Genomic DNA, 64,434 nt, shown 5'->3' with positions numbered 1-64,434 from the left:
GGGACAGGGAGATGAGAGCGAGGGAGGGGACAGGGAGAGAGAGGGAGGGGGACAGGGAGAGAGAGGGAGGGGGGACAGGGAGAGAGAGGGAGGGGGACAGGGAGAGAGAGGGAGAGGGAGGGGACAGGGAGAGAGAGGGAGGGGACAGGGAGAGAGCGAGGGACAGGGAGAGAGGGAGGGGGACAGGGAGAGAGAGCGAGGGAGGGGGACAGGGAGAGAGAGGGAGGGGGACAGGGAGAGAGAGCGAGGGAGGGGGACAGGGAGAGAAAGGGAGGGGGACAGGGAGAGAGAGCGAGGGGGACAGGGAGAGAGAGGGAGGGGGACAGGGAGAGAGAGGGATATCAAAGTGGAGAAAAGGAAAAAGAGAACCTTTCATAATTCAATAGAAAATAGCAGAAAGAGGAGTAGACAGCAGAATAAATGAGCCCCTTTTAGAATAGGACAGTCAGTCCACACACACACACACACGTTCCTTCTGTCTCTCTCTCTCACACACACACACACATATACACAAAAGCATGTCCATTTCCCATCTCTAAAGGACGGGGCTTGTTTGATGTGTTGTGTGTTAATATAGAAAACAGTGGGGGGTGACAGAAAGCTCAAAGAGAATTTTCTTCACACACAGCTCCATTAGTCATGGTGTGTGTGAGAGAGACACAGAGAGAGAGAGAGAGAGAGAGAGAGAGAGAGAGAGAGAGAGAGAGAGAGAGAGAGAGAGACAGACAGACAGACAGACAGACAGAGAGAGAGAGAGAGAGAGAGAGAGAGAGAGAGAGATGAGAGAGAGAGAGAGAGAGAGAGAGAGAGAGAGAGAGAGAGAGAGAGAGAGAGAGAGTGTGTGTTTTTAATCTGGTTTTACGATCTTTGGGTGTTTGTGTGTGTACTGTTTGTGGGTGATTGAAAGACACATTTTGTTTGTGTGTTTGTGTATGCATGCGTGTGCGTACAAATGCACGTGCATGCACAAAATAATCTGTGTGTGTGCACGCAAGTGCGGCATTATGTTCACATAGACACACAGACAATCAGGAAACACCGTGAGTCCACAGCAGCACCATCTCCCAGCAGCCTGTCTGCCTTGTTAGCTGAAGCAACAGTGATGAGCTCTCTCCCTGACCCATGACAGTCCACACAAAGCCCAGGACGCCATCCATTTCAACAGCCCTCCGCCTCACAGCATGCCTCAGTAAGCATGTTCTTTTCAGATGAGGCAGAGATGGAAGTTTAAGAGTGGCAAATAATAGGCTGAACTCCGATTAGGTCTGATTTGGTCCTGAATTATAGTCCATTTCTTCCCCTAGTCAGGGATCGATGGTGCAGAGGCAGTGGCTTAGGGCTCAGATAGGTAAACAGTGAACTAATACAATATTACACAATGTGCATTTTGAGAAGTGTCACCTCTCCTCTTAACAACCTATCGATTCTGTCGTGCCAATTTAGTGTTGCCTCTCTTCCCCCTGGCTCCCCTTCTCCAGCAGATCTGCGACGCTGCCCTCACACACACACACACACACACACAGTGGGTTAAAAGGTGGGGGAGGGGGTTTAACAGTCGACTACATGACTAATAGGCTGTCCACATAGATAAATGACTTTTTAAGTAACAGAAAATTGCTCTGTATTCAATTCACTGAACGAGTAGCTTCCTCTCTTCTCTCTCCATCTGTCTTTCTTTCTTTCTTGTCTCTGGTGCGCTCTTCCCTTTTTCTCTCTTTATACTGTCCCTTCTGCTCTCACTCCCTTTCTCTCACCCTCCTTTTCTCCCCTCCCTCCCTCCCTCCCTCCCTCTCTCCCTCTCTCTCTGTCTCTCTCTCTCTCTCTCTCTCTCCTCTCCTCTCCCCTCCACTCCCCTCCCCTCCCCTCCCCTCGCTCCTTCCTTCCTTCCCTCCCTCCCTCCCATGTGTAGGCCTTCAGAGCTGGGGTGGATGACGTCACGAGAGGGGAGGGCCCGGGGAGACAGCCCTCTGTCAGAGGGTTTTGAAACAAGCTGAAACAGTTCCTCCACATGACTTTAGTCTCAGAATACACATCCTTATTGACACTTAGGGTTAGCTTCCCTCACGCTGGCTGTTTCCTCTGAGAATAGGGCTTGTTGGTCTGGGTGCATCATGTAGCATCGTTGTAGCGCTGTGAAAGCCAGGCAAACATTTGCATTCGGGGGTGCATGAACACAACGCCGCCAGAAGAGACTGGATCTGCAGAGTTTGATCAGAGCTCCATGCAAGACTCCAGTAAAGTCATCCTTGTGTGTGTGTGCGTGTGCGTGCGTGTGCGTGTGTCTGTGTGTGAGTCATGAGCACGTGTGTGTGTGTTTTCTCACATGGAAGTGTGCATGTAGGCGTGTAAGTGAATGCTTAAGCATTTTTTTTCCCGCCACAAACCTGCACACAATAAGACATGCCTGGCACCAAAACAGCAGTGCTAAACCTCTGACACTCCATAACACACGCAAACAAGCGTGCACAAAGCCCTCTTACGAAGCAGTCCCAAACCGCTCGCAACCAATCGCAAACACTCAAAGCACCTTCACTCACACACACACACAAATAAACACACAGAAACACACACGTACTGTACTATGCTGCCCTGCACTAGACCTCTATGTGCCTGAAACAACCAAGCAGGTACAGATGGATGAACGAAAGGAAGGGATGAGGAGTCGAGCTGCAGATGCAGTCCTTGGCCTCCTGTCTGTCTGAGCAATGGAGGAACTACTCGGACGACACTTCTTCTATTTTCATTGTTTATTTTTCTTTCTCTCTTCTCTGGCTCACTTTACCTCAGACAACCTTGCCGGTGTGTGTTTTCTGTAAACACTGGAATACACTGGAACACACACACCAGAGCGCACACAAACATACACACACTCTTGCTGTGGTGGAAATTTGTCTTTAATTAAGGCTCATAATTCACACTGTTTTTTCTTGAATTGTATTAGTTTCATGCTAAGCACAAACAACCATTAGCACAGATGCTCCTGACCCTATGTGCAACAAGCTTTTCTCTCGATTCTCTTTTGAATGTTCTGCCCATGTCTTGCCTAATGAAGCTTGCGCAAGTTCAGTCAGGCAAGACCGATCCCTGCACTCGGGCTTAATCGTAGTGTACACTACTCACTCCCCCCGCTAAGAACGCCCTCCTTCCCCCGTTCCCTGGTCGGGCGGTCACTGGGATTCAGGTCGATTAGCGCTCCCGCTATCAATTAATGGCGTCACATGATCCGTGCCTTTAAATATGATTCTATCCCTTTGTAGTTTGTCCATGCTACCCTCTACCACCCCGTCGCCACCCGGTTCCTGTCTCAGTCTTCGGCTTGATTGGTCATCGGCTGCCGCCACTGCCACCAGTGTCTGGACTCCGTGGGGGATTCTTCTCCGGGCGTTGGGCAGGCGCCTGTTGATCTATATAATTCCCTGTGGGGTTCAAGCTCCAAACACCATAGTACATTTATTAGTCTGTAATAAACATCTTTCACTCATCCCAGGTCTCTCCTGATTGAAATGAGTTAGTGCTATGTCCCTATGCAAGGTCATGACAGGGACTCCCCTTTCAGCCAGGAACCATGGCCAAGATAGAAACCCTCTCACAGAGCCATGCTTGCCTCCGGGGGAGTGCCTGCTTAGTCAGGGACTGATCAACGATAAGGCACACAGTACACTCGGTTTCAACAATGAAGGCATTGGGTTTGTCCAGTACACAATATCTTGAAACCGCTTTCCTTCAAAACCAGGTTGAGAGACTGACTCTTGTCGTACGTGATGGCTGGTTATGTGTTTGCGTTTGGACGAGAGCAGAGACAGGGAGTTGGTCCGTGATTGGGATTAGTTAAGATCAAAGAGAGAGAGAGAGAGTTGGTTACGTGATTGTGATTGGATGAGAGCAGAGAGAGGCAGGTGGTTATGTGTTTGTGTAGTGATGGCTGTGCACTAGGTGGGTGCATGAGAGACACACTGAGAACATTACTTATTGGAGGTCTGCTATAATGTGCTGCATTAGGCTGGTCTGGGAACAACTCTGTTCATGAAGGAAAAAACAAATGACGTTAGTCCTCTTCTGATTTAATAAGAGGGTTCCTTGTTGTCGTCTCTCTGGGAGGCTGGGAGGTGTGTGGTGACTGCTAAGTAGATGGTTGATCATAGAGAGACAGAGAGAGAGAGAGAGAGAGAGAGAGAGAGAGAGAGAGAGAGAGAGAGAGAGAGAGAGAGAGAGAGAGAGAGAGAGAGAGAGAGGGAATGAAAGAGAGAAATACAAGAGAGGGGGGAGATATGCGGAGGATTCAGCCAGAAATAAAATGTAGAGAAAGCGAGAGAGAAATTGCGGGGGTCCACTGTTTCTCAAATTGCACCTAGCACTCCTCTCCTCCCCTCTCTCATCTCCTCTCCTCCCCCTCCCCTTTCCTCTCCTCCACTATTCCCTCTCATTTCCTGCCCTCTCCTCCTTTCTCCCCTCCCCTCTCCTCTCTTCTCCTGTCTTCTCATCCCCTCTCCTCCCCTCTCCTCCCTTCTCTCCTCTCCTCTCCTCCCCTCTCCTCCCTTCTCTCCTCTCCTCTCCTCCCCTCTCCTCCCTTCTCTCCTCTCCTCTCCTCTCCTGTCTTCTCCTCCCCTCACCTCCCTTTCCCCTCTCTTCTCTCCTCACCCTCCCCTCTCTTCTCTCCTCCCCTCCCCTCCCCTCCCCCTCCCCTCCCCTCTCCTCCCTTCTCTCCTCTCCTCCCCTCTCCTCCCCTCCCCTCTCCTCTCCTCTCCTCTCCTCCCCTCACCTCCCTTTCCCCTCTCTTCTCTCCTCCCCCTCCCCTCTCTTCTCTCCTCCCCTCCCCCTCACCTCCCCTCTCTCCTCCCCCTCCCCTCTCCTCCCTTCTCTTCTCTCCTCCTCCTCCCCCTCCCCTCCCCTCTTCTCTCCACCCAGCAGGTGTGATGAGCTGCAGATTGCGGTGCCCCCTAATAACATCCCAGAATCTCCCAAGACGCCGCTCTGGTCTTCTGAGAGCTGTCATCATCTCTCCCCCCTCCATCCCCCATTGCTCCACCCCTCCACCAGGGCTGATATTGACAATAAAATGGAAGCCCTGGGGAGGGGGTGGCTGGAGAGAAGACGGGGGAGGAGGGGCCTTGGGGAGGGGGGCAGGGGAGGAGGTGGGCCGGGGTGGGGGAAGTGGAGGTCCAGGGTAAGGGACTGAGGAGCTGGAGCCAGGATGGGGAGGCTGGGGAGGAGGTGGGCTGGGGTAGGGAGGGGGGTGGGATGGGATGGGTTGAGGGTTGGGATGCACACCTGCACGCTAAGCCTCAACCTCCTGGCTAGCATTTCCCCTGCGTAACCTGTGCATGCTTACACTCAGATACAGAGAGGGGATGGAGAGGAGAGACAAACCTGCTCCGGACCCGACTCAGTCACCGTAAACGTGTCCACTATACACGGTTACATAAATATGAAAATTGGCACTCCGCTTCAACAACAAAAAACTACAGAAGATTTATGCCACAAGTCATGTGACCAGAGAAAGAGGGATGTGCTTGTAGCCAGGGGCTACGACTTCATTCCTCTTTTTCCTGTTTGTGTTTTCTGATGGGATCTGAGGAAAGATTGTGAGAGATGGTGATGAAGGCAGATAAAGGAGGAGATGGATGTGAAGGAAGATGGGAATGCAAGTTGGTAAAGGAGAAAATTGAAAACAGGAACATGGAGATGACGAGGCTAGAGGATGGGAGATGGAAGGAGCTGTACAGAGAAGAGGGGGAGGGAGAAGGAAGAGAAGGGAAAGGAAGGGGTTTGAAGAACTAGCATCTGAAGAAAAGAGAGTGGGGAGGAAGAAATAAGTGTTTGTCATCAGTTGCCATGCACACCAACCACAAACTCCTTTTCCCTCTCCTCGTCTCCATGGTTTCTAAAATATGTTCTTACTCCCCCCCCCTGCCATCTTTCTCCCTCTCTTTCTCCCTCTCTCTCCCTCGGTCTGCCTGTTTCCCCTCTCTCTCCCCCTCCCAATCTCTCTCTTGCTGCCATGCCTGTATAAAAGACAGCAGCTCATGGAAGGATTAGGGACCCATCTCCTTGCTATTGTCAAGTCAAGCCCCTCTGGGACAGTGAAGAGGTCTAGGTATTCCATAACCTCTGTGTCTCTCTCAACCACTGTTCCTTCAGAGTGAATGAATCAATCTGTCAATGATTGAATCTGTCCTCTTGGCTTATTGTTCGATACAGACGACCTATAAGAGGTCTCACACCAATTAGACTTGGCTGGCTTGTTCAGGTTTTGAGTTGGGTCATGGGGTCAGCTCCCATGTCAATAATACCTTCCACTTCCCTTCAGTGGTGGCCGCCAGGGGAGAGGGGGTGGGTGTGGGGGGGTGGGGAGTTGAAATACAATTTATGGACAAGAATTAGTCCCATACTGTGATCATGTGCAGAGCAAGCATCTCTTTCTCTCACCTCCATTCTGTTTTTACCAACCGAATGTAACGGCTGTGTTGGGTTCCTCCCGATCTTATAAACCACACCGGGCTAAGATCTCAGATCCTCTGACCTCCAAGCGCGACCACTAACAAGCTACGTCGAGGATTAAGTTTACCAATTCACCTACACTAGCAAGTTATTGTGTATTACTGTATGACTCTCCTTCTCATATCAAACACTAAAGCAATGTATTCATTATTTCAAGCTATTTGCATATTCATTTTAATCATTTTCTTCCGTGTTTTGATCCATTATGTCAGTCAAGGTCCTCTGTCCATATTTAAGCCTTCAATACGGAAAGCAGACTGCTACTGTTCTGCAACTGACAAGCCGACAATGTATCTGACGTTCTGATGAAAAGGTGATTTATCTAGAATGCTATGGATTCCCGGTTTTTTCTGTTCCTCCCTCTGTGTATTCATACCTGTCAAACACATACATTTTCCCTGACAACAGTGCTTCTTCAACACTGCACCCCCTCCGGAGCAAACGAGCTAGACGTAACGAGACTGACACGGACCGATTCCTGCCTCGAGATTCATCGCAATACTATACCTCCATCTGTTGGTGTGTGTAAGAAATGCGGTACATAAAAATATACTATGTGACTGAATGCCATAATCATTTCAAGTTTATGTTTATTTCAATCGATCAAATGCAGTATACACATCGTTTGGACTTCAAAAAACAGATCCACGCAAGTTGACGCAACCTTTGACCTGAATTCCCGCAGCCATAGCACCCTCGGTTTAATTTCCCTTAGACTTCGTCTGATTTTCTACCATCCAGATCCGACCTCGAAGCACAATTAATCAAACGGGCCTATGATACCCATCTTCAATTAATCCAGAGTGTGAATTCATTAACCTTAATTGCAGACTTCATATGGAGAAAGGGCACGAGGAGGTAGCGCCTCCGCAGAAGGGAGGAGATTCAATCCAATTCATCTTGTATTGATTTGTAAGAGACTTCTGGCAAGAGGCATTAAGAGAGTATAAGTACTTTCCACCCGTGATGGCTATACACCCCCCCCCCCCTCTCTCTCTTTCTCTCTCTATTGCTTTCCCCTATCATATACCTTGCCTGTCTGACTCACACGCCTTGTCTATCTCTTTCTGTCTCACTTTCTCGTTCTCTTTCTCTCTTTCCTTCCTGCGTTCTCCCCCACTCTCTGACAATCGCGTTAATTAAAGCAGCGGAACAACCCCTTACTCGCTGAAGGAGAGTGAAATTCTCCCCAAGGCCGAGCACTTGATATAATCTTAATCAGACATAAACTAATTAAACTTCACTTCACTGCTTCAACAGTTTGCCAAAGAGTGAAAAGAAATACTTTTTGAATCACCATATGCTAAAAGTGAAATACAGTATCACCTAAAGAACAGTGAGCAAATGCATTGCGTGTTTCACACACAAAGCGTGATATTGTCTTAATGTGTCTGTGTGTATCCAGTGTCATGATCTGTAATTCTGTTCTTACTGAAGTTTCAACCCCAACATAGACCAAACTTCACCTCATTCTGCATGGCTAGCCCTCCTGCACATGCACTGATATGATCTACTAGGCGACGTCAGGCGACATGTCAGTGCAGGCCTACGAGCATTCTTATCAGTTATAGACAAGAATGTCAGTATGCAAAATAAGTTACGCAAAAAATGACCGAAAGGAGGATTTGTAAGCATTAAAACATCATGAAGCCACGACGCTGGGAGATTTCAGTTCCTGGAAAGAGTGAAACGTCTTTGTGTTGACGCTGTAACGCTTTTACGACCCTGAGGGTAAAGTTCACTTTATCTCCACATGTTCTTCCCGAAACAGAAGGCAAACTTAAATTCAGTCCTGTTGCATAGCCTATCCGTGTCAGGATCATGACGAACGATCATTGAGGGATCCAAACCAACGAGGTCTGTTATATTTACTTCAAGATAAGAGCCGATTTGTGTATCTGGAAATGTTTCATTTTCATCTAATTTAATTTGCATCGTTGTAGTTCAGTTCACCTGGTTCAGTGCACCGGACACCGCACCCGCACAGACTCATAGCAGTACATTTGATATGAACTATCTAGAATAGTAATGATTATCCTTAATGACCAATTCTTGTGACCAACCTTCCTGCAATCTCACCTACATCCCCATTGTGCCTAAAGCTGGGTTAATGTTTAACTTTATTCTCAACAGGTTTCCGTTTGCAAACACTTTTTCTTCTATTGTTTATTACGTTGGGCCCAGAAGACGTTGTATCGTTGCTTTCAGCCGTGGAACACAATTGCAATGCTGCTCAACGAAGGTAAGAGAGATTAAGTAAGAGAGAGCCTGTGAAAGAGACAGAATGTGTGGAAGAGTTTGTGAGTGAGAGAGCTGTTGACAATTCATAAAGGTAAGGGGAATGTAATGGTATATTACCCTTTGAAAAGAGCCCCTCTTCATTGTCTAACCTCTTCTGCTCAGGGGTGTGTGTATGTGAGTGTGGGTCTGCTTGTATGTGTGCGAGAAAAACTTCATTTTCTCACGGCCAGGAATCAAACCGGCAACCTTCTGATTACTAGCCCGATTCCCTAACCGCTCAGCCACCTGACTCCCTGTATTGATTGATATGTTTACCCTCTGTGCTACCAACGTAATATGATGAACACCATTTAAAACCAAAGTAACAGCAATTCTGCAGCTGTGAATATGTGCTAGTTTATTATTAATGTGGCACAACCCAATGGTTAGTGTTTCAGCTAAATACCAGTATGGTTGTTAGTATGTCGTGTTAAGAATGTTTTTCTCTTTTTTCTCTTCAAGATTTGCCATCAGATAACATCTATGCGTATGCTCTGTCCAAGACACTTATTAAAGTTGCTTCTCCAGCAACAGTTGGTCTCTACTCATCATGCCCAAAACGCATCAATATGATTCTCCGACATGTAGAAGGTATTCAGTGTGTGTGTGTCGTTGCTGCAGGCTATGCTGTCAGACTTCCTGTCTGTCCAATACTGGAAACTCGTAGAGTTCAAAAGAGTCACTGGGATTTAACTAAAACTTTGATTATTATTCAATCGTGTTCATAACCATATTCATATAATCAACCGACGAACTGGACTGCCAGTTCTCCATACTGCATGATGTGTTATTATTCCTCTGTGATCATTTTCTGTCCCTGTTCCTGATTTATCATTCAGAATTAATTTCCTCCATTCTCTGATTATTGGCGTCGCCTCATCAGTGTTGCATCTCATCTCGTGTCTCCAATTAGTGCATATGGAACAGGAGGCGGCGAGGAGAGAGAAGAAGAACAACAAAGGAGCATCCGAGCCTCGTTCCTCCAAGCCCTCCCTCGGAGGCCTCCTGCTCCTCATCTGGCGTCTGCTCTTCTTCCGTCCCGTCTTGACCGAGGAGAACCAGCGGCGCCAGAACGTGCGCTTCCTCTACGTTCGCTTCAGCGCCTGGCACTTCCTGGGCAGCGACCTGCTGTGGGCGGGGCTGACCATGCGCCTGTGCCAGTCCCTGCAGGAGCGCTTCGGCAAGCTGCAGCTGGGGCTGTACCGTGTGGTGCAGTACGACGAACAGGAGGAGTTTAGGAAGAAGGCCGAGGTGGAGGACAGCCTGCACCAGTGGAGATCCAAGAAGATCTGCTGCTGCCCACTCTGGTTCCTGATCCTCATCCTCATCCTGGCTGTGGGGGCAGTCCTGGCTCTCCTGCTGACGCTTGGCTTCCCACAGGTGGAGGAGGTGGGGGGTGCAGGGGAGGTGGGGGAAGGGGGAGATGGTCAGGGCGGAGGTGCGGGGGTGTTGGAGGGCCTGGCGATCGCCGCGCTGGGCGTGCCGGCGGTGGGCGTCATCCGCTTCCTCTTTTTGATGGGCAAGAATCTCGTCTTCAACCAAGACCTGAAGATCCGGCGCGGCATGGACGACGAGAAACTGAGCAGCAAGCTGGGCTTCATGAACGAGGTGAGGAAGGAGATGTCCCTGCTGTCCATGTTCGTCCGCTTCATGGAGGTCTTCGAAAGGCGGAGGATACGCGTGGTCCTGGAGATCACCGACCTCGACCGCTGCGAGCCCAGGAAGATCGTCGGGGTGCTGGACGCCATCAACATCCTGCTCTCGGAGGAGGACAGCCCCTTCATTTCCCTGCTGGCTGTCAACCCTGAAGTGCTGGTTCAGCAGGTGAACTTTGCAGACAGCTGCTTCTGTAAAGAGGACCGGGGATACGCCTTCCTCAACCGGATTGTGACCCTGGCTTTCACCGTCCCCCCGCTCTGCGGTTCCTCCAAGCGCAGGGTCTTTTACAACATCGTCAGCGGCCAGTCAGAGATCACAGAAGAAGTCGAGATGAAGGCGAGCGAGTCGAGGGCGTTGGGTGGTGCGAAAACGTCCCTTGTCTCAGACGCTTCCTCGGTTGAGCGAGCGCAAACAAACATTCCTCTGATAGATAAGAACGACATGGAGGATCGCCATCTCGCCTCGGAGCTAGGTGATGAGGAGATGGAGAAGCTCGTCCAGTCATGTTTTGACAGCATCCTGGTTCACGGCAGAAGTCGCCTCCACAGATACCTCTCCGGCGACACCATGTCGATGAGACGGGTCATCAACTCCACCCGCGTTACCGTGGTGATCATGGAGGCCCTGAGGCAGGAGCTGCCATCGCCGGAACGCATCGCCGCCTGGGTGGTGCTAGCCAATCACTGGCCCTGCCGCCTCAGCTGGGTCCTGCAGTGTCTGGAAGACCGCCAGCAGAGGGCGCTGATCGACAACGGCGACTCCGACACCGCCGCGGACGACTCGCAGACGCTGTGGGAGCTGTATACCGTATCCAGGGCAGAGCTCTACGTCATGAGGGAGCAGATCGAGGAACTGCTGGAACAGGATGGAGATCCGGAGATGTTTGAGATGTTCCTCAAGGTGGACTTCCGGTTCACGGTGAGAGACGCCGAGAGGTTTCAGCTGTCGATGGTCAACCTCGATATCTCGATCAGGAAGGAGCTGGCGAGAATCAGAGGGGCGGCCAGTCTGAAGGATCATGGGTGGAGCAAGAACCTTGCACCTCTACCAATCGGAACAATTATCAACATGACCATGGAGGACATCTGCAAAGAGGTTCAGAACTGTGCTATATATATTTACTATTGTTGAAATTCACATGATTAGAAACATCATAATTCCTTCCAGTCATCCATTACTTTTCATTATTAATAAGTATCCATATTTGGCAGTGAATATGTACTACTAACCCTACATAAGTATCACAAATGTATGTTTGTGTTTTCTGTGTTCGTTTGTGACCAACTTACATGATTTCTTATGTTCTTTGTTTCCCTCAAATCTCCTAGCTGGATAATCTGAACTTCCCCGAAAAGTACGCAGATATCGTACGAAGCAACAACCTCAGCGGTCAGACGCTGGTGTTTGGCGACACAAACGACCTCAAGCTCCTCCTCCAGATGACCTACGGCGAGTGGACGACCTTTCGTCTTCACTTCCTGTCCGCGGGCCAGAAGGTCAACACCCAGAGCAAAGCCCAGCGGCTACCTCCCCAACACATAATGCACAGTCTGTCTAGACAACAGCTCCTCCCCTCTCACCACACCTCCACACTGAGCCTTACTGTCCCCTGAGCACGTGTCTCTTGAGCGTGTCTCTTGAGAGTTCAGGGGAAATGTATCTTCTGTGCCAGTAATCTATAAATTGAAAGGTGTTTTTGTTACATCGATTGTGCGTTAGTGAGAAACAATACACCAAACAAATATAAGTTCACCTAGTCCTGATGAACTTGAAACGTAGTTTTGCTTTCTTGTAAATACATTTTATTGAACACTGGCGTTTTATTGAACACATGAAATCCAGGACACTGTATAAAGCTAGCGTGAAGGTGATGTACATGAAAATTTAATTCTGTGATATCATGCAACACAACAGTCATGATTTTGGTCAATCATCCTTAATTAAGATACTTTTATTATGAGCCTTTGCAAAAATAATACTATTATCAAAAACATGCAATGCTATTCGCTAGTGAAACTTGCTGTTCTCATACAAACAGATGACACACATAGTAAGCTAACTTTATATGATTGCATATCACAGCGTTGTCTGAAGTAAAATACTCTCCTTTAAACTCCCATAGATCACACTAGGCAATTATTTGATTAAAACAAGGATCCAAAATAATATGCTAAAGGAAAGTATTGCTGTACCATACTAGTTGGCGAGGCTGCAGTTCAGCTGAATAAAGTTAAAGATTCACAGCCCTTTCTCTATCTTTCTCAAGGCATATATTGTTACTCTTAGATACAAGGACTTACTGGTATAATTGAAAGACGTATATTTTTTACTTGCATATTACATACAAACATTTATATATTTATCCAAGGCACAGAGAAAAAGTATAGAAGAAAATTACTGAGGACATTCAGGTATATTCAAGACAAAAGTAAAAGGTTAGCATTTCATGAAACATAGCCTATTTAGACAAACTTTTACGTCACTCAAGTCTGTATTGTTTACTTTCTCCTTTTTTACGATGATCACGTATGAAATAACGTGTAAAGTGACCAGGTCAAATGACTTAAGACACGTCTGACTTTTAAAAGACAGAAATCATTGCAACCGACATGGATCTGGCCAGTGTAAACTTGATAACATAGTGAATTATGTTGAGCCCAGAAAAGAGAAAAAAAAATAAAAAATACTAAAAAAGCAGTGGTGTTTCCTCAATCCAAAATCTACACATGGTAAATCGACAGAATACATTACATTAATACCATGTTAGACTGAAAAAGAATAAGTATTTGGCTTATTTTGGGCACTTGTTAAGATTGGAGCTTGGCTTCCTAGATAAACCTTCCTTGGAGCCCTGAGGTACAGTCAGGCACTACTTGCGTCCAAGAGTCTCCGCAAGCTTTTTCAATCTCTTCTTCAGCTCCAGAGGAAACTTCTCGTAACACTTCTTACAAACAGGCTTCATGTCAAACTCCACAAACTTGTTCCTGTGAACAGAGGGTCACAACATGTTCATATTCCTCTGTTGAGCACGCAGGTCAACATGCTAGTATGAGAATGGAATTCAACTGCCAACTGACAGCCTGTGAATGGTGAATGTGGAGGAAACTGGAGGGAGTAGTGATGCCGGCTGGCAGCAGAACAAAAGCAACACGCTTCTGACTTCAATGAGAACAGCTGAAAGTCTGGTCTGTCTGCCAGTCATCATCATCCATCATCATCATAACTTGGGGTCCAGGTAAACAAAGTAAACAAAACAACATCGTAACATGAAAAACATGACAGAGGAACCTGAGGTAAAAGAGGGAGGGAGGGAAAAGAAACAAGTGACAGGAAAAGACCAGATGGCACTAACCAATGGATGAAGAGAAGCAGTGAGAGAGTGACGTGAGGATGAGGAGGAAGAAGAGGAGGAATTCTACAGACAGATGGTGGGTTTCTTTCGGCGGTCTTTGGCATCCCGCTCGCGTCTGGCCAGGCGGCGTTTCAGTTCCTCTGGCATGCGCTCGTAGCACATCCTGCACACAGGCTTCAGATCGATCTCCACAAACTTAGCCCTGCTCCCCACGGCCAGGATAGGAGGAGGAGGAGAGACCAAGAGACGAACAGGAGAGAGGAGCAGAGAGGGGAGCAGAGAGAGGAGGAAAGCCAAGCCAGGGAGAAGCCAGAAGCGGAAGAGGAAAGAAGGCATGAAGGTCGTTGGTGGAGGACAGACAGAGACAGACAGACAGAGACAGAGACAGACAGACAGACAGAGACAGAGAGACAGACAGAGAGACACAGACAGACAGAGACAGACGAGGCAGGTTCCAGAACAGGCAGAGTAGACAGGATAGCCTCAGTACAGAACGCTCCAGGAGAGGGGACAGACAGGGACTTACTTGAGGGTGAGTTTGGTGTTGCAGGTGGAGCAGGAGAAGCAGTTGACACACCAGGCCTTGTTCAGGGCTGAGACCACTGAAGAGGAACAACAAACCAGAACCCACTTGAGTCAAACTGACACTATGAACAGGTCACAGCAGCAGTGGAGCAAAGTGACATCACGTGAGGACGTTGTGTAGCGTGATGACACAAGCTCTCTTACCATCTCCTTCGATCACACGGTTGCAGTGGTAGCACACGTCTCCAAACAGCTGGAGGGGGACAGGGGCACAGGTTAGGACCAGGATGGGTTAGAACCAGACCAGGACGGGTTAGAACCAGACCAGGACGGGTTAGGACCAGACCAGGATGGGTTAGAACCAGACCAGGACGGGTTAGGACCAGACCAGGACGGGTTAGGACCAGACCAGGACCAGGACGGGTTAGAACCAGACCAGGACGGGTTAGGACCAGACCAGGACCAGGACGGGTTAGGACCAGACCAGGACGGGTTAGAACCAGACCAGGACGGGTTAGGACCAGACCAGGACGGGTTAGAACCAGACCAGGACGAGTTAGAACCAGACCAGGACCAGGACGGGTTAGGACCAGACCAGGACCAAGACAGGTTAGAACCAGACCAAGACCAGGATGGGTTAGAACCAGACCAGGACCAAGACGGGTTAGAACCAGACCAAGACCAAGACGGGTTAGAACCAGACCAAGACCAAGACGGGTTGGAACCAGACCAAGACGGGTTAGAACCAGACCAGGACCAAGACGGGTTAGAACCAGACCAAGAAGGGTTAGAACCAGACCAAGACGGGTTAGAACCAGACCAGGACCAAGACGGGTTAGAACCAGACCAAGAAGGGTTAGAACCAGACCAAGACGGGTTAGAACCAGACCAGGACCAAGACGGGTTAGAACCAGACCAAGAAGGGTTAGAACCAGACCAAGACGGGTTAGAACCAGACCAGGACCAAGACGGGTTAGAACCAGACCAAGAAGGGTTAGAACCAGACCAAGACGGGTTAGAACCAGACCAGGACCAAGACGGGTTAGAACCAGACCAAGAAGGGTTAGAACCAGACCAAGAAGGGTTAGAACCAGACCAAGACAGGTTAGAACCAGACCAGGACCAAGACGGGTTAGAACCAGACCAAGAAGGATTAGAACCAGACCAACACGGGTTAGAACCAGACCAGGACCAAGACGGGTTAGAACCAGACCAAGAAGGGTTAGAACCAGACCAAGACGGGTTAGAACCAGACCAGGACCAAGACGGGTTAGAACCAGACCAAGAAGGGTTAGAACCAGACCAAGACAGGTTAGAACCAGACCAGGACCAAGACGGGTTAGAACCAGACCAAGAAGGGTTAGAACCAGACCAACACGGGTTAGAACCAGACCAGGACCAAGACGGGTTAGAACCAAGACCAGTTTAGCATAGGTAAGGACCAAGTTCAGGCCAAGTCCAAGCAGGAGCCAGAACAGAGATGTATATTAGAGAGTACTGTGGTGTATTAGAGATTATTATAGCATAAAACATATATACTAACTGTACTATATACTATAGTTAGTGTGTAAGTTAGAACTGTGGTGTTTGTTTACCTGGTTGTAGTGGGTCTCGCAGTATGCCAGACCTTTCCTCTCATAGTGGCGATGGCCAAGGAACGGCTTCTCACACTTAGCACACACAAAATGCTGCAAACACACACACACACGGCAATACGCATTAGCCAGGCAACCTTCAGCCAGTTTCCATTTGGTTCCACATTATCAAGGCCGACTCTGAAGGGGATGTTACAGTTCACCAGGCAAGCTCAGCTTTGTGCTTCCGAACAGTTCTGGTGGGATTCAAAAAGGCCCGAATGACACAAGTTAGGGAGAAGAAAAACCACACACGCACAAACGATAAACATTCAGTTAGAGGAGGACTATCAGCAGGAAGATGAGGGTACAGCGCCATCTAGAGGAGGAAACAGGCCAGGCGAGAGGGGCGGCTGATCAACACAGAGCCTTCTCCTCACCATGTCAAAGTGCCACTCACAGTAGGCGTGGCCCCTGCGCTCGTAGTAGGGATGGCCCTGAACTGGCCTCTCACACACCGTACACACAAAGTGCTGAGGGGGGCGGGGCCGAGATGACAGGAGGGACATGGGGATAGGAGGGAAGAGGACAGAGAGAGAGAGAGACAGAGAGAGAGAGAATGTGGTAAACGTGAGAAAACGCTTAAAACAAAGAGTGGGAGATGAGAGGAACCTGCCGGAAGAGAGCAGAGGGAATGTGGAAAAGACACACACACACACATTCACTCACGAAGATCAGTGAATCAAAGATCAGATCCACCCAGCTAGAATCTCAACACAACCTCAGTGGATGAAGATTATCGGATGAGCCCATCGCTCCATTCTAAACAAGGAGCGTTCTTACAGAGCAGTCTAGGCTGCTTTCTTGGACGTCGGCGGGCGTGAGAGGTGGTCCGGGGTGGTGGTCTGAACGCTCACCTCCACGTGCCACTGCTTGCCCATTGCGTTGACCACGCGGCCCTCTATGGGCCTCCTGCAGGCTCCGCAGATGGGCACCCCCATCTTGTCGTGGCACGGCAGGCAGTAGAGCTGGCCCTTCAGCTCCCTGGCATCAGAAGTCAGCTCCTTCCTGCACGGGGGGCGAAGAGGGAGGGAGGGCAAACACATAAGATGCGGATGATACCACCACCAACTCCAACACCACCGGAGTAAATAATGCGACCTTGAATCTTTTTTGCAGACTCGGCAGAACCGAGATGCTGAGAGGATTAAACACAGCGGCGGTGTGACTCACCCACAGTTGTTGCAGTTGAAGTGGTCGGGGTGGTAGGGGTCGTTCTTGAAGATCAAAGGGTGCTCCTCGATGATGGCGTGGCACTTCTGGCAGATGTACTTGCCCAGGCCGCGAGCCTTCTCCCGGTTATGGCATGGGCGACACAGGTGCCTGGTGCAGCAACCAATCGCAACGCAGACCGTGAGCAAGACTCGCAGCGGTTGGACAGTGGAAGAGCAAAGTGTTGTGAGGTGTGCTGCGATTGGTTAGGGATTACGGGGGTGACGTTTTAACTTGAACATGTTACGATGGTGTTAGTAGTTTAGCTGGCTGACCACGACTTGCTGAATGTAAAAGCCACACCAGGACAGGACCTCACCTGCCGGCGTTCTTGACGAATCCAACGTCTGCCAGGACTACTTTGCAGATGTCACAGCAGAAACAGTCTGGATGCCAGCTGTTGTTCATGGCTTTAATCACTCGGCCAATAATGAACTCTCCTAGGAGCGAAAACACACACACACGGCCCAGCAGGGTGGATTTAGTGACGGAGGGTGTGTCTGTATGGCATGTGTGTGTGTGTGTGTATGGCGTGTGTGTCTGTATGGCATGTGTGTGTGTGTGTTTATGGTGTGTGTGTGTGTGTTCAAAACTCACCACACTGGTGGCAGCAGGGAGCGAAGAGCATCTGAAAGTCATGCTCACAATACTTCCTGCCTTCAAACTTCAGAGAAAACCAAAACACAAACTAGTAGTCAATAACGACCCTGTGTTAATTATTCGAAACCCCTGTATGTTGACAAACAAATGTAGGTAGGCTAATATAGCCGAGACTAGACCTCAGGAAAAAGGATAGCCTAGATAATCTGTCTGAGAGAATGATAGAGGATATCGTTTGTGTTACCTCATAGAAGAGTCCTTCAGGAAATTGCTGGAAGCATTGGGCGCAGACGAAGCACTGCTCGTGGTAAAGTTCTCCGTTGCTGTTGACGATCTTCTCGGCCGGGGCGAAGCCACTCTTGCAGCGCTCGCATGCCGCGTTGGCCAGGGCGTTCGCCATATTGCTACGGTGACAGGAGACAGCGGATTTGATTAGAAGTGATCCTTCTTTCCACAGCAAGCCGACAGACGGGCAGTAGAGACCAACTGCATCTGTGACTTGTGAAAATCCATCCAGTCGCTCTCAAATGCGATTCAGCTGACTGGCTGTTTCGAGGCGGAGTTTTGGGCCCTTGGTACTAGAGCTACTCCGTTACGTTCCCTTACTCATAAACCATTAGTCACAGTCTGACTGCCAACAGCCCACACGGTTTGTCTCCATGGAGGATGAGTGTGCAGCCAGAGCTGTTTGGGTTATACACACCCAGAACACCACCAGCACCATGTCCTAATATGGACATCTGAGACAATCCTCAAATGTATTGTCCTTTTAATATGATTTTATACATCGCGACGCTGCTCCTACGTCGTTGACCATATTCTCTCGTCTCAAGCATTTAAGGATCCAATTGTCCAGATGACAGTCACTCTCTATCTGTACAGTCAAGTTGATCAACAGAATACTGACTTTCGACTGACTAAATCCATCTTCAGTCTGAGTGTAGGCCTATATTGAATTGTAGCTGGCTTGCCATATAGACTTTGAACCCCTCTGGCAGCTAGCTAGCTAGTTAATTTAATTACTAGTCTTGCGCCTCTCTGATGGCTCTAAGTTACACTCATGGTATCGTCTTCCAACGCATTTCATTTTATGATTCACATGAGGGATTAGCTTATTCATAGCACCAGACCAAGAGCCAAAAAATTACAGAAGTCTATATGCCTGCAATTTAAGATTACAAACGTGTAATGCTCTAAATATAAGTTAACAGTTGATGTACTCATGATTCATGGTGAGATCTCTGAACAACTTGCATTTGTCTTATACACTGATGGCACTATGGATTTCAGCAACACATTCCATACTGTAACGGTTCGCTAGTACAGTCTGTACAGCTTCCAACCTCGATCCTCCCTCCCCCTGAGCTATAATGAAAAGTTTGACGATACCTATAAAAACTAGCCAACTAGCTACAACAGTTACCATTAAAGTCAGCATCCGATAAGGCCATAGTAGCTAGCACTAGAATAGTCGAACAGTTGTAGCGAAATACTGTTGCCGCTAGCTACCTAACTTAATGTATCAGTAAAAGTTAATTGCATATGATAAGAGATGTACCAGTAAAGGGAAGAAAAAGCTAGACTAATTTTCCTGCATATTGTTTCTATCATACAGTAAGTACTTTCTCTTCTGTGTGAATAGCTAGTGCTAGCTTGTTAGCTCGGCTGAAAAACTGGTTAGTTAATAGCAAACTAGTTTAGCTGGCATAACCAATAAAAATCGCTCTTACCTGCCCGTCATTTCAGCCACCCCCAGCATCACCTCTAGCCAAAACTATTGTGGTTGATGTTTGGCTGACTACAAGTTCAAACTGTTCTAGATCTAAAGATATCACAGCAGTCTGCGTCGAAAGTAACCCTCCCTCTGATTTTACAATCGTAGCCACTCCTCAGTTCCGCTGTACTGTAGGACGCCTTCCTGAACGCTAGGTGGTAGTGCTAGCACTTTAGAAAATGTGCGATTGATCATTTTCAGAGAAGAAGAGAAGAAGATTCATGACTGCTGCAACGAAAAAGCAGCTATTCTGACTGCAGCGGTATGTTTGGAACTTATTTGTGGTATGAGTTTCGATCCAGACATTTAGCTACTGCAAGAAATACCATTTTTTGACTGTGCACGAATATTCAGTGTTCATGGAGGCGAGTGTGTTTGCGTCATAGACCCATTGGTGTGCGTGCTCGAGCCTCTAGCTCGAATTAAGTAGCTGGCTATCTATCAAAGTTACTGTACGTTGTTTTAAGCATTGCGACTCAGGCAGTTATAATGATAAATTATATATTTGCTTGAAGTTGGCATGGGGTCTTTTCGTTGTCTCTCTCCACCTACATGTCTTTCTATTCTGTCACAGGCGGTTTGCTCTTTTGCCGTTTGAGCAGTGTCATTCCAAGGATTGGAAACATAATGGACCAGAAAAGTCTAAACAACCCGTATCCGGACTATGATGGGAATCCTGGCTGTTCCCAAGGGCTGTTTGACTCTGATGGCATGGTAGGATGACAGATGAAGACATCGAATGAATACCCACTGTGGTATCATTTCTAACATTCTTCCACATAATATTAACTAGTTTCGTTATACTTTTACATGTCATGTTGGGTGTGAGAGGGCTCTTAGCTAGTTCCAGTAAAGTATCACAGGATCTTTGTTGTGTGTGCAGCTCACAGCAGAGTTTGCCCAGCGGTTGAGTGGTAAAATCAGTGAGTTAGTAGCAGTCATGGAGAATGGACTCAAGTCAGCTGACCCCAGAGACTGCACCAGTTACACCGGATGGACGGGTGAGGAGGAAGACCCTGGAATGCATTTCAAACAGACCTCCAAATACACTCTTTTCTACACACGTCACAACAGCCAATGTTTTGGGGCATCCGCTTTCTTAAATCATCTGTATCTGCTAACCTGTACCTAATGAGGCTCCGTTTAGGAAATAATAATTCAGACTGTCCTTACACAAAAACATATGAAACACATACACACTAGCACTAACATGTTTTAATACTGTGTGACCAAACACCAGAGATGGGAATCAGAATCAGGTTTATTCGCCATGTATGTTATACAAACACAGAATTTACTGTGGCAGGGAGGTGCAAGTAACAAAGTACAAATCCCTAACATGTACCTCCCTTCAACAGGTATAGCGCTTCTCTATCTGCACTTGCATGAAGTGTTCGGGGATATCTCCTTCCTGCAGAGGGCGCTAGTGCACGTGAGCCGCAGCCTGAAGTGTTTAACTCGGAGGCACGATGTGACGTTTCTATGTGGCGATGCTGGGCCGCTGGCCGTGGCTGCAGTGGTGTACCACAGACTGCAGAGGGCGCCAGAGGCTGAGGAGTGCGTCAGCAGGTGAGTTCCTGGCCCAGCAGAGTCGACATCCTGAGCTCACGTGTGAACTGGTTTGTAGAGAGAGCAGTCGCAGCTTTGTGTTGTGTTTGGTGAACGTTAGATTCTCCACTGTGTTCAGTTCATTTCATGAATTCAGAAGGAATTTGAACACTAGGAGTCCTCAACCTTCCTCCTCTCCTTGTTCCCCCTGCTCTTCCTCCTCCTCCCTCGACCCCCCCCTCCTCCTTTTCCTCTCCTCCCTTTTCCTCCTCTTCCTTCTCTCCCTATTCCCCTTCCTCCTCCTCCCCTTTACCCCCCTGCTCCTCCTCCTCCCCTTCCTCCTCCTCCCCTCTACCCCCCTGCTCCTCCTCCTCCCCTTCCTCCTCCTCCCCTCTACCCCCCTGCTCCTCCTCCTCCCCTTCCTCCTCCTCCCCTCTACCCCCTGCTCCTCCTCCAGACTCCTCCAGCTCCACCAGAGGGTGGTGAAGGGTTCTGGGGATCTTCCTGATGAGCTGCTGTACGGCAGGGTGGGCTACCTCTCCTCCCTTCTCTACGTCAGCCAGCATCTGGGCCAGGACAGGGTCCCTACCCAGTACATCCAGCAGGTCAGCCCGGCAGACTGATTCAGCTGTTACAGTAGGACACTCGCCTGGTTAAACTTGAGCTGTTTGTTTATCAAGTGTGTCAATGATGAGTCAGTGACTCTGGACTTTATAAAGTGTTGACATTTTTGAAATTTTCTTAATTTAGCAGAAGCTCTCATTCAAAGCGACGTACAAATAATAATAAGTAGTAATAATAATAATAAGTATAATATAATAAATAATAACAAGTAAGGGCAGAAGGGCTTTATTTCAGTGTAACAGTATTAGAGTGGTTTTACTGCTGGCCTCTAAGTAGGTATTGTTGATATGTTGAGGTATTCTATTTTTGTTTGGTTCTATTCAGTGCTGTGTTCATGGCTGTTGTCTCAGATCTGTGAGGCTGTGTTGGTGTCAGGGGAGAGTCAGGCCCGAAGCTTTCACGTCCAGGACCAGAGTCCTCTGATGTACGAGTGGTACCAGGAACAGTACGTAGGCTCCGCTCACGGCCTTTCTGGAATCTACTACTTCCTCATGCAGGTGAATCTGATTGGCTGAACAAGCCGAGCACACGTCTCATTGGTCAGAAAGTTACGCGTCTCCTCGGTGACCGACTGGTCTGTTCCCTACAGCCGGGGTTCGTGGCGGGTGAGGAGCAGGTCGGCAGGCTGGTCAAGCCCAGCGTGGACCACGTCTGCCGCCTCAAGTTTCCCTCAGGGAACTACCCTCCCTGCGTAGGCGACACCCGCGACCAGCTGGTGCACTGGTGCCACGGCTCCCCTGGCGTGGTGTACATGCTCCTGCAGGCCTACAAGGTACACCCCGGGGCCCTGTCTCAATACTCCAACCAGCCATCCTTCTGTCTCTCCTTCCACGAGGCTGATTGTGGTTGGATGTGTGCTCTCTGTCTCCCCCCCCCTCCCCCCCAGGTGTTTGGTGAGGCCCGGTACCTGGAGGATGCGGTGCAGTGTGGGGAGGTGGTGTGGCAGAGGGGCCTGCTGAAGAAAGGCTACGGCCTGTGTCACGGCGCAGCAGGGAACGCCTACACCTTCCTGGCCCTCTACAAGCTCACCCACGACCCCAAACACCTATACAGGGCATGCATGGTGAGGAGGAAATGCTTTGGAGATTCCACTCGGTTGGTTGAGAACTCTCTGCGAGCATTAGTCCACCATGATTAGATTAGAAATCTGAGATGATTCCGTCTCTGCTGGAGAGATTCCAGGTGGCACACGTCCCAAGTGCTGTTCAATTAAGACGTTGCTATTTGGATAGAGCTAGAAATAGACCTGCCAGATATGTAGAAAAGCTATGCATCACCTCCCCAGGGCGTTAGGAAGGCATTGTGATCACAATTTGATCTGCTCAGAAGCTTCTCGCATTTCACTTCGGAAAGCGCTCTTTCAGCGGGGGATTCTAGAATAGCTTAGTAGTCACATGGCAGGAGTTGGGCTCTGACTGATGCGATGCCCTGGTTCTTATATATTTGTTTGTAGTTCGCAGACTGGTGTATGAACTACGGAAAACATGGATGCCGCACCCCAGACACCCCATTCTCGCTCTTTGAAGGTAGCGTATGATTATAATGACGAAAATATATTAATTTCAACAGAATATTGTGATTTATTTCCAAGTCCAGTGTTTAGGTTGTAGATCCTCATTAGATCAATGTTGACAGAATCTTGATGTGTCATTTCCTGTCTGTAGGCATGGCCGGCACCATCTACTTCCTGGCTGATCTTCTGCAGCCAATGAAATCAAAGTTCCCAGCCTTTGAGGTGTAAAGGTATTCATAATAACCCCCGCCCACTGTGGATTATATCTGCAGTGCTGCTCTGTCTCACTCTCCCTCTGTTTTATCCTCTGTCGCTCTCTCACACTCTCTCTCCCTCTGTCTACTTTGCCCTCTCTCTGTCTCTCTCTCTCACCCTCTCCTTCTTTCATGGTCACACTCTCCCACTCCCTCTCTATCACACTCTCTCCATTTGTGTCTCTCTTTCTCACTATCTCTTTTCCCCCTCTCAGTCTCTCTCACATGAGTCAGAATCAAGGTGGGGTATCCGTTCCCACAGTATTTCCTCATTCAGCTGATTGGTTGGTAAGTCTCAGCAGCTGATTGGTGCGTTTGAGCGAATCAGACTGGAAGATCTAGAGTTTACTAATCAGCTGTTCCCATAGTGCATGTCACACTCCATCCCATAATATAAGTATAAATAATTGATTAGCCTGATTAGAAAGAATGTGCATTGTGTAAGGAAAAGGCAATTCTCATCATTTTTTCATTTAGTTTACATATACAGTATGTATTTACGATGTAATTCTTGATGTTTCAAGAAAATGTGTCACCTCTGTTTGGCCAAATTTGCACTGCAACATCTATGTTAGTTTGACAAATAATTGGAAAGAGAAATTAAGATTTCATATAGACTGTTCTTCATTTTGAGCAGATTGTATATAATACAGTAAAAATGTGGGCTATTGTCTAAGAATTTAAGTGAACTGACTATCTTGTTTGCTGTAAGCATTGTCTCCACAATAAATAAAGAACTTTTACTCAGTACAGTCTTATCAATTTTGGCATTCACATTCTGTTTAATAGTGCTCTAATCTGCCCCATGGCTTTGTGACTGACGTGTAGTAACGCAATACAGCCACAAGGGGGCAAAAGTAAACAGGCTTAGTGTGTCACATGCAGACCCTGGTCAATGTTCTGAATGGACTGCTGTCCACTGCAGCCCGCTTAAACAACAGTGACCTTCATGATTATGCAACTGCTGCTCACCCCTACAAGCAAAAACAATACTCTCCCCTGAGTTTTACCTAATCCCATCCACGGTCCTGAAATTTGCCATGTTTTATTCAACTGAAGTCTCCATGCTCTCTATCAAGTAGCTGCATGCAGTCTCACCGGTATGGTGAAATGTGTTTTGTGCTGCTTGACCGTGTGGGCCAGTGGGACGCCGGGGTAAGGACCCCCCTGCTGTGGAACTCTCTTTGCACCCTGTACTCCAAATAAGGCTCACGTAACCGTCTGAGACGCAGCCAGCCAGCCACACAAAGCCCCCACTCTTTTTTAAGCCTCCCCAAGAGCCTTTACGATGTGTGGCTGGCTGGCCTGGACTCTGGAAGGGGGTTGGGGGGGGGGGGGGGAGAATGTCCCAGAGACCCTTGAGAAGCCACCCACACACACACACAGCTCCACTATTGCCACCTCTTGCTCCACCCCCCGAGGGAGGGAGGGAGGGAGGGAGGGAGAGAAACCAAACTCCTCTAGCAGCGAAGGGTGAAAGGGGGAGGAGTGGGGGAGGGTGAAGGGGGAGTAAAAATAGCGCTCATCTGTCCAGGGGCGCGGTCTCTGTGGCATGTCCTCCAGTCCTCCAGATCACCTCTTCCAGAACAGGACAGATGACGGACATACACCAGCTCCCTGATCCCTAGTCTGGGTATCTCTCTACAGGCCTCTCTCTATTGGCCCCTGATGGGAGCCCAAGTCCTCTCTCAGGAGCTTGAACATATTCTTGTCTGTCCAGACCAGGACCCCACCAGCTCCTTCCCTCTATGGGGACTATATGGGATATTATGTTTTTCAACACGTACATACTATTTCTACTGGGTACATTTGCACTGTGTAGCGGTTTTAGTTCTGTACGTGGATCTCTCCCAGCTGTCTCTGCTTAACTGCTTATAACCAGAGATTGTTTTAATTAGGTTGATACGTTTAGAGTAATTCGGTGCTGATATGTTGTAAGTACTTGCGGTTAAATAGACGGCCTTTCTGACATGGCCACAGCTGGAGACACCCGAACACATCAACACAAGGGTCGTTGACACCGTGACCCAGGGCAAGATCACACGTTAACGTTGGTTTAGACCGCAACGACGGCTTGAGTATCAAGATATTTTGATAAAGTTATATTCAACACAATTTTGTAGCATCTTGTTTCCGTCTAAAATATATTTATAAACATCAATAGCTTACGTACTGTAGCTACTTTCCTCTTACTAAGATCAGCACCACGGATAGCTCTTATGTTAAACAATGAGCTCGTGCTAGTAAACAATTATTCATTAACGTGGAAGTAGTTGTTGTTCATACGCATAATGACAGCTCATGATATAACTGACTGAGGAGGTAAGGTGCCCGTTTGGTGTGAATTACTTTGAAAGGAATATCTTGTATCGCAAGTTGCCCGTGCGCAACTGTCATCAACGTAGTTACAACACTATAGTTTCCGCGCGCTCATGAGTGGAAACGGTGAAAGCTGTCAGAACTCTTTGTCAAATGAAACATAAACATTACTTTATGAATTTGTAATTTCGTTAATGCCCAAACGGATTGTAGGCTAAATGTCATGAAAGTGTTGGCGGGCCATTATTGGGCACTGGGCAAACTATAAACTTTTTATCCAGGGCTGCACAATGTTATTGTACAAGTACAGGCCTCTTATTTTATGAACGGTATCCTAGTTTTCATTTGAGTTTTGACAACCCAACTGTATAACCATAAGAGGAGGGCGGCGCGCTCTCTCTGTTTAAAAATATCAAGTTGAAAACGAGAAGCTTTCTTGAGTTGTGTACGCATGTTCAGCGTTCTAATGCGAAGATGCGCCTTCATCACTCTCGGTAAGTTCAAACCGAGACCATTTTAGCACCCACTACCGCTTTCTTGCATGATCAATGAACACGTCTTTTCCTATAGCTTTAATAACTGTGAGTGTAAACGCTGACAAAGACAAGGAGTTTTGAGACAGTCTCTCTTAGCCGACTAAAAATAGATCTGTCCCCTTCTAAAGGCCTGCACCCACTCCGACAGGCGACCGCAGATCCACTTTCCGTTTGCCCTAAGAAAGCTAAAGAACTTCCAAAGCGTCATCTGATCCGCCCTGTGACATCACGGCCGTGACATAAATAAGAAGGGCCTTGACCATGGCTCAGGACCACTCTCTCCTGGGACTCTCGGCTTCTGTTCTCCTTTCCTCTCCTCCATCTCCATCTCTTAAAAATGGTGTGTACTCTGGACTTTTGTGTGGGGCTGTTCCATTGGAGTTTGTTTGAGATTCATTATGCCGATCTATTCCTTTGTGGCGTTGTGTGTTTGGATACTACCTAAAGCCTAAATTGCTGCCGCACCTCTGTGGCATCAGTGTGATCCATGTAAAGAGAGGATCTGAAGACTGAAAATGTTCCCTTTTTATACATAAAAAAGCCAGTGACTTTGTGGCATGTGCTTTTCCTTCAAGAAAACAAGAACGGGGGGTTAAATAGTTTTCTCGTTGGGAATGACACCTTGGAATATATTAATATTTGTATATTTGCTCAGCGTTAGCATAACATTTAAATGCATCTCTTTTTCTCTCACAGCCTTGTTCCTACTTTGTATTTCTATCACTCATTGGCACGTCAGTCGAAACGAATATTTTGACGCAAAAATTAGGCCGCTAAATATGTAATAGCGTTGAGCTTTTTGGATCTTGTCGGTAGGCTACTGCACAGAAACAGACCGCCGTGGCAACACACGAACACGCCGGGGTTGTGCGGGAGGGTGCGTGTGTGAGGGTCGGGGGCTGTGTGACTGAGGTGAGCTCATGTTGTTGTGCTGATGTGTTCTAACAGGCCGAAGAGGCACCCGCTGCAGCAAGCGACTTCTCAGCAGACCAGATCGAGGGTGAGTCAGGAGGGGATTCACTTAGCGGAGAGAATTGATTCACTTATCAGAGAGAATTGATTCACTTGCAGAGAGAACGAATTCACCTAGCAGAGATTTCATCGACCTAAAACAAAGAGAATGTATTATTAAATCTAGCAGAGAGAATATATTCATTTAGCAGATGCTTTTGCAGTCAAATGCTCTGCCACTGAGATATACCAACCCCCAGGAGGCTCAAGGACAACCCCTGCTCCAGACACTCCTGTCCTCAGCCTCTCCCAGTCAGCCAGTACACGGCCCTGAAAACAGTATTATTATAGATTTTTTCAAAGTCTAGTTAGGTATAGATTTAGACGACTAGCGCCCATACCATTCACCCCTGGGCTCGTAGTTTGGATCTGTCACCACGATGCACTGACTTGTCCCCCAGGTTGAAGGATTTCAGCCACCAGAACCAGGCCCGGTTTAGGGGTGTGTGGACTCCGCCCTGGCTTATTCAGCTGTCGTGGGGGACTTATTTGCCTGTATCTATTCTGGGCAGTGCCACACTGTCTTGAATTGCACAGTGGTCCTTCGTCCGGAAGGTGTTAATCCCCCAGTCAAAGGTTTAAGACAGCAAGGCCAAGGCATCTCCTTTACCAAAGGAATCTGGGCTTTAAACCCTCCCATCCTCTTTGTTCCCTGTGGAAAGACATGGAGGCTACAGAACATGAAAGGTTTTACTGAGAGGTTGTCCTTGAAGCGTAAGCCTACAATGGACGTTTGAGAAGGCTGAGGACGAGAGACGGTTGAGAGTACAAGAAGACGGGTAAAGGATGTCCTTTGCTAAGAAGGTCCAGGAGCCTTCTAGGTGTAGGAAATGTGTTTTGAATTACGTCCACAACTATGCATGAATGTGTGTCTTATCAGATCCATGTCATGTAAAAACACGAGGCAGTACATTTCGCCACCTAAAACTAATCTTTAACATGTTTTTTTTTTAATCATGAAAATCAACATCAGAAATTCCTGCACACGCTCAGTAGGTCTTGATTACGAGCGGTGGTGTTGATTACGATGCTGTCAGCATTTTTATGTTTAACCCAAGTTGGGCGCACAGGGGCCCTGCTCATATATGGCAGGGAATACTTTCAGAGGGTATCCATTGCCCTAGCGATGTTCTCAATGCCTCTCAAACACAGCTGGGGGGTAGGGGTTGGGGGGTAGGGGGGGGGGGGGGGCAACTGCGGCTGCTCAGAAATCACTTAAGAGTATGAATCTGTCAACAGACGACTTTCAATTAGGGTTCCTGGAGGAGAACATAGAAATAGCTAAGCCTTGTTCTGATCCCGGCTACCTTGCTGCCGGTCGCCGTGCCCACAGCTGTCGCGTGTGATTAACGAGACAATGAGGGAAGAATCCGGCTTTCGCTGTCTTTGACCTGCGGGCAGCAGCGGTGTGCGACACCAGCATCTAAGAGCTGCTTTTAGACTGAGCTACTTTGGTGTCAAAAAGATAGCACATTCTGTCTTGTCTATTTTTGTTTTTATTTTTTTAAATAATTTGTACACAGATTTTTTGGGGGGGGCATTCTGTCACCCACCTTGCTCACACTCTTCCCTCTCTCTCTCCCTCTCTCTCCCTCTCTCTCTCCCTCTCCCTCTCTCTCTCCCTCTCTCCAGACTTCAAGGAGGCATTCGGTCTCTTCGACAGAGTTGGTGACAGCCAGGTGGCATACAACCAGGTAGCTGACATCATGCGCGCCCTGGGACAGAATCCCACCAACAAGGACGTGGCAAAGATTCTGGGAAACCCATCTGCAGATGGTGAGGGTCCCTGGGTCATCTTGTTAGCTTCATGGCCAATGCACAACAGTGTCTTAGCAGCCTGTCGACACAGTGAAAGGCCCAGTTCTCCTGTTGTGATGTCATTTTATAAAAGGGTCCGACAAACTGTCGAAAACACATGTCGTCTATCTAGCAGTGATAAGCAAACACATGCAAAAAAAAACAACAACAAAAAAAAAACATAAGAAGATGCTTTATATGTTGATTCTCGGCTGGATAGCTGTCAGAAAGCTCATGTTCTGTGTGTGTCATTTGGGTCTGTGATCACGACTTGTGTGTGTGATCTCGGTTTCCTCTGTCCTTTCGGCAGATCTGGCTAACAAGCGGTTGGCCTTCGACGCCTTCCTGCCTATGCTGCAGCAGGTGGACGTCATCCCCAAGGGCACCTTGGACGATTACGTTGAGGGCCTCCGCGTCTTCGACAAGGAGGGCAACGGCACAGTGATGGGCGCTGAGCTGCGCATCGTGCTGGGCACACTGGGTGAGTCCCGGCCCTAATATAGACATATTAAACATAGTAACATTACCACACAGTGAGTGGAGAGCGAGTGTTTCTTACCCCCTGTGTGTCCCCTCCTCCCTCAGGAGAGAAGATGACCGAGCCCGAGATTGATGCCCTCATGTCAGGCCAGGAGGATGAGAACGGCAGTGTCCATTACGAGGGTAGGTTAAAGGGGAAACCCCTTTGATTTCCCTCACTAAACACTACGAAACACCTCAATGTTGCTATGAATGTACGCATGTGCCAAGAGTCAAGGGTCTGCCGTGTTTACAACAAACCCATCATGTCAGCGGGCGCTGATAATGGCTGCCTCGGTCGGTATCTTTCAGCCAAAGTAAATTCCTTGTCTGTGCAAACTTTCATGGCGAATAAAAACCCATTCTGATTCTGATGTCGTTTAGGACATAAAACCCATCGTTCCAGACCTGTCACACTGTACTTTGAAAGCTCATGTTTAACTCACGTAGATACCATCTATATTGAGCCTGTGTGGTTCATGTCCCTCCCCTCCTCTATTACAGCATTCGTCAAACACATCCTGTCTGTGTAAGCAAGCCCACTGCTGGAGTGCTGAAGGGGATGGAGCTCATATGCAGACCCCATGGTGTCAGGACATCCACACTGTTTCTAAGACCAATCTAGGAAAGAAAAAGACTATGGGATGTCAAAGCAAATGCGTTCAGTTTTTTTCTTTTCGTCCGTCACTTTTCAACTCCTCCTCCTCCTCCTCCTCTCTTTGGAAGCTGTACCTCTCCGTTGTAGCCCTCCCTCCTGGACCCTCCCCTGGGGGCGTGTCTTCTCTACTTGGGGGCGGGGTTAGGGGAGGGGGCGTGACCACTCATCAAGTGGGGGTTGTTCCCTCTGTCCCGCTCACCTCCCTCCATTGTGACATCACGTATCCCAGCAACGCCTAAGGCTGCTGGACGAGATGGTGGATTGGCCGCCAAACCTCCCTCCTTCCCTCAAAGTTTTATTTATTTTCACTCTGTCGATTCAGAATAAACTTTTCCAAAAGTACATCCCACCTGGTTTGATTCTTCGTCTTTGATTTATTCTATGGCCCAAGTATTATTCCATAGCACAAGTATTATTCTGTAGCCTAAATATTATTCTTTAGCCAAACTGTTATTCTGTCACATAAATATTAGTCTTTGGGGACATATTTTCTTCATTATCCCAAGTATTATTCTATAGTCGTATTAAATATGTTATACAAGTCAGAAAAATCCTCATAAAATATATTCACAGATATATATTGATATAAAATGGATTTCATGTTTTTTACAGTGGAAAGTTAGCACACTTACAACCATAAATTGTCCTAGGTGTTAAAAAAGAGAGTTCTTCACAAAGATATTCATGTCACATGACTGTAAAGTAATCTAACAATTGAATTAAGAGAAATTCAGTACTTTAGAGATGTATGAGAGTTTTGACCAGATTGGGAAAAGTATTTGTCGGTCTATGATGATAGGATATAGACACATCAGACTTGCCTTTCACGAACCATGTATGGCCACGTACTCACATAACAAGGTTTTAAATAGCCTCAAAATCACATGAATAAGCACATCCAAAACTTTTCTCGTGAATTTCATGTGTGACAAATGATAGATACAAATTATTGGCGATACATTTCATATGTGTTGGTAAAAATATATGTAATCGTGATTTTGATGATCCTGAAATGTTTAATGGAGATATTGACGATCCTGAAATGAGTCGAGTTACTGCACGCACTGCTTTAAACATATTTAATTTAGTTTTTTTCCAGTAGAGGGCAGTAATGTTAAAAGCCAGTGTGAACTCCTGATTTCTAACTCACCAAGAAGAAGACGACGTTATATCCAAAAAAGCCGAAAGAACAACAGGTGTGTTTCTGTTGTCGACGAATCGGACGTGTTGAACCTGAAGACTGAAAAATGTTTGTCCAGAAAGCTGTAAAAACCTGTCTGTCTGGATTACGAAATGTTTCGCGCAGTGGACAAGCGCTTTCAACCGCCAATGGCAGGTGTGTACGCTAGGCTACCTTAAATATTGTTTGAGCGTGGAACAAATATTGACATACTAGGCTACAGCTAGGCTACCTAGCTCTAGCTTGAAACTACATGAGTTTTACCATCATAAATAAACTACGAAACATGTATTAGATACTGTGTATATAAACTTAATGTTGGCCGTATGTTGCTCTGTCCTAGATCTCTAAACTAAACTTTGTTTAGAAGTTGGCAAGCTCGATACGTCAATAACACCGCGACCTTTGCCACATTTTCAGTACCTACATTGCTCCTGACCCTGTTGGTGCCAACTGATACAGAAGCTTGGTCTATTAATACATCGTTTGTCCTCAATTCATCTGTTACCGAGTTAGACATTTACTCTTTTGTATTGAATATTCATGCGCTGAAGGGTTGGTATTGCGTTGTCGCTGAAGGCGTCTAGACATTAACCAACTCGACTTGATAAGTCAACCGTACACCAGCAGGCCAAGCGAAGACCCACTCTCCCGTCAGACTACACAGCTGAGAGATTTAATATCATACGCAAGACTACTTAAATCAAGCCCCAAAGCTTGATGATGACCAAGGACTGTTTCTGGTTTCAGGCAAGCATGCCCTCATCATGCAATCATGATCCATACCTGAGCTTGTGTTTCCCAGAATGCAACACAGCCAGCCCCAGCCTGGGGAGCCCGCGGCCCCCTCTCGCCCCGAGACGTCCAGCGCCAAGACGCTGATGGACATCGGCACGCGCAGGATCTTCTCCGAGGACCACGACCTCTTCAGACAGAGCGTGCGACGCTTCTTCCAAGAGGAAGTGGTGCCCTACCACAAAGAGTACGTAGGACCGCCTAATATTGGACCCCCTGTCTTTTATGTTTTAGATGTTTCCCTGATCCAACACGCCTGATTCAAATGAATGGGTTGTTATCTAGCTCAGCAGAACCCTGATGACGACCATTCATTTGAATCAGGTGTGTTGGAGCAGGGAAACGTCTAGAACGTGCAGGACAGGGCTTCCCTGAGGACCAGGATTGGAAACCACTAACCTACAGATGCTCAGAGCCTCAATGATGTCTCCCTGGGATTCTCTGGCTCTGGCTTTTGAGATGTTCAATTTGATTGCTGATATGCACATGGTTTTGTTAGACCAGTCAGTGCTGATAAGTTTGCATCTCTCGTTCTCTCTCGTTCTCTCTTGTTCTCGCTCTCTCTCCCGTTCTCTCTCTCCCGTTCTCTCTCTCCCGTTCTCTCTCTCTCTCTCGTTCTCGCTCTCTCTCGTTCTCTCCCTCTCGCCCTCCCTCTCTCAGGTGGGAGAAGGCAGGCCAGGTGAGCAGGGAGCTGTGGGAGAAGGCTGGGGAGCAGGGGCTGCTGGGTGTGTACACCCCGGAGGAGCACGGGGGGATCGGAGGAGACCTGCTGTCAGCCGCCGTGGTGTGGGAGGAGCAGTGAGTGACACACACGTGTACACAGACACACACACCCCAGGCATATCTCATGTTGCGGATCTGCCCGGCCCCAGTTCTGTAGAATACTGGATAACACGAGGTGGTCACTCTTTTAAAGCACAGACCCTAGTCACAGATCTGGCGGTTTGCTGACCTGCCAGAGCAGTTGGGGGATTGGATAAGAATAGACCTGACCTGACCATGGTCTGACCTGACCATGGTTTGCGCACAGACACACACACACACACACACACACACAGACACACACACACTCCCCCCCCTCTCCCCCTGTGTGTGTCCCAGGATGTATTCTAACTGCTCTGGCCCTGGCTTCGCTCTGCATTCTGAGATCGTCATGCCCTACATCAGTAACTATGGCAGCAAGGCGCAGATTGATCGCTTCATACCCACGATGGCTGCTGGGAAATGCATCGGCGCCATCGCCATGACAGAGCCAGGCGCTGGCAGGTGAGCGCTCAGACATTGTTTTAGCACGTCTCGCTCAAGCTGATTAAAAAAATTAATAATAATTTTTTTTAAAACACCTCAGCATACAGTTTGACTTGGGTTATCCCTGGCAAACACTATTGATGTGAGTCTTTGACTTTAAGGCTTCTACCAGCGTATGCTTGTGTACTAATCCCTCCCCTCTTTGCTGGCCCAGCGATCTGCAGGGCGTCAGGACCAACGCCAAGCAGGACGGCAGTGACTGGATCCTAAACGGAAACAAGGTGAGTTCAGGTCCGCGCTGGCGACCTGTCGCCAGGCCGAGGGGTTCAACAGAACCAGACCAGAGCACGTAGCATGTGCCCTAACCTATGGGGGGGGGAGACACACCCCTACCAACAGGGTTGGCATGTTGGCTGGTTTTATACACGTTTGTTGCCGCGAGTCTTCCGACCGAACCACCATCCTTGACGCTGATCTTTTGACTCGTCCTGTCTCCTCTCCGCCCCAGGTGTTCATCACCAACGGCTGGATGAGCGACGTGGTGATCGTGGTGGCGGTGACGGACCGCGAGGCTCGCACGGCCGCCCACGGCATCAGCCTGTTCCTGGTGGAGGAGGGCATGAAGGGCTTCCAGAAGGGACGCAAGCTGGAGAAGATCGGCCTCAAGGCCCAGGTGAGGAGAGGCCCAGGGAGCCGCGTGGAGATGCACAGGCTACGTTGACCTCGTTTTTTGAAGGGTTAGACTACCTCTCTAAGCTCGCCGCCCTCCCTCCCTCTCCACTCCCTCCCTCTCCAGGACACGGCAGAGCTGTTCTTCGAGGATGTTCGTCTCCCTGCCGACGCCCTCCTGGGGAAGGTCAACAAGGGCTTCTACTACCTGATGAACGAGCTGCCTCAGGTAGGAGACTCACTCTGGGGTCACCGTTACAGCACAGTTAAGTGAGAGCTCATGTCTTTGCTGAGCAGCTCTCTCTCTCTGTGCTGTGGTTCCCAGGAGCGCCTGCTGATCGCTGACATGGGCATGGCCAGCTCTGAGTTCATGTTTGAGGAGACCAGGAACTACGTCATGCAGCGCAAGGCTTTCGGCAAGACCATTGCCCACCTGCAGGTCGGAGTACTGCCTGACTGGCCTCCCCTCACCCTCCTCCCCTCACCCCCCGCTCCTCCCCTCACCCCCCGCTCCTCCCCTCACCCCCCGCTCCTCACCTTACCCTCTCCTCCCCTCACCCTCACTCCTAATTTCCCCTCCCCCCTCCTGTAGCTCTGCTGTGTCCTAGCACACTGTTCAAGCTTGACGAGCTGTGATTTGAGGTGCACCGTTAACAGCTGTGCTCTCGTCTCCTGGTTCAGACCGTGCAGCACAAGCTGGCCGAGCTGAAGACCGACATCTGCGTGGGTCGGGCCTTTGTCGACAGCTGCCTTCAGCTTCACGCCGAGAAACGCCTGGACTCCAACACCGCCTCCATGGCCAAATACTGGTGAGGACACAAGTGACTCCTGAACCCGAGTCGACTTTTTAATGTGTCCTCCCCTCGCATAGCTGGCTCCCTCTGACTCCTCCCACCTCTCCCTAACTTCCTGGTTGCTCCTCAGGGCGTCCGACCTGCAGAACAAGGTGGCCACTGAGTGTCTTCAGCTGCACGGAGGGTGGGGCTACATGTGGGAGTACCCAATCGCCAAGTGAGTTTAGGAGAGCTACTGGGCATGTGCACGACACGTGATTTTAACATGCTGGTCTAAGTCAGGCAGTGTGTGCTCACTAGAGATATTTCTCTCTCTGTCCCTCCATCCGTCTCTCTCTCTCTCTCTCTCTGTCTGTCTCTGTCTCTCTCTCTCTCTCTCTCTCTCTCTCTCTCTCTGTCTCTGTCTCTCTCTCTCTGTCTCTCTCTCTCTGTCTCTCTCTCTCTGTCTCTCTCTCTCTGTCTCTCTCTCTGTCTCTCTCTCTCTGCCAGGGCATTTGTGGACTCTCGTATCCAGCCCATCTATGGAGGCACCAATGAGATCATGAAGGAGCTGATTGCTCGCAATATCGTGAGCCAGAAGTGAGAGAGCAGCCAGTCCTCCAGTCCTGGAGCCCAGCAGAGCCATACGTCCTGGTACTGGTCCCAGCACAGGGTCCAGGGGCCTTGCCCACTCCTGCCTTTAAGTACTGACTGCCTACAGAAGACTACTGATGGCACTGTGTCCTGTCCTGATTGAACTTTTAGATGTGATTTGCCTCTCCTCTAATGTCTAGAATTGACAGTTTTGACATCACTCAAACTGCCGAGAGAAATAGAATTAAAGCACTTGGGATTGTATGTTTTCCTGATCAAGCCAGCTAAGTATTTGTCTTCCTTGCATTGTATATATCTTTGTATAGTTCTATAAATTATTATATAATCAGAGTGCCTTAACCTACAATTTGAAGTACAGATACATTTATCCATTTTGAGATATTGTCATACCAGACTGTACTAAAATAACGTGGTTCACTCTTGGCTGGGTTTCTTTGTATCTTGTCTCAATAACGCATTTTATTAAACATTTACTAAAGCTTTCTTGTGTACAAGGTATTCTTTTGATTGCATTTGTATGCTTGTCAGGTGCACTTCAATTCAACACCTCACAAACATCTTGTGACCAGAAACCTGCACCCAAAACAAAACATTGCAATCTTCATCTGTAATGTTGTTTTTCAACCACTAGATGGCAGCACGTCTTAACGTCAAGGCAGTACCAGGACGCGTCACTGCTGGAAGTGATTTTGTGGTTCCCTTTGAGTGATCTGAGGCAGCCTCTGTTCTCATGGTCCAGCCTGGTGGGCTAGGTGACGTCACCTCACCACCGACCAAGAGAGACCAAGAGGTCGCAGGTTCGAATCCCCCCCTCCCCCATGTCGCTTTGGCTAAACAAGCGCAATACATAAGCTACGTGACTCCTGAAAGGCCAGGTGGTGACTGACTCAGTCCCGACCCTGCAGACCTCACACCTATTCAGTCCGCTGGTTACAGGGGGACTCTTCAGTACACACAACACGACGTGTCTCTAACCAGTGTCGGGGACATTCCTGTGTGTCTCTGAGAGCTGGCTGTGATGAGGGACTGGAGCACATGCCTGCTCACAGCTGGCTGGTAGCCTGCAGCTGTCTGTTTAGGATGAAACATGCCAGAACTCTCCACCTCGCAAATTCCTCTGAATCGTCTGTGCCAGTCTTGGCTTGGACGCAGGGAGCAGGATGCCTGGGGAGCAGCTGCTCTCGGATCAATCCTCTTCTCTCTGCTCGCCCTCCCTCTCCTCTTCCTCCTCTCTATGCTGATTCACCCCCCTCCTCTCTTCTGCTCTCCCTCGCTCTCTGCTTGCCCTCCCTCTCTGTTCTCATCAGTCCTGATCCTCCTCTCTGCTCTTCCTCTGATCCTCCCTCCCTCTCTGTTCTCATCAGTCCTGATCCTCCTCTCTGCTCTTCCTCTGATCCTCCCTCCCTCTCTGTTCTCATCAGTCCTGATCCTCCTCTCTGCTCTTCCTCTGATCCTCCCTCCCTCTCTGTTCTCATCAGTCCTGCTCTCAACCTGCACAACTGTCCTCTCCTCTTGTCTCCCTTCCTCCTCTGCTCTCCCTTCCTCCTCTGCTCTCCCTCCTCTTGTCTCCCTTCCTCCTCTCTGCTCTCCCTTCCTCCTCTCTGCTCTCCCTTCCTCCTCTCTGCTCTCCCTTCCTCCTCTCTGCTCTCCCTTCCTCCTCTCTGCTCTCTCCTCTACAGGGGCCACCCCCTGCATCTCGTCAGGGCACTGAGGACCCCAGGGTGGTGTGTGTGTGTGTGTGTGTGAGTGTGTGTGTGACTGCTTCTTTATGATAGCCTCTCCTTGACCACACACAGTATACCCGTTGGCGTCTACCATATGGTTTGTTGTTACACACCTTAGGAAGAAACTGGACACTAAGCTAATATGTGTCAGAGAAATCAAGATTGTAACCGTCACTATGTTTTGCGCCACTACAGATGTATTTACGGTAGATAAACCGCTATGGGAGGGGTTTGAGTGTCCAACTCCCCATTTCATTGTCACTCTGGCTCAAGGCACGCTAGGGTATTTATACCACTTAACGACCGAACAGGTAAGGAATAAGCTAGTTCTATATTTTTAAATTGATTTAAAGCACACGTACATGTAACACGTTCATCAAACATTACGTTGTGGCTAATTAATACCACTTTGTCGATTGTTAAAGTTGTATAATTTTTTTAAACGTTGAAAGAATAAGTGTTGCTGCCCACTAATCCGTATGTTGTTGTAGTCATTCGTCATTTGCTTTTGATTTATAATGCGCATTGTAAGCCCTAACTAATTTGTCAATTGGAGATTTCGTGCTCAACATGTTGTGCTTGGTGAGTGAAAAGATTTAGCTGGCAAAGAGCCGTATGTGTGTATCCCTCCTATCTCGCTATTATATTTCGTTTGCCTAGTTCGAAGCTCTTTTATTTTGTATTCTTTATTTAATTTGACTTAACGTGCCGGTTTGAAGCCTCTTTTGAGGTTGATTGACCAGCAAAGTATGGGAAATGTGCGCTCGCAGTTCCGCAGCGAAATGCCTTTTGTTCAGGTCCACGCCTGCATGGTGCTGAAACTGATGCAGCGGCGTCGCTGGAGAGCCTCTGCGGCAGACACCAGACATACCGCTATTCCTTGCCGACACGGGGTTAAACCACTTGGTATCTTAGCCCGACATACGTTTCAGTGTAAAACCTATATATCGGTTTTGTTCTAGACACATTTACGAAAAACGCGTCGGTAGTTGTGAAGGATTCACCGGTTGGTTGGCGAGTTGTGGTTAGTCAACACCATCTCATGTATAGCACGCACACCACGCTGCAGGTGTTTTATGTGTCAGTGTCCCATAATATTTGGTCATCAATTTCCTATTTTCTGATCATGTCCCCTAAAGCGAGTACCCTGCAACCCTCCAAAATGTGATAGAACGACCTTAATTGAAGGGACAGTATAAGACTGCCTCTTGAAATGGACGGCAACCTGAGCATTCACCAGCTGTTCTCAGCAGCCATCTGATGGACTTCAGCCAGACTATCAAAGATGCAGCAAACACTGTCGAATTACACTTGTAATACTGAATCACTTGCTCTATAATTGCCCCAGACTGTTGGTGAACACCACAGCTCTGTAATTGAAGGTGTCAGATGGCTGAACGGTTAGGGATTCGGGATATTAATCAGAAGGTTGCCGGTTCGATTCCCGGCAATGCAAAAATGATGTTGTGTCCTTGGGCAAGGCACTTCACCCTACTTGCCTCGGGGGGAATGTCCCTGAACTTACTGTAAGTCGCTCTGGATAAGAGCGTCTGCTAAATGACTAAATGGAAATGTAAATTGAGGGCTGTCTAAGAGCCTCGCTCTGTTGTTTTTTGACAGCTCCTTTGGTTCTGGTGGACCTAATGCAATCTCAGACAGCCTCTGTGTACTGTAGATGTCGGGGTCGTTTCAGATTGTGATGAAACACAGGAAGAGTTTTGATTTGCGATGGCGGAATGTGAAAACGTTCCTGGTTAGCGTTGAGGCTTAGAGGTCTGTGTTAAATGAACCCGCGCACACTGATGGATGTTATTGTTGCCCTGCGCCTGGTAGGTAGCTCAAATGAATACAGCTGTATGTTCATGTTCAACAAGTTTATTCCCACTTGTAATAAGTACAGGTGAAGGTACGTTGGAACTCTTTGGTTACAGGGACGGGTCATGGAGTTCAAACTGTCTGACATGGGTCAGATTCTGGAACCTGTTCTAATGGGATGAGCCCCAGGACTCAGCACCAATCGCTTCACAGGGGTCACATGTCTATTCCCGTCCTCCTCTGACAGACATGAGTCCAGGGAGCAGCATGGTGTTTCGGGTGCGAGCCGCCCATCTCTCCATGAGTGAGAGGCTGGCCAAAGCAGCAGTGTTGCCAAGCACACCTCCCCCCCCCCCCCCCCCCCCCCAAGGCCCTGGAGATTAGTGGGGTCTGGGCTTGGTACAAACTGGGTTTGACAGAGTACATTAGCAGCCCTGTGGGTGTGTCTACTACCCCCTCCCCACCATCTCTCCTGTAAGGCCACCATCCCGTCAGCACAGATCATCAAACATGCTGTCGATGGAATGACCTGAATTACCAGAGAGGAGTAAGGAGGGGGAGGAGGGAGAAGGTAGGAGGGAAGGTAGGAGGGAAGGGAAGGAGGCATATGGGGTTAGAAATAGGAGAAAGGAAGGAAGTTAGGGAGGAAGGTGACATATGGAGTAAGGGAATGTTGGTGGATCAAGGCTAATGGGATGGAAAGAGGGAACTGAGAAAGAGAGAAGGTATGAAGGAGAGTGTAGGCGATAGGGAAGAGGGCTCAGGAGGCGTACATGGAAGGGACAAAAATGCAGGTATTTAGGGGTCCAGTTGGGGAGAAGAGTCTAGTGTTTGGACACTTATTGTGGTCGTTTTTGCTCTTGGCCAGGAAAGCAGTTTCTGTCCTGTGCCACTGGGGAATGTTAAGTATATTTCCCCACATCAGCTTTGGTTAGGTGTGCTGTCAGAGCAGAGCAATCACAAGACTGCTCCCCGCAAGACTTCCTCACACACACACTGCCTCACACACACTCTGCCTCACACACACACTGCCTCACACACACTGCCTCACACACACTCTGCCTCACACACACACTGCCTCACACACACTCTGCCTCACACACACTCTGCCTCACACACACACTGCCTCACACACACTGCCTCACACACACTGCCTCACACACACACTGCCTCACACACACTCTGCCTCACACACACACTGCCTCACACACACTCTGCCTCACACACACACACACTGCCTCACACACACTGCCTCACACACTCGCACACACTTCGTCACAAGCTGAGGCTGTGGTTTTTTAATACAGCTCTTTATAGGAAGCAGTTGTGTTTTGATTGAGGAAGGCTATGTTCTCTGGAGATGTTGAACAGACATGACGCTAATTTCGTTTCAGACCGAACAATGTTCTTATTTTACCCCAACGCCATGCGGACAGGGTGTAGGCAGAACCGTGCCACGGTACAGCAGCGCCAAGCGCTTCGATTGAGTAGTTTAAGTCGGGTGGGAATCTGAGCATAATCTAATGTGTGTGTGTGAGGCAGTGTGTGTGTGTCCGAGGCTGTTACAGTGCTCAGTTTTTTCACATGTACCCCTAGAACAAAGGCCGGCCCCCGTCTATTTCTCTCACCCCCTGTCCCCCTCCCCTTCACCCCCCATCACCTCTCTTTCTCTCTCTGTGTCTGGACAGGATCTCTCCACAGGTGTGTAATTTAAGATGGCGGTGGTTTAATGTGTGATTAGGCCTCACAGTGTATCAGCTGAGTGAGAGGTCTAATCTTATTCTCACATGTCTGAAAGACCAGCCGGCCTACTGTCCTCCATCTGGGCCACACACACACACACCTACACACACATACAGACACACACACATACAGTATCCTACTGTTGGAGGTGTGTCTGCTTCGGGTTCACTGGAAACCATGTTTTGATGTGACGTACACCCAAATCCTCAGGCTGAAGAAAGGAACACATACTGTAAAGCTAATCAGCCATGATGGCGTCTTTCTGCAGAATGGAATTTGTCTCCATCCTTTTGCCCAGAACGAAGACTGAAGTGGTGGCCAGGCCGACCCAGTCAGGCAGGGGCCCACACTGAGTCCAGGGCCTCGTCCACAGCTTACTGGCAGCCGGCCTGCCAAACCAGCCCTGACAGGCTATGTCACATCCCATCCCTCACGCCTGGTGGCCCTCCACAGAGGACAGGCTCAGGTCAGACACTGGGTCCACTCATGGCTGTAAACATCGCGCTCCAGAACAAACTCTCACTTGCTGGCCTAACAACGGCCTCTTCTTGCCCACCGGAGTTGGGCTGTTTCTTGTTCTTCTCAAGATTTGTCGTCTCCTCCGGTGAGGGGCGATGACGTTTGCTAGCTACAGGGCAAGTTGTAGAGAGACCTGTACCAGTACTGTATCCTGTATATCCTCAGGAAGTTTCTTTTGGGAAAACTCCAAACCCTGTTCTTCATACATTGCAGGCATGGTTAGAGGTCTACATTTAGACCGCTGTGTGTCTGTGGTCCATGTTATGCTCACTCATCTTATTCCGCTCCCCAGGGTGCAGACAACAGCCAGTACTAGCATAGCAATTCCTCCCAATTTCCTGGTCCTATTTCTGGACCTCTGGGCTCTCATATGGTCCTTGAGACAGTCCAGGGCCAAGCCAGGCTAGGCCAGGCCAGGCCAGGCTTATCCCTGCTTTTGCAGGGGATGCCTGGCTTGTTTTGTTTGGTTGTTAAGCTGACCCCTGCCCTGGAGAGTGACCGCTAATGAGGCTAGCTCCCAGGATCACTAGCCCCAGACCCTTATGTTAGCGTAACCTAGCGTGGCGAAGTCTAGCGTAGCCTGGTGTTAGCGTAGCGCCAATACGAGCCCTGCCTTTATGGCTTCCAGATGTGGACGCCTGCTAAACATCCCCGCTTGTTTTCGCTTCTCTGACTCTTGCAAACAGAGGCCTGGCAGCAGTAAATAGCCCTCTGGCCTCTGGCTGAGACATGGAGGCCGGCAAGAGAAGAGTCTAAGAGAAAGGTAGCCTTCATTGTTAGCCTCATATCTCCTATTGGGTTTCTTCACTCTTTTATGCAGGTTTGTGGTGGTGTGTATGTGTTTTCAGTTGACTTCTAAGTAAAAGGTTTGGAGGGGAAACCATTGTGGAACATGGAAATACCTCTCCTGCTAACTCCTCTGGGGATTCTGGGGGCAAATTACTGTTCAGAGACTGAGACTTCCTAAACCCATGTGGAAGACCTCTCATCTGGGTGTGTGTGTGTGTGCATGGTCTGGGTGTGTGTGTGAGGGGTCTGTGTGTGCGTGTGTAGGGTCTGGCAGTGTGTGCTGGTGTGGGTTGTGCAATTGTATGCTTGTGTGGATATGTGAGTATGTGTGTGAGAGAGGGCAGCTTAATTCACTGGAACTGCACAGAGAGTGCCTGTATTAAGTCTGAAACATGAAAACAGATGGAGAGTATGAATGTATGGAGAGTACATGGCGTTCTCCCTCTCTCTCTTTTTTCTCTCTTTTCTCTCTTTTCTCTCTTTTCTCTCTTTCTCTCTCTCTCTCTCTCTCTCTCTCTCTCTCTCTCTCTCTCTCTCTCTCTCTCTCTCTCTCTCTCTCTCTCTCTCTCTCTCTCTCCCTCACTCCTTTTCTCCCTTTCTCAGTTCTTCTCTCTCTTTCTCCCTCCTGCTTTCTCTCCCCTCTTTTCTACAACTGGACTGTGTTGTAACACAGCAGCTGAATGTAGCCCCTTTTGGCTGCCTGCCACATAGGCTCATGCAATGGCCTGTACAGAATACCTCAGTGTCTGAAGTTGAACACACGAGGAGGTCTTCGAAGGAACTCTCCACCAACACGCCGTCTCACACACTGCCCTGTCTCGCTTCGCACATGCTCAGTAGAGACGCTCCTCCCTTCTCCTCCTTCTGTGTCTGCGTCTCCCTTAACTGCTCCCTGTGCTCTCTGGGTTCATGTGTTGACTGTCTGGTGCCTCACTGGGGCTCACAAGGGCCCCCCTCGCCACGGTAACCCCTGCCATGGAAACTGGCCCCCCAAAGGAATGCCTTTTGGAGTCGCAGTCTAAAGGGCTTCTGTGTCGCTGTCCTGCAAAGATAGGGAGAGTTACACTGGCTGTGCCCTATACAAGATCTCTCCTCCCCTCCCTCTATCCTATGAGCCCCATTCTGGACAAAAGCGGAGCTTGTGACCCTCTCCTCTTACCGATGTTACCAGGGTAACTACAGTCTACTGGGTAGGCACCCCCCCAACCCCCTCCCTCCTGTTCTTCACAGTACCGTAGGTGTGCTGCTCCACCTCTCTGTTTGATCGTCTCTGCTTCCTCTGCAGCGAGCGAGGAGGCAGAGACGACATCACTGCATTTTCAGTGGAACTGTTCAGCGGAGATGTTATTCAGACCAGGTAACCTTGGCCCTGCAGGTTGTCAGTGTGGAACACTGGGCCCTGCTGTGGCACACACAGGTTCTGATTCAGATGTGCTGATGAAACCACATCAGCCCAGATCAACTGTCTCTGCTGAAGCCTGCAGACAGACAAAGCAGTAAGCTTGAATGATGGTGTGTGGGTCTGTGTGTGTGTGTGTGTGTGAAAGGTGCAGGGACAGGCCGTGCAGTTCTATACGTGTCACGTCTTCCAGTCTCAAGCTGTAAATCCCCAGTAGAATACCAGCTCATTAGCTTTATGTCTCTGCAGGGCCTCGCTTCATAAACAGATGAGGGTGAATGGTCACAGATGGGGGGGGGGAGGGGGGGGTATAGTTCTCCTCCCTCCCTCACACACGCACACACACACACACACACACACACAACAAGAGCGGATGAGGTTTGGTGAAGCCCACAGAGAAAATCTTTTTGTGTGTGTGTGTGTGTGTACTAATTTTGTCCAAAAATATGTTTCTGTGACTTTGGTTAAGGGTCTTGGCAAGGCTGTTCCTATCTGGTGAATGATGTCAGTGTACGGCAGACTAACTGATCCTGGGTCAGCACATGGGTGGAGCAGTCCTCACATCCAGCAGCTAGCCAGCAGCCTGCAGTGCTTTTGCCTCCAACTTCTGAGGCAAACTCTTTATGATTAAATCTTTTTACACAAGCTGACATTCTGCAGGTTCCTTAGTCTCTCAGGAACAACAAACCTGTCGTCTGGTTTCCCTCCAAGCGTGTTCCCTTCCTGATATACCGTCTATGTTCCCTGTGCTGCTGAGAACACCGAGATGTTGTATCGCAGCGTTCAGTGAAGAACCTGTGATTCTCACTTTTTTTTACCCTAGTTGATGTGAATGTGTGACAGTCCTATCTGATCTCCCCAGAGATTTACTCATGTCAACAGGGCAGGGTATTTAAAGGTGTTTGTGAAAGAGATATTCTCCTCTAACATATATAACCTGTTGATGCCTCCGGGATGTTGCTATTGTGTATGCCCGGCTTGGCTTTGATCGTACTTGAACACTGTTATTGTGTGTGTCTGTCTTACTGCCTGTGTGTGTGTGTGTGTGTGTGTGTGCGTCTTTCTATTGTGTGTGTGTGTGCGTGTGGGAGACAAAAATATGGGCTTCTAAGCTGCCTGTGCTACCAGAGGTTTGTCCTCTGATCTTATCTCCTCTGCTGTCGTGTCTACGGCTGCATGTGTGTTGTCTGTCATGGATGCCATACCTCTGTCCTCTGTTTGGCGTCAGTCTTCCATCGGAAAACATCCCAGCGTCATCATCATGTGTTCACCCGGTACCGTCCTTTATCTGGTGCTGTGATGAAATAAATGCCTTCTTCCTGACAAGCAGGTTAGTTGGCTGTTTTCAGCAGCGTGCCTCTTCCTCCTTGTTCCAGCGGCACACAGAGGGCTGGAGATGTCTTGTCTAGTGTCAAGGCCCTCTCCTCAGGTCACCTATTACAGCGGGGGGTTCTGGGGAGGGGGGAGGGGGCACGGGGGGGCCTCTCCCCCCATATTCTGATGCTAATCCTACACCATCTGCTCCCTCCTAGTTCTAGGGCATTAGTGAACCCCCCCCACCTCTCTTCCCCGATCTCAGGTTTGACCCCCTCCCCTCCTCCCTCCCAGAGGGAAATGCCCCAGGATAAGGAGACCCCACATCAGGTTACCCCCCCCCCCCCCCCACACACACACACACATACTCCCTGCCCAGGCTGCTAGTTACCCCAGAGCCCCCCCTCCTCATGCCTCTCTGTGTAGTCAGGGTACGTGTTATACTCCCCCTGGGAAGGCTGGGCTGGGGTTACAGAATATGCTGTAATATGTTGCCAAGAGAGACATAGTTCCCAGAGTCAGTTAAATAACGTTCTGATGGAGTTTTACTCTCTCTCTTTCTCACACACACGCTCTCCCTCTCTCTTTCTCTCCCTCCCTCTCTTCCTCCACTTGATGTGAGTGTTTCGTTATTTGCAGCAACCCAGGAATCCATAAACTCCTAAATAAACCAGACATCAAAGCAGTAGCTATGGAGACTCAGTCAGTAGCTATGGAGATACAATCTGAAGCCACGGACAGAGATGACAAGGTCAATTGGAGAATTTTGTTCTAAATCACTTTTTCAAACTTTCAACAACATTCAGGGAAACTGTTTTAAAAGTTTTTTCAATCTTTCTAAACTTTGAAAAAAAAAAAATTGTTCACCCTATTTCTGCATTTTCTTTGTGTGACAGCGTGACCGAGGGCAGTTGTAGGACTGCACAAGTGTCTTCTTTCAGAAACAATCAAGATCAATATTATTCCCAGGCCATGCCAAACCAGGCTAAACCATGCCAGGACACGCCATGCCATGCTAGGCCAAACCAATGACTCATGCAAAGGGAAAATCTGCCCTCTCGCTCAAGGTGGAGGCTTGTAAGCTTGTCTGTAGAATGATGTTAATGAGGATGTTGATAAATAGTCTTTACTCTTGTGTGTGTGAGTGTGAGAGAGAGAGACACAGAGAGACAGAGAGAGAAAGCTGTAAAAACCCTTAACAGCTGCCTCCCCTTCCTCCGTACGCTTTGCTGATGACTTCCAGAAACTTTCACTGCTCTTCGTCTTGGTGACACGTGTCCCTTCTCTCTGTTCCCGGCCTCCCTCCTCCTCCTCTCTCTCTGTTCCCGGCCTCCTTCTATCTTCTGAAACAAACTGATAAAGGGAACCTGAGTTGCAGAACAGTGAACACTGGAATCTTTTCCGGCCTCTCAAATGACATCTGTCAGCTCTAGAAATTAGCTGACGAGTTCTCTCATCCTGGATGGTCTGTAGGAGGTCTGGTCACCTGGTCCTCCCCCCTGTTCCTCCCCCTGCTCCCCTCCCCTCATCCTCCCCCCTCATCCTCCCCCCTCATTCTCCCCCCTGCTCCTCCCCCCTCATCCTCCCCCCTGCTCCTCCTCCCTGCTCCTCCCCCCTCATCCTCCCCCCTGCTCCTATCCCCTCATCCTCCCCCCTGCTCCTATCTCCTCATCCTCCCCCCTGCTCCTATCCCCTCATCCTCCCCCCTGCTCCTATCCCCTCATCCTTCCCCCTGCTCCTATCCCCTCATCCTCCCCCCTGCTCCTATCCCCTCATCCTTCCCCCTGCTCCTATCTCCTCATCCTCCCCCCTGCTCCTCTCCCCTCATCCTCCCCCCTACTCCTCTCCCCTCATCCTCCCCCCTGCTCCTATCCCCTCATCCTCCCCCCTGCTCCTATCCCCTCATCCTCCCCCCTGCTCCTATCCCCTCATCCTCCCCCCTGCTCCTCTCCCCTCATCCTCCCCCCTGCTCCTATCCCCTCATCCTCCCCCCTGCTCCTATCCCCTCATCCTCCCCCCTGCTCCTATCCCCTCATCCTCCCCCCTGCTCCTATCCCCTCATCCTCCCCCCTGCTCCTCTCCCCTCACCCTGTCTCTCCTGGTCTGGCAGAGTGAGAGGTTGCATCTCCCTGCTTAGCTTCCTGCCTGGATGCTAATGGTGAGCAGATGGGCCCTGGGAGACCCAGAGCGCCACACAGGAAAGACTTAGAGAGAGAGAAAGAACAAGGAAGCTACAAATTACGACCATTAACCTCTTATGCAAAGGCCTTCCCCAGTGATCAGGTGGAGTGGGTGTTACATATGTAGGAATGAACGCCTATAGGGTAGTGTAAGCGTTAAAACCTAAAGTAGGAAGCTTCTATTACAAGACTCGGCCTGTGTCATTCTCAGCGCCGAAAATCTCAGTGCAGTGAGAACATGGCAAGGTTCAGTTCTCTGAACACAGAGAAGGAGTGTTTTGGGCCAGTGTTCCTCGTGAGAGAGTGGTGTCACTCTTTTTCCATTCCCCCTGGGAAGCGAGTAATGTGGAACCATGTACAGTAGCCTGTGTTTTAGCTCAGTTTAGGGTCTAGGGAGGACTTCAAGGCCACGGGCCACACCCTGTGGTCGCTGTAAAACACGTTGCACACACACACACACACACACAGGCAGGCACACGCCCTCACACATGCATTAATTTATGAAAGTCAATAAAACAGTTGACTGCTCTCTCACCCCTCCTCCCTCTCTCCTCCCTCCCTTTCACAAACCCAATCCATCTCCTCCCTCCCTTTCACAAACAGCCTCCTTCTCTCTGTCACAAACCCAGCCTCTCTCCTCCCTCCCTCCCTCCCTCCCTCTCTCCCCCCGTCCCAAACCCAGCCTCTCTCCTCCCTCCCTCCCTCTCTCCCCCCGTCCCAAACCCAGCCTCTCTCCTCCCTCCCTCCATCTCTCCCCCCGTCCCAAACACAGCCTCTCTCAACTTCCTGCCTGCCTCTACAGATCCCTGTCCCTCTGATGAAAAGGGGCCTCTAGAAGGCATATTTCACATGTGAGGAATTTCCTGTGTTCTGCTTATATCAGCCGTGGGAGATACACAGGCCATCTTAGTCTGTGTGTGTGTGACACACACACTCACACACAAACACATAAACACACAGGATGTCTGGTAACCCTAAAGAGGCCACGGGGATGAGGGAGGGGATTATGTTGGACTTGGATAGCACCGTAGCCTGTGGTGGTCCTTCTGAAGAATCACCACTGGTTCTGTTAGCATTGGTTCTGTTAGCATTGGTTCTGTTAGCATTGGTTAGCTTCTTCAGGTAGCTTTGTCATGGCAACAGCATGTGCCTGGCCAGAGGGGTACTCTGTTTGTCAGCGTCTACTTGGCAGGGGCAGAGAAAAGAGAAACAGTGTTTTCTTAGGGTCCTAAGAGAGACAGGCTGGAGTGCGGGCTGGTGTGGTGAGTCCCACTCCCTTGGATCCATTTACTTCCTGGCCATCTGTTCTTCCTGGGTGGCGAGGAATAGTTATATTGCCAAGTTCAATAATGCCTCCTCGCTGGAGTGCTGTTATTTGTCAAGCGGATGTCGAGCGTCTCCTGGGATTACACTGTTAATCAGAGGCCAAGATGGTAGCTGTTTGTTTACATCTCATAGTGACTTTCTGACATTCTGTCAATGGCCACAGTTCTCTACCCTTACTTTTCAATTCTCTCAACAACTTCCTGGACTGTCGTCCATTCCATCCTTTCTCCAGTGTTCCTCCATCCTTCCGCCCCCACCCCCCACCTCCTACTGGGCTGGGGGCTGTCTGGGGCTGAGGTTGGGGGGCTGAGGCTGGGGCTGAGGCTTGGGGGCTGGGGGTGAGGTTGGGGGGCTGAGGCTGGGGCTGAGGCTGATGCTTGGGGGCTGGGGGTGAGGTTGGGGAGCAGGGACTTTATCTGTGGCTTTGCTTCTGTCAACAGGGGGCGGTGGGTTTAGAGCAGATCACTCACTCCTCTAAGCTGACCTCTGACTGGAAAAGCCCCTCTATCCAAACAGTACGTGTTACGTTGTCTGACACTGGCTAGGATTCAACTGCAGGGTTACATTCAAACCACATCATATTGCCTGAGTGGATACACTCATTTAAAAATGAAAACTACTCCTTTTCTAATTTCATGAGTTGCATGTGTATTCAATTACATCCACGTAATTAACTCTGAACGCTCCTAATAAGGGACGCAAACATTGTTTAGACCACACAGACAAATAACAAGATTGGTAGGCTAAGGTCATTATGATGCACACGAAAGCCACAGTTCAGGCATTACACAGATGTGTGTGTGTTTGTGTGTGCTGAGGGCTATGGTATCAGCCTGCGTGTGTGTGCCTGTGGAGAATGCAGAACAGTGAAATTAATTGGTGGCTACAGGTGAGTGTCTGTCTGTCTGCCTGCCTGCCTGTCTATCTATCCAACTAAATCCCCACAATCTTTTGGGGCAAACTCATCTTGTCAATGTCCGTCTTTAGGGGAAAGAAGATAATTTAGTCTCCTTTCAGATTAGACTGAGACCATGTTCCACAGCTTAATCCAGATACGAGAATTTACTGTAGCGATCTCAACAGAGGGACTTCCAAAAAACAGCTCTAGAAATCACCCCTGACTGCGCCCCTCCAATCCGGGAACAAGATTACCTTTTAATTTGAGATTAGCCTTAGGATCAGCAAGTGGGATTTCATTCCACACTAGACAAGGCTCAGAAACACTGCAGACCTGATAGCTTCAGTATGTGTTAGTCTGCAGACCTGAAAGCTGCAGTATGTGTTAGTCTGCAGACTTAACCCTCGTGCTGCCTTCGGGTCACATGACCCAAAGGTTCATAACGAACCATCGTTGTGTTTACCCAATTTTACCCAATACAAAAACAAATAAAAATAATTTTCTTTTAACCTTCGCAATGTGGGGGGTCTGACACAGCCCAACGGTTAAAAGAAAATGCTTCACTTTGTTTTTGTATGCGGTAAAGTTGTCGCAATACGACGGTGGGTCACAATGACTGATGGGTCAGAACGACCCGAAGATAACACAAGGGTTAAATTCTGCAGTATGTGTTAGTCTGCAGACTTAAATTATGCAGTATGTGTTTGGTTCAGTAGCAGATGCCTGTCATCTTTGTACTGGGTGTATCAGTCAGCCGCCTGTGTGTATGTGTGTGTGTGTGTGTGTGTGTGTGTGTGTGTTTGTGTGTCTGTTAATGCAGCAGACTGGCTCAGAGCAAGAAGCATCTGTTTTCTCCTGTGGGAGCATGATGGTGGCTGCCTGTGTGCGATGATGAGGGGAGATTAGCCAGCCCGCGGCTATGCTAGCTGCACAGACCTGGTCAAGCCTACAGGCTTTAATCAAACCTGGCAACCCCAACCCCCTCTGAGGGCAAAGCCGACAGCACGCTGTCTACACCGTGGAGTCTCAGTCCTCTCCTCATCCTCCACTCCCTCCTCCTCCTCTTCTTCCTACTCATCCTCCTCTTTCCCCTCTCCTCATCTACCTATCCCTTTTTCTTCTCCTCATCTACCTATCCCTTTTTCTTCTCCTCATCTACCTATCCCTCCTCATCCCCCTCTTTTCCCTTCATCCCCTCTCCCTCCTCCTCATCAACACGTTCCTCCTTCTCCTCTCAACCACCACTTGAAGTGCGTGTTTGGTCCATAGGGGCGAGAGAGCACTTAAGCAGACGTCTCGCGGGGACGTGTGGAGCAGTGTCAGTAGTACATTAGAAGTGCTTAGCGCGGGCCGCTAACTAGACGTATCTCCCCGCAGCCCAGGGGGGAGGGAACAGAGAAGGACCCAGGAAGAAGGAGGGTTCGCGGGATAGTGACATGATGATTACTGGGTTCCCTCCGTGATTGTGATGGTCTGCTGGTAAAACCATGTAATCATGAGACCTAGAGAGAGGGGAGGGAGGAGGGGGGAGGGAGGGAGTGTGGGCCGTCCCTCCTCCCTCCTCCCTCCCTCCTCCTTCCCTACTGGCTCCTGTTCCTTGTCATTCGCCTGACAGGTGCCCCCCCCCCCCCCTTTCTATCTGGTGGTTTGAAACTAGTAAGCCAAGTCACACACACACACACACACATCATGTTCCTTTTAGTAAAGCCACATAAAGAGAGAGAGAAGATCCTAACAAAGCCTGTAGATAAAGCATATGAATGCCGATAATTGGCCTATTTCAGACCATCAATGACTGAAAGAGAAGGCTGCATGCTGTTCCTCCTGGACCATCACAGCCCTCTGATCACCTCCGCTCAACACACAGTAGAACAGGTCGGGAGCTCTATGGACCAGACACCTGCTCACATCACCTGCTCGTGTCTGGGTGTGGCGGCTCTGAAGCGGGAAAGGCAGGTGGGAGGGTGTTTAGCTGGCGGAAGGCTGTTATCAGTGGTCATGGTGTGTGTTATCTGGCAGTGCTGGTAGTGTGTGTGTGTGTATGTGTGTGTGTGTTTGTGTTATCTGGCAGTGCTGGTCGTAAATGGTGGTGTGTGTGTGTGCTGGTAGTCTCTGCAGCTGACTCTACAGAGCTGCTGGCTGGACTGCAGTGTTGCTCTCTCTTCTCTCTTTGTCTCTGCGCTGCAGTCAGCCCTGCCTGCAAATGAGCACTGGGACGGGGCAATTATTCAGCATGGGGCAAATCCCCTCCTTTTTCTCTCCAGTTCATCGCTTTTTCTTCCTCCATCTCCCTCCCTATTCATCTCTCCTTCACTCTCCCTCTCGGTCTCTCCCCCTCGCCATATTTCTCTCTCTCTCTCTCTCTCTCTCTCTTTCTCTCTCTCTCTCTCTCTCTCTCTCTCTCTCTCTCTCTCTCTCTCTCTCTCTCTCTCTCTCTCTCTCTCTCTCTCTCTCTCTCTCTCTCTCTCTCTCTCTCTCTCTCTCTCTCTCTCTCTCTCTCTCTCTCCCTCCCTCCCTCCCCTTCTCTCTCCCTCCCTCCCTCCCTCCCCTTCTCTCTCTCTCCCTCCCTCCCTCCTTCCCCTTCTCTCTCTCTCCATCTCTCCTTCTCTCTCCCTGTTAGGATTGTCATATGATCAACATGGATGTTTGAGTGTGAGTGGAGGGATCCTGTAAGCATTGACATTTCCATGAGCACACACATTTCACTCACTCATCAATGGATAGATTCCTCCCATCCCCCTATTTTTGGTTTCTTCTCTTCCCCTCTTTCCCCCTCCCCTCCTGTTGCTCTCACTGGTCGAGGAGTGTGTGTGTGTGTGTGTGTGTATGCGAGTCACAGTACCAGGATGCCGGTCCGCTAGCAGGTGAAAAGATCTGTCGGTCTCTCAGCTACCAGGGTGACTCTCATCTGCCTCTCTTTCTCTCTCTCTCTCTACCTCCCTCCATCTCTCTCTCCCTCCCTCCTTCCGTCTCTCTCTCTCTCTCTCTCAGACTCCTACCCTGTCTACTGTACACACTGAGAGCAGATACCTACCCTTCCCTGTCAGGTAAGAGGTCTTCTCTTTCTGATGTGTGTGTGTGTGTGTATGAAGTCGGACAGCTGTTAGCCAAGCCCAGTGTGTCTGTCCTTTGTTAGAGATGTCGGTAGGTAAAATCAAAAAGCTATTTTATTTCTCTACTAGCATCTCTCTGACTGCCTCTCTCTCCTCCCACTGCATTTCTGCAGATCAGAGGAGAGCAGGTGTTTGGATAAGCAAATTCTGTGCTCTTTGTTAGAGAACACCAGGATGACGAACATGTTTTGTTCTGAACTGCAGGACGGGAGGATTCCTCAGTATCTGAGGGGTCTTACCACAGACCTGTGTGTGCAGAGGGTTAGCTCTGTATGCGACTGATTATGTCTAGACAGCATTGATTATGTGTGTGTGCTTGTGTGTCTGCCCACTGTGTGTGTATGTGTGTGTTTCTGCTCTGTGTGTGTGTCTGCTCTGTGTGTGTGTGTGTGCGTGTGTATGTGTCTGCTCTGTGTGTTTGTGTGTGTGTGTGTGTGTCTGCTGTGTGTGTGTATGTGTGTGTGTCTGCTTTGTGTGTGTGTGTGTGTGTGTGTGTGTGTGTGTGTGTATCTGTGTTTGTCTGCACTCTGTGTGTGTGTGTGTAATGCAGCGTCAGAGCCGGCAGGATAGCTGTCACATCCATAGTGACAGGCCCTGTCTCCTCTCTGGCTGCTCCCAGGGCCTGTCTCCTTCCTGGGAACACAGGGCTGACACGCAAGGCTGCAGGAGGGGCGGGCACAGGGGGGGGGGGGGGGCATGGGGGGCATCTGAGGGGACGTGTCCTCTTTTCAGGGACACAAACAAGGCCCTGTGCACCCTCCCTCACCCACACTCTGCCAATGGGTGATTCTGATTGAAATGTCTGGCACTGTGCCAGCAGCCACTCTGACCTCAGAGAGTTCCAGGACCTGAGGGGCGTGAAAACCCTCTGCTCCTCTATTAGAAACATGATGTTCCCGGCTCCTCTATTAGAAACATCATGTTCCCGGGTGTGTTTCAATGTTGATGTGTGGGAGCTGGACATTCCAAGTCATTAAGACACCTGCCTGCACACTGTACAGCAGCTGTAGCCTGGAGCTCTGTATTTGTGTGTGTGTGCTTGTGTGTGTGTCTGTGGCTATGCACCAGGTGGTAGTTTACATAACCTACTGAAAAGATAAAGCTGTAGGCTGTGGGTGTGTTCTGCTGGATCACTACACGCAAATGCTAGCAGTGCGGGGTCGTGGTATGTGTGTGTGTGTGTGTGTGTGTGTTTGGACAGGGCAGGAGAGGCTGTGTCCTCAAACTTGGAGAGCTGCTGTCAGCACGATCACTTTTCAACCTGTCAGAGTACTGCGGACTGCCCCCATGCCTCCCTACACACACACACACACACACACACACACACACTCACACACACACACTCACACACACACTAAGGAGAAGGGGAGGTTTGTCGGGGATAGACTTGAGGAAGCTGAGGATAGAGGGTGGAGGGAATCAACCGTGAGAGGAGGGATGAGGTAGAGGAAAGAGAGGAGGAGAGCGGAGGAGAGAAGCGAGGGAGGAAAGAGTGAAGGACAAGAATAGAGAGAAAAGTAAAGGGAGAGCAGGGCCAAGAGTACGGAGGCAGACATAATGGAGAATATGCCTGCTGTTGAAGGTGAGTGGGAAGGCATAGTCACATTGAGCATGTGTGTGTAGGTGTGTGTTCGTGTGTGTGTGTTCGTGTGTATGTGTGTGTGTGTGTTTTTCGCTACTCTCCATGCCTCCCACTTCTTAATGAATGAGTCCAGGCTGGATAAGAAGGCCTCATTATCTGTAGAGATCTTATCTTTAGAGATCTTAAAACACCTCCCCTCTCCCTGGAACATGTCAGCGACCACACACTGAGACAACAAGGGAGAGCTGCTTCAACTGGAGCATCTCATCTCCCCCGTGGAGAGAGGAGGTTTCATTGGGTGTGCTTTGCCTTCGGCAAGGGCACAACCTTTGTTCTCTCACATATATATTTATTATTTATTATTGTTTATTTTCGCCCCCCTAAGGATCAGTCAATATTTGGACTACATACACAACGGCGGTGTCAAAAGGTTCGTCTTGGTAGCGATTGCGTTGGTTGTATTTTTATTTACGTTCCGTTGCATGGTTTAAGTAGAAATTGCGTTTTTGTGGTGAAAAGTGAAGCTAACTGTGGCTAATTTTCTAGCCACAGTCACTGACGTTACTACGTCACTAACGTCACGAAAACACGCGTGACTACCTGTAGCAGAACATTCGTTTCACATCTGTTAACTTGGGGGATAGCTAGGCTAACTATAGCTTTACTGCAAGGCAGCTGCAGAAACGCCACAAGCAAAGAGGCCAGGGTGATAACTATTTACTCATTTTACTTTGTGATGTGAAACACAATTATGAAATGTAATGTACAATATTAGCTGATATTATTAAGGAAGTAGGCCCACATCTACTTTTGGAAACGGTAGTCTACTATTTCACTGAAGCATTAGCATCATGACATTAGCCTCTGTTGCCCGGGCAACACACACTACAGTGGTCGATGATGCATCTGTTTTCAATCTTTAACATAAACATTCCTCACAAATACATTTTCGTTGAAGGATTTATTATGACATTACATTACAAGTAAACGATTTGTGGGTGAAATTATCATTACCTGTGGTTTCAAACCAGTGTTGCTCACTGCAACGCTGTAGCCTACGCGAGACACTACAAAAACATCTAGTACACAGCTGTAGGAAGTCAAACGGCGACAGAACATGTTCGGCACTCCCCTTACTTAAATCAAAAGTCTATCTAACTGCTAACCTTAACTTCATTGCCACAGCCTAAACTTTGTCAATCTGTTCATGAAAATAATTAATTTCAGCCTAAACCGTACAACGGAACGTTAAATCCAATTCAACCAACGCAATCGCTACCAAGACGAACACAGCAGTAGTCTAGTACTGTACCGTAGTAGTACAATTTACCGGGGCAGCTTCTCCACACAGGGCTATATCGCACTTTGCGTTGTTACTGACAATGATCGCTACCAGTGAGCTTTTTATGAAAGCGATTTTCCACTAAATAAATGTCAAGCTTATTTACGTTTTTGGGGGCATATTTTCAGTTAGAAGATGGTACTGTTTGAATCGCGATTCCATCTTCTACTGCCGGGTAACGTCGTAGAATAATCTTCAAAGGGGGTTCTTTATTAATGAATGAATGCAATGAGTAGGCTAAATGCCTGAAAATATCATGAGAAGGGAAAAACTTAAAATGACGTTTAAGTCATAGAGATTAGGTAAATTTTTACACCGGTCTGCCAAATTTATTCGTTTTGATTCAACGATGAGGCTGCCTCTTGCAGGGGAAATGAGAAGACATCTATTTCATTCTACACTTCACTCGTATTTTCAGTTGTAAATGAGCAGCAAAAAAAAATGCTTTTAAATCTATGTAATCTTAATAAATAATAAGTATGCATTTTTATATAAAATATACAGAAATATCAGTTGTAAAAATGTCATTCAAAAACGGACCCCTGTGCAACCGACGCAAGCAAGCACACCCTACAATTTCCCCAGAAATTGTACCGACAGGAAGAAGCAGTAGGAAGATCTTCAGATTAGGTCTTCTCTTCTGATCTTCTCTCTTTCCTTCTCTCTCCCTCCTTCTCGCTCTAGTCCTCTCTTGCTCTCTGTCTCTCTATGTCTTCCTCTCTCGCTCGTGTTCTCTCTCTCCCTCGTTCTCTTTAACCCAGTTGGCCTCAGTCCCTCAGGGATGAGACAAGGGCGGGTCAGAGGGATGAGGGCGGGTCAGAGGGATGAGGGCGGGTCAGAGGGATGAGGGCGGGTCAGAGGGATGAGGGCGGGTCAGAGGGATGAGGGCGGGTCAGAGGGATGAGGGCGGGTCAGACCCAGACTTGGCAGGCTGGCGCTGGACAATGGGCAGTTATTTGACACACATCGATAGGACAAATCTCACAGCTCTTCTTTGTTGTAGAGTCCAGCCCTCCATCCTGTCTCCTTCCATACAACCTAAAATTAGATAAATCACACTCCTCCTTCCCCAGAGAAGAGATGGCATCTGTGCAGAGAGAGAGAGAGAGAGAGAAAGTGAGAGAGAAAGAGAGAGAGAGCAAGAAATGGACAGAGAGAGAAAGAGAGAGGGTCCAGGCGCCAGAAAAAGCCCCTCCCCTCTGCTCCACACTTTAACGTGAACAGGATGCAGTGTTACTACTGTGCTCCCAGAAGCTGGGTAAACTCACACATCTGCATTTACCCGCGCTTGGCTAAGTCCTGGCTGATCCCCGAGGACAATCCCAGAATCCTCCACACTCACTGTCCAGCTACCAGATTTGAATGAAGCCAAAGTTAAGAGGAACGTAGTCTGGGCTGAAGTCTCCCCTGTGAAAGTCAATGCTGAATTTGACTCCTTGATGACTCAGGTGAGGGTTTATGTTGGTTGAGGGGCAGTTCTATGGGCATATGTTAAGCCCTCTGTGACATTGCTTGTAAAAAGGGCTATATAAATACATTTGATTTGATTAGATCTGGTGGGTCTGTATGTGTGTTTGGGGTTAAGGTTAGGGTCTGGTGTTGGGGTAGGGTTAGGGTCTGGTGCTGGGTGTGTGGGGCTGCTACTGGTGATAGATGTGGAGCCGGCCTCCTGGACAGACTGAGGCCTGGGGTGTCTATCTGGCAGGATGTCTTGCCTGCCTGGCTGGTTGCCTGGATACCGTAGTTGCCTGGCTGCTGCTGTTTCTGGAATCCAAGCCCCGATGCTGGCTCACGACCGGGTCTGTCGTCACCGACAGTTGGGTGACCTTGAGTCCGGGTGACAGGGGGTCACGTGTCACAAAGCCATGGTGTTCCTTCTAGAACTGGGGGCTGTACTCTCTCACTGGAACCTTTCAACGACTGTAAAGGGAGAGTGTGGAGGGGGGCCCTGGGGGGGGGAGAAAATTACTTTATACGAGTGAAATTATCTTGCAGCATGGACAGATAATTTTACTCGACAACATATCTTAAAATAAGTTGGTTCCGGTCTAGAAATAAGTAGGCTTAACAATATACCACAAATTAAAAGATAGAAACTAGTAAATAATTTTTGAAACATTAAGACAAAGATAATAAATATTATATTTCCAGAACTAACATTTTTAATCTTGGCAAGCCGAACAATTTGCAGTGTGTTTGTGTGTGAGAGAATGCTCAGCAACAGGGGAAGCAGGTGTTGAGCGGTTAGGGAATCGGGCTATTAATCGGAAGGTTGCCAGTTTGATTCCCGGCCGTGCCAAATGACATTGTGTCCTTGGGCAAGGCACTTCACCCTACTTGCCTCGGGGAGAATGTCCCTGTACTTACTGTAAGTCGCTCTGGATAAGAGCGTCTGCTAAAATGACTAAATGTAAATGTAAAATGGTTGTGGTCGTGGCTGTTGATGGATGTGGGCACCACAGAGAGAAATGAAGAGGCTTGAGTAGGAAACAGAGAATGACTACGCAATCTGAGTGACGAACATTGGACATGACATGAATGGAGCTGTTTTCTGAGTCGCATTTGCCCTGTGAGTTATCTGGGGTTTGTGTGTGTGTGTGTTCTCTGTGTCCTGTGTCATGTGTAATCACAGCCTTATAATGTGTGTGTGTCCTCTCTCTCTTTCTCCTCAGGTGTGACCAGGAAGTTGTGTTCACCAATCACCTGCCTCCCACATCTCTGAACCAAGCTATCAAGGTCTACAAGCAACCAATCAGGTAAGACCAGAAAGGGATGTGGAAGAGGCGTCCGAAGCCCTCAGATTGTTGACTTCCTGTTGCCCTTCCTTTACCCTTGCAGATTGTGAACCGCTACATGGCCCGATCACTAGTTTATGCAGCAGTCGAATGGGTATTTGACTCCTGAACCTCCCAGCATGCATTTCTCCCCATCCGTCTCTCTCTCTCTTGAGTCATACAGCCTTGAAGCAACAGTGAAGGGGCATTCATGGGTATGAAGGTTAAATGAGGTGTGCCATGAGAAGGAGTGACAGGGATGTTGATCTCATGAATAGGATGTTGCTGGCTTTTGACGGGAGTTTTGAAAGCTCCGTTGAGATGTGTTCAGTCGAAACGTTTTTCTCTCAACCTCGAATCATTTGCTGGAGATGTGCTGTATTTCCACGGATGTGAGTACTGCAATAAACGTTCAGAGATCGTTATAAGATTCTTCCAGCCATAGAGTTGTCAACTTGATCGCATTGCCGATCAGTCGCTGTGAGATCAGCCTGACCACACACACACACAGCAGTGAGATTAGCATGACCTAGCCCTATTTCAACCCAGGTAGAGAGAGAGAGAGAGAGAGAGAGGACCTCGACCGACCACACACAGCATTGACGTGTAACCAGCTATTGAGTACTGGATCAATTCAAACTCACTTAGCGTCCATTTGTGTCGAGAGAGGCTGCAGGTTGTACCCATTTGACCTACTTGAGGAAAGGTCACGTCACTATGGCTACGGTTCTTCAGGGGAACTAGACGTCTGGTTCTGTGGACTTAGATTCGATCCTGACACAGAACTAGTTTGCATCTCTGTCCTCTGACATTTACATTCCCCCCAAGGCAAGTAGTTTCGTGTGAAAACGCACATCTGTGTTTCTGCCCGGTCGTCTCTGTGGTAACAGGGGTGTCAGTTCCATCACCTGATTGGACGTGTGAGGTAGACCCGCCCTCTCCCATCCACAGGCCAGCCAATAGCTGAGTATCAACACTGCAACTAAGCAACTGTTTGACCTAACAGGATATCTGGACTGATTTCTTTCCCCCCTCCTTTCAGCAGGAATAGATAGTTTTAACGAGTTTGAAATGTATGTCACAGGAAAGATTTCGGTATCAAAGTATCAAACCACCCTATGAATGAACCCTTCACCCCCCGCTCACAGCCATAATGGGTCAATCCAGCAACAATCCTTCCGGTCACTGACTGCTTGGAGATCTAATGAGATGAACCATTGTAATTAGCGGAGGGGATGAAGAACTAGCTCTTGTTTTAACACAAACAAACACACACTAGGAGGGAGTTACCTGCAGCACAATAAGAGCCACATCCCCGTCCAAAACCAAACTGTGTGTGTGTGTGTGTGTGTGGGGTGGGGGGGGGTCTAATTCTGCTCTGGTTATGCTGTCCATGCACTCTCCACTGACACAAAAGTCAGTTTGCAGGTGTTACAGCAGAGTTGTCAGAAACATGAGATGGTATTTTATCCTCAAATGCAGCTTCTGGAATTGTCAGCGATGTTTGTGCAGAGGATCACCAGACCTGTGCTTGTGTTAGGAGGTGGGAGGAGCCTGTGCGGATTAGGGACAGGTTGTCCTGCTGTGATTGGCTGGCTGGGGTTCCGTCTTCCAAATGGGTGGTGACATTCCGATGAGCTGAACTTGAGGAGGCATAATGATTGACCCAGTTAGGGAGGGGCCTGAGAGAGGATGGGGGGGGGGGTGAGGAGAAAGAGTGAGATAATGAGAGAGACAGAGAGACAGAGAGAGACAGAGACAGAGACAGAGAGAGAGAGAGAGGGAGAGAGACAGAGAGAGAGAGAGAGAGAGAGAGAGAGAGAGAGAGAGAGAGAGAGAGAGAGAGAGAGAGAGAGAGAGAGAGAGAGAGAGGAAGGGAGGGAGGGAGGGAGAAAGAGGAGAAAGAGAAAGAGAAAGAGAGAGAAAAAGAAAGAGAGAGAGGGGGAGAGAGAGAGAAGGAAGGAAGATCCTATTTTTTCTCTCCCTCCCTTTCCTTCTCTCTCTCATGGGTCTGTGGGGAAGCCTGAATCCTCTCACCACGCCCTAAAGCTAGCCATCTCGTACCATCCATCAATCTCGTCCTCTCTCCGTCCTCCATGTCCCCCCTCCCTCTCTTCTCTCTCCTCCCGACCTCTTGTCTGTGCTGGGCCGGGTGGCCGGTCCTGGTCACAGAGAGCCATGCCCACAGACAGCACCAGAGATGATAGGAAGAGACAGGCTCTGGATACCGCACTCTGCCTGACTTCACCAACCCTGACCAGGAATGGGAAGCGGCGAATGTTACATTCCCAAAGCGTTCGACTCCCCACAGCATGTTTTTAAAATCAGTTGAGAGCTAGTAGGAAGGTAGTAGCAGAATTATTGGCCTGTGTTGTCTGTGTCCTTCAGCAGTTGTTGACTGAGAGAAGTTTCCAGAACCCTGACAGTGAGATGCGAGGCCCTGACCTTGTTCCCTCGGTAACTGTGTGGGTGTTTTCTACATGCCCAGAGAGGTGCCCCACCCTGGCACACAGCGACACTGCTGAATGCCTGATGGGTGCGCGCATGTGTGTGTGTGTGTGTGTGTGTGTGTGTGTGTGTGTGTAAGAGAACTGTCAGACTCTCTTAGACCAGGCTGGCATGAAGAAGTGTTGGCTGGTAGAGGCAGAACTGGAGGGTGGCGAGGCAAGAAATATATATATATATGTGTGTGTGTGTGTGTGTACATGCATGTGTGTGTTAAAGGGAGAGGGAAAGCGGGCTCATGGATAAAATTGTGTGACAAAACAAATCGAATATGAAATAAAATGAAATTGATTTGCCGTCCTGGTGTGTCCATGGTAACCATGGCCAAGAAAGAGAAAATCCTTCTGCTGTGACGTTTACAGTCAGATATCAGACCTTTAACACACGCTGACAACACAGGTTCTCCAGAGCTACAGGAGCTCATGTGATGCCTCTTAGCAGTTAGCAGACTCCCAATCCTCAGTAAGCCGTTTTCATCTCCTCCTTCTCTCCTCTCCTCCTCCTCCTCCTCCTCTCCTCTGCTCTCCAGCCCACTGCAGCAGACGTGAGCCTAAATCACTGTGATCATGCCAACACCCAGCCCTCAAGGAAGGAAGGGGGGAAAGGGAGGGAGGGGCAAGAGGGGGCTGGAGGGAAGAGGAAGGGAGGGGGAAAAAGAGAGAGAGAGAGAGAGAGAGAGACAAACAGAGAGAGGGGTGTGTGGAGGAGGATACAGAGAGTGTGTGAGAGAGAGAGAGGGTGCTGTGTGTGTGTGTGTGAGTAGTGTTGAACAGTGGCTGACAGTCTACCATGCAGAAGATTGCTGCAGCTGCTGTGTTATGATAATGAGTCAAGCAGCGTGTGTGTGTATGAGTGTGTGTGTGTGTGTGTGTGTGTGATACTGGTAGACCTGTCAACCCCGTCTGTGAGACCCCTAGAAGACTCCACCTGTTACCATGGCAGCCATTCTCCTCTCTCAGAGGGTAGTGGGGAGGGAGAGGGTTCTCACAGAGTCTGGTCCTCTGCCAAGACTGTCTGAAAAACCTGACTGTCTGTCTGTCTGTCTGACTGTCTGACTGTCTGACTGTCTGACTGTCTGTCTGTGTCTCAGGGCAAGGAGACAAAGAGACACAGCCCTGGGTTGTGTTAATGTCTCACCCCCCCTAGTGGTGGACTGGCATAATGACAGGCTCAATGCAGCTTGTCCTCGGCCAACTGAAGAGATTAGACAGGCCATTTCTCACTTGATACTGTTACTTATCATTATCATTTGTCCCTCCCCCCCCCTTTCTGCTGCCCCCCCTCCCCCCCTGCTCCCTCCCTCCCTTCCTCCCTCTCCCCCCCTGCTCCCTCCCTCCCTCTCCCCCCCTGCTGCCCCCCCCCCCTCCCCCCCTGCTCCCTCCCTTCCTCCCTCTCCCCCCCTGCTCCCTTCCTCCCCCTCCCCCCCTGCTCCCTCCCTTCCTCCCTCTCCCCCCCTGCTCCCTTCCTCCCCCTCCCCCCCTGCTCCCTCCCTCCCTCCTCCCTCTCTCCAGCAGAGTGAAGGTCCAGTGTCTCGGCCATGGCAGACAGTCGGCAGCCCGAGGACAGCTCCTCTTCCTGGTCCTCCAACGGGGGCCAGGACCCCGGGGCTCCCCCTGCAGGCCACAGGGAGAACGGCTTCTCCTCCCACACCGACTCGCACAGGGAGAACGGTTTCCATGGAGACGCCGGCACGCACGCGGGCGCTGCAGGTAAGCTAAATGCTGCTGCCAGACACTGGCCCAGTCCCGTGTACCTCTAAGACAGGTGTGCAGGTGTCAACACAGACAACTCCTACTCCAGAACTAGCCGACAAGTCGTTTGCTAACAAGTAATATCCTAGATAGTTGTATGCTACCCATCAGTGTCCTAAACAGTAGTACTCTAACCAGATATGCTACAAGCAGTAACTTACAGGCAGTATCCTAACCAGTACTATGCTACAGGTAGTATATTACAGGGTAGTATGCTCCCCTGTAGTATCGCAGCCCCCCAGTCTCTCCAGAGCTGTCAGTAATTAACAGAGCTGCAGGTGCATGGGGATGTTCTGGGTATCTGGGACTGAGCTAGAGGCAAAGAGCAAGCTCTCTGAGTATCACACACTGTGACCTGGGGTCGCCAAGGTTACAGGGTTTATCATGGCTGTCTCAGTCCCAGATCTGTTAAGTCACCGTTCATCTGCCTGGGCATCATCACTTATAGAGGTGATGGATGTGTTCACACCTGGATGTCTGTTGTGTGTGTGTGTGTGTGTGTGTGTGTGTGTGCGCGCGCATGCGTGTGTGTGTGTGTGACTGATTGTCTGTCTTGGTGTTCTGTGATTCTCTGCCCTGTCAGACATCTCTTAGTTTGACCTCAGCAGGAGAGATTCGCTTTCAGGGTTTCAGGGAGGAAGACTGATGAAATGAGTCAGCATGAAGAGCATGACCAATAATCCAATCTGTGTGGCACAAGGGGTGTAATGTAATGGTAGAAAGCCCTCTCTCACACACACACACACACATCTGGAGTGTGTCTGTTCCCATCCCTCTGTTGTCTCCTCTGTGTTGTCTCTCCGCAGTGGACGATTCTACCAACCTGCCCCCCTCCCCTCCCCCCTCCCCATCCACCGAGCTCACTGGACCTATGGAACGAGGTAAACACACACGCACACACACATGCCAACACACCACGCCCACACTGACACATGTTCACACACACACACACGTAATCCCAGGCACACACACCTGCACACAGTTCCTCTCTGTCCTCACACTCCCAACCACAGAAACCAACAAGCGGTGAAAGGATTAGAAGATGAGGGTGTGTGTGTGAAAGTGTTTGAATAAAGGAGTATCAAATATATCAAGAGATGAGAATAGCTCTCTTCCACGCCTGGAAAGGACTCAGGCACATGCATGAGGCCTCCACCTCCTCTGCTCTCTTCTCCTCACATTCCCAAGTTCCTGTCACCTTGTCTCTGTCACCTTGTTCCTGTCACCTTGTTTGTGTCACCTTGTGTATCTGGATGCTGCTTCCTGAATCCCTTGATCCTGATCCGTGCATGGTGTCTCTCAGTCCTCCTGCTGGTTCTCCTCTCTGGTTCTCCTCTCTGGTTCTCCTCTCTGGTCCTCCTCTCTGGTCCTCCTCTCTGGTTCTCCTCCCTGGTTCTCCTCTCTGGTTCTCCTCTCTGGTTCTCCTCTCTGGTTCTCCTCTCTGGGTTATTTTAAAACGTCTCCCTGAATGTACTGCACATCCCTGAGCACCTGCTTATTTCTCTCTATATACATTTTTCTCACTATTTCTCTCTTTCTCATCCTCTCTTTCACTTTCTCTCTTTCTTCCTCTCTTTCTCTCTCTTCCTCTCTGTCTCTCTCTCCTCACGTCTCTCTCCTGTTGATCTACACTTGCTGTGGGTCACAGAAGTGCTTTCAGCTCTGCCCACTGCTACTTTACGTTGAGATAAATACTTCACTAATGCTTATCAAAACTCAGATGCACCACTCGCATCTCTTCATCACTGCATGAAACAGCTTCACACAAAGCTTGTCTAAAAAACTAAATTCTTCTCTAAGCATGTATAGTATGCACCCTTGCAGGATCCTGACAATGCCACAGAAAGGACATATTTAAACAATTATTATTAGTTACATACATTCAAATGTCTTAGTGGTAACCTAAGTGTTGAATAATTCAATATCATACACCAGTTCAAAACATGATGTCACTGATTTGCTTCCATAAGGTCTTCAGTAAAGAGCTGAAAGTGTCTCGTTGGTGTTCCTCCATGTCCTCCTCATCCCTGTTGTCCCTGTCTCGTCCACCTCCTCCCCTCCCTGAAG

General features: G+C 49.1%; 6 protein-coding genes across 8 annotated transcripts in view; 5 read left to right on the top strand and 1 right to left on the bottom strand.

Moving 5' to 3' along the window:
• Nucleotides 1-8,034: 8,034 nt before the first annotated feature.
• Nucleotides 8,035-12,573, top strand: nkpd1 (NTPase, KAP family P-loop domain containing 1). The gene is made up of 5 exons (XM_062446674.1): nucleotides 8,035-8,355; nucleotides 8,632-8,740; nucleotides 9,241-9,369; nucleotides 9,692-11,532; nucleotides 11,766-12,573. The coding sequence occupies exons 2-5, from the start codon at nucleotides 8,725-8,727 to the stop codon at nucleotides 12,048-12,050; spliced, it is 2,271 nt and encodes a 756-aa protein (XP_062302658.1). The 5' UTR covers nucleotides 8,035-8,355; nucleotides 8,632-8,724; the 3' UTR covers nucleotides 12,051-12,573.
• On the bottom strand, nucleotides 12,366-19,668 carry LOC134007316 (LIM and senescent cell antigen-like-containing domain protein 1). Of its 3 annotated transcripts, XR_009928027.1 has the most exons (11): nucleotides 19,491-19,664; nucleotides 18,005-18,164; nucleotides 17,758-17,824; nucleotides 17,480-17,600; nucleotides 17,122-17,271; nucleotides 16,806-16,956; nucleotides 15,910-16,002; nucleotides 14,519-14,567; nucleotides 14,316-14,391; nucleotides 13,790-13,991; nucleotides 12,366-13,421 (listed from the first exon to the last, which is right to left on the bottom strand). XR_009928027.1 is itself a non-coding variant. In XM_062446695.1 (10 exons), the coding sequence occupies exons 1-10, from the start codon at nucleotides 19,517-19,519 to the stop codon at nucleotides 13,307-13,309; spliced, it is 1,011 nt and encodes a 336-aa protein (XP_062302679.1). In that variant the 5' UTR covers nucleotides 19,520-19,663; the 3' UTR covers nucleotides 12,366-13,306. The 3 variants fall into 3 exon arrangements, 2 of the variants coding, with proteins under 2 accessions (XP_062302679.1, XP_062302680.1); XM_062446695.1 differs by lacking the exon at nucleotides 13,790-13,991 and having other exon boundaries at nucleotides 19,491-19,663; XM_062446696.1 differs by lacking the exons at nucleotides 12,366-13,421; nucleotides 13,790-13,991; nucleotides 14,316-14,391; nucleotides 14,519-14,567; nucleotides 15,910-16,002 and adding an exon at nucleotides 16,032-16,421 and having other exon boundaries at nucleotides 19,491-19,668.
• lancl1 (LanC antibiotic synthetase component C-like 1 (bacterial)) lies at nucleotides 19,658-23,965 on the top strand. The gene is made up of 11 exons (XM_062446689.1): nucleotides 19,658-19,796; nucleotides 20,109-20,248; nucleotides 20,418-20,535; nucleotides 20,893-21,103; nucleotides 21,540-21,687; nucleotides 22,057-22,203; nucleotides 22,296-22,478; nucleotides 22,593-22,769; nucleotides 23,160-23,232; nucleotides 23,371-23,449; nucleotides 23,689-23,965. The coding sequence occupies exons 2-10, from the start codon at nucleotides 20,162-20,164 to the stop codon at nucleotides 23,445-23,447; spliced, it is 1,221 nt and encodes a 406-aa protein (XP_062302673.1). The 5' UTR covers nucleotides 19,658-19,796; nucleotides 20,109-20,161; the 3' UTR covers nucleotides 23,448-23,449; nucleotides 23,689-23,965.
• A 2,609-nt stretch (nucleotides 23,966-26,574) lies between these two features.
• Nucleotides 26,575-30,655, top strand: LOC134007322 (myosin light chain 3, skeletal muscle isoform-like). The gene is given in 7 exon segments (XM_062446704.1): nucleotides 26,575-26,619; nucleotides 26,621-26,668; nucleotides 27,277-27,328; nucleotides 28,972-29,115; nucleotides 29,447-29,617; nucleotides 29,722-29,799; nucleotides 30,160-30,655. Coding segments are annotated over 7 exon segments (552 nt in total). The 5' UTR covers nucleotides 26,575-26,589; the 3' UTR covers nucleotides 30,189-30,655.
• Nucleotides 30,656-31,449: 794 nt separating this feature from the next.
• On the top strand, nucleotides 31,450-36,075 carry acadl (acyl-CoA dehydrogenase long chain). The gene is made up of 11 exons (XM_062446685.1): nucleotides 31,450-31,649; nucleotides 32,299-32,475; nucleotides 32,949-33,086; nucleotides 33,390-33,554; nucleotides 33,751-33,817; nucleotides 34,045-34,209; nucleotides 34,333-34,434; nucleotides 34,531-34,644; nucleotides 34,887-35,014; nucleotides 35,130-35,216; nucleotides 35,489-36,075. The coding sequence occupies exons 1-11, from the start codon at nucleotides 31,561-31,563 to the stop codon at nucleotides 35,580-35,582; spliced, it is 1,326 nt and encodes a 441-aa protein (XP_062302669.1). The 5' UTR covers nucleotides 31,450-31,560; the 3' UTR covers nucleotides 35,583-36,075.
• Nucleotides 36,076-52,059: 15,984 nt separating this feature from the next.
• The window catches only part of LOC134007847 (basic salivary proline-rich protein 2-like), a 14,284-nt gene continuing 1,909 nt past the window's right edge, over nucleotides 52,060-64,434 (top strand). Inside the window, exons 1-4 of the mRNA XM_062447563.1 lie at nucleotides 52,060-52,347; nucleotides 58,010-58,093; nucleotides 62,128-62,325; nucleotides 63,174-63,248. Coding sequence (XP_062303547.1) covers nucleotides 62,154-62,325; nucleotides 63,174-63,248 — 247 coding nt within the window. The 5' untranslated portion in view covers nucleotides 52,060-52,347; nucleotides 58,010-58,093; nucleotides 62,128-62,153. The remainder of the gene's footprint in view (nucleotides 52,348-58,009; nucleotides 58,094-62,127; nucleotides 62,326-63,173; nucleotides 63,249-64,434) is intronic.

The sequence above is a fragment of the Osmerus eperlanus genome, chromosome 21, assembly GCF_963692335.1.
Source record: "Osmerus eperlanus chromosome 21, fOsmEpe2.1, whole genome shotgun sequence".
Taxonomy (NCBI): Eukaryota; Metazoa; Chordata; class Actinopteri; order Osmeriformes; family Osmeridae; genus Osmerus; species Osmerus eperlanus.
Note: the sequence above shows the minus strand (reverse complement) of the source record. Positions and strands in the feature narration are given on the sequence as shown.

Coding starts and splice junctions, on each gene's coding strand:
- nkpd1 (XM_062446674.1), top strand. Junction 9,370..9,691: donor GATTCTCCGACATGTAGAAG/GTATTCAGTGTG, acceptor GTCTCCAATTAG/TGCATATGGAACAGGAGGCG. Junction 11,533..11,765: donor TGGAGGACATCTGCAAAGAG/GTTCAGAACTGT, acceptor CAAATCTCCTAG/CTGGATAATCTGAACTTCCC.
- lancl1 (XM_062446689.1), top strand. CDS start 20,162: ATGGACCAGAAAAGTCTAAACAACCCGTATCCGGACTATGATGGGAAT. Junction 21,104..21,539: donor GCTGAGGAGTGCGTCAGCAG/GTGAGTTCCTGG, acceptor CTCCTCCTCCAG/ACTCCTCCAGCTCCACCAGA. Junction 22,204..22,295: donor TCTACTACTTCCTCATGCAG/GTGAATCTGATT, acceptor TGTTCCCTACAG/CCGGGGTTCGTGGCGGGTGA.
- acadl (XM_062446685.1), top strand. CDS start 31,561: ATGTTTGTCCAGAAAGCTGTAAAAACCTGTCTGTCTGGATTACGAAAT. Junction 33,818..34,044: donor GGATCCTAAACGGAAACAAG/GTGAGTTCAGGT, acceptor TCTCCGCCCCAG/GTGTTCATCACCAACGGCTG. Junction 34,210..34,332: donor AGATCGGCCTCAAGGCCCAG/GTGAGGAGAGGC, acceptor CTCCCTCTCCAG/GACACGGCAGAGCTGTTCTT.
- LOC134007316 (XM_062446695.1), bottom strand. CDS start 19,519: ATGCTGGGGGTGGCTGAAATGACGGGCAG. Junction 18,165..19,490: donor GTGGCTGAAATGACGGGCAG/GTAAGAGCGATT, acceptor CTGTCACCGTAG/CAATATGGCGAACGCCCTGG. Junction 17,825..18,004: donor CTGAAGGACTCTTCTATGAG/GTAACACAAACG, acceptor TTTTCTCTGAAG/TTTGAAGGCAGGAAGTATTG.